This window comes from Quercus robur, chromosome 10 (assembly GCF_932294415.1).
Source record: "Quercus robur chromosome 10, dhQueRobu3.1, whole genome shotgun sequence".
In the NCBI taxonomy this organism is placed as follows: Eukaryota; Viridiplantae; Streptophyta; class Magnoliopsida; order Fagales; family Fagaceae; genus Quercus; species Quercus robur.
In genome coordinates, this window is record NC_065543.1 from 4,312,021 (window position 1) to 4,383,560 (window position 71,540).

At 34.4% G+C, this 71,540-nt stretch overlaps 4 protein-coding genes and 2 long non-coding RNA genes across 53 annotated transcripts in view; 4 read left to right on the top strand and 2 right to left on the bottom strand.

Moving 5' to 3' along the window:
- LOC126702020 (mitogen-activated protein kinase homolog D5) overlaps nt 1-4,979 on the bottom strand; it is a 9,423-nt gene extending 4,444 nt beyond the window's left edge. Inside the window, exons 1-4 of the mRNA XM_050400617.1 lie at nt 4,576-4,979; nt 4,366-4,495; nt 1,462-1,599; nt 107-439 (exon numbers count right to left, since the gene is read on the bottom strand). Of these exons, the coding sequence (XP_050256574.1) occupies nt 107-439; nt 1,462-1,599; nt 4,366-4,495; nt 4,576-4,844 (870 nt within the window). The 5' untranslated portion in view covers nt 4,845-4,979. The remainder of the gene's footprint in view (nt 1-106; nt 440-1,461; nt 1,600-4,365; nt 4,496-4,575) is intronic.
- A 9,924-nt stretch (nt 4,980-14,903) lies between these two features.
- Nucleotides 14,904-29,884, top strand: LOC126702017 (putative disease resistance protein RGA3). Of its 26 annotated transcripts, none has more exons than XM_050400596.1 (23): nt 14,904-18,649; nt 18,746-18,876; nt 19,334-19,687; nt 19,806-20,282; nt 20,888-21,620; nt 21,717-21,913; nt 22,226-22,621; nt 22,740-22,974; nt 23,141-23,211; nt 24,432-24,486; nt 25,087-25,328; nt 25,433-25,621; nt 25,759-25,826; nt 26,216-26,285; nt 26,421-26,489; nt 27,058-27,182; nt 27,300-27,353; nt 27,481-27,577; nt 27,689-27,796; nt 27,930-28,055; nt 28,612-28,907; nt 29,255-29,400; nt 29,526-29,884. In XM_050400596.1, exon 1 carries the CDS (start codon nt 14,961-14,963, stop codon nt 17,124-17,126), a length of 2,166 nt encoding a protein of 721 aa, XP_050256553.1. In that variant the 5' UTR covers nt 14,904-14,960; the 3' UTR covers nt 17,127-18,649; nt 18,746-18,876; nt 19,334-19,687; nt 19,806-20,282; nt 20,888-21,620; nt 21,717-21,913; nt 22,226-22,621; nt 22,740-22,974; nt 23,141-23,211; nt 24,432-24,486; nt 25,087-25,328; nt 25,433-25,621; nt 25,759-25,826; nt 26,216-26,285; nt 26,421-26,489; nt 27,058-27,182; nt 27,300-27,353; nt 27,481-27,577; nt 27,689-27,796; nt 27,930-28,055; nt 28,612-28,907; nt 29,255-29,400; nt 29,526-29,884. The 26 variants fall into 26 exon arrangements, 25 of the variants coding, with proteins under 25 accessions (XP_050256553.1, XP_050256554.1, XP_050256557.1 ...); XM_050400597.1 differs by having other exon boundaries at nt 25,459-25,621; XR_007647611.1 differs by having other exon boundaries at nt 15,167-15,263; nt 18,175-18,649; nt 25,087-25,621.
- A 13,784-nt stretch (nt 29,885-43,668) lies between these two features.
- LOC126702023 (protochlorophyllide-dependent translocon component 52, chloroplastic-like) lies at nt 43,669-45,059 on the bottom strand. Its single transcript, XM_050400624.1, has 4 exons — nt 44,737-45,059; nt 44,248-44,336; nt 43,979-44,166; nt 43,669-43,852 (listed from the first exon to the last, which is right to left on the bottom strand). The coding sequence occupies exons 1-4, from the start codon at nt 44,760-44,762 to the stop codon at nt 43,823-43,825; spliced, it is 333 nt and encodes a 110-aa protein (XP_050256581.1). The 5' UTR covers nt 44,763-45,059; the 3' UTR covers nt 43,669-43,822.
- A 9,265-nt stretch (nt 45,060-54,324) lies between these two features.
- Nucleotides 54,325-56,971, top strand: LOC126702026 (uncharacterized). 3 transcript variants are annotated; one of them, XR_007647635.1, is made up of 5 exons: nt 54,325-55,552; nt 55,680-55,933; nt 56,094-56,157; nt 56,277-56,586; nt 56,719-56,971. It is a non-coding gene; the product is annotated as an uncharacterized LOC126702026 (long non-coding RNA). The 3 variants fall into 3 exon arrangements; XR_007647634.1 differs by having other exon boundaries at nt 54,334-55,552; nt 55,806-55,933; nt 56,702-56,971; XR_007647633.1 differs by having other exon boundaries at nt 54,335-55,552; nt 55,806-55,933.
- Nucleotides 56,972-62,413: 5,442 nt separating this feature from the next.
- Nucleotides 62,414-68,382, top strand: LOC126703741 (putative disease resistance protein RGA3). Its single transcript, XM_050402821.1, has 5 exons — nt 62,414-62,706; nt 63,282-66,799; nt 67,511-67,805; nt 67,948-68,152; nt 68,306-68,382. The coding sequence occupies exon 2, from the start codon at nt 63,288-63,290 to the stop codon at nt 66,786-66,788; it is 3,501 nt and encodes a 1,166-aa protein (XP_050258778.1). The 5' UTR covers nt 62,414-62,706; nt 63,282-63,287; the 3' UTR covers nt 66,789-66,799; nt 67,511-67,805; nt 67,948-68,152; nt 68,306-68,382.
- Nucleotides 68,383-69,381: 999 nt separating this feature from the next.
- LOC126702024 (uncharacterized) overlaps nt 69,382-71,540 on the top strand; it is a 6,001-nt gene continuing 3,842 nt past the window's right edge. For 5 of the 21 annotated variants that reach the window (XR_007647614.1, XR_007647612.1, XR_007647615.1 and 2 more), the window contains exons 1-4: nt 69,382-69,629; nt 69,779-70,815; nt 70,955-71,016; nt 71,425-71,496. This is a non-coding gene — a long non-coding RNA (uncharacterized LOC126702024). Of the gene's footprint in view, nt 69,630-69,761; nt 70,816-70,954; nt 71,022-71,424; nt 71,497-71,540 lie in introns of all 21 variants that reach the window. The other 16 variants (XR_007647619.1, XR_007647625.1, XR_007647629.1 and 13 more) reach the window with 16 other exon arrangements.

Consider the following 71,540-nt stretch of genomic DNA (forward strand, 5'->3'; position numbering starts at 1 on the left):
AGAATATGCAGGCAAAAGCAATAAATATAAGAGAACTTGTAATAGGAAGATCCTGCTTTTCCAGAAACTAACAATATAACAATATAAAGATGGAAGATAAGATTACCTCCATAAGCAAACGTAGCTGGTGCACATGATCTCTTCCAGGAAACAGAGGTTTCCTATCCATCAATTCCATGAAAATACAACCAACTGACCACACATCAATAGCTGCAGTGTAATCTGAAGAGTTCAATAAAAGCTCTGGTGCACGGTACCATCTTGTAACAACATATTCCGTCATGAAATCAGTTTCAGAGGTGACACGAGCTAGTCCAAAATCACATATTTTCAAGTCACAATTAGCATTTAAAAGAAGATTGCTGGGCTTTAAGTCCCTGTGCAGAACATTTGCAGAATGTATGTATTTCAATCCACGGAGGATCTGATACAGGAAATACTGCATAAAACATTGAAAAGCATTAGTTATTTTAATCTGAGGCTGACAGATACAGTGACTTCTGAACATTTACAGTTGAACAAGCCAAAGCCATAATTGACAATTTTTTTTTTTGGGGGGGGGGGGGGGGGGGGAAGAGAGAGAGAGAGAGAACCAGGTACAGGGTACAGGTCATCACATTGCCAAGTAACATTGCAAGGAAAGACATATGGCTCCACAGCATTCTAAACAACCGTCTCTATAAGGATAACACCTAACTAAAACAAGTGCTACAAATCTCCAAGCTACTTTGATTGCTTTAGTACCATTTGGATTCAATCATACAAAAGAAGTTATTGTACAATTTTTTCAAACCCAACTCAAGATGAAAAGTTTTAACCCCTCCAATGCTTGTTTTTGTATAAGGCATTTTCCAACAAAGTTCTGGTATTGATGTTCTCCAGGTAACAATTTCCATATAGCTTAACTAAGATGCCAAGAAATGATTTAAAAGTGAACATTCAGGTCCCCATAGGCCATGCTTTGATTCTTTAAAGTTTTCACCAGCAAGCTGAACAGATTCAGTGATAAACAACTTCAAGAAGGTTATAAATGATGGTGCCACTTTGGTTTTGCATTCATCAGATTTTCAGTTCGTGTGCAAGGATGACACATTTAATAAAGGAAAATGACAACACCAAAATGGAAAAATATCGTTCAATTTTTAACTGAACAGGTAAAAGAAACGCAGGTGAACGTGATGTAGGCATTAAGGGAAGTAAGAAAAGACATGGTGCCTCTCATTCGGCCCGAAGCATGACCCCAGATGAGCAAATTAAAAACCAATTTAATGCAGTTAATACCAGACAGCTGTGATGTCAAACTTTGTCCTGTTGATAGTTTTTTGCCTTTTGTATAGTTGTTGATTCTAATAAGGGCTGTCAGAAGTCAAAGACTCAAATCATATGAGGTCTTTGCTGATGCAAGAAAGTGGTGCCATCATAAAGGGAAACAAAATATACCCAAAATGCTTAGAATTGAACCTGACAATGCTCCTCTGACAAAGCTTGATTGGAACGAATAATTTGGTGCAGGTCAGTGTCCATTAGCTCATATGCAATATAAACATCATTAAATGCCTCCCTCTGTGGTGGTGGTATTATATCTCTGATTGCAACAACCTGCATGACAAATGAAAGCAATATTAATTGAATGGGAATACACTAATTATTGCTAAACAGGATGCCCACCACAAAAAGAATAAATAAACATAGGGTTAGAGGAGATTCTTATACCAATGAAAAGAATAAATAAACATGACCGAAATAACATCTAAACAGCATGCCTACCACGAGATCATAAACTTGTGATGATTTATACGTAGGAAAGAAAAGTAAACATTTTTTTATTGGTAACTTACACATGAATCCAATGGGTCTCATCCTCCAACTATACTTATAGGAGAGATGTAATCTGATCTAGAGCTCATTGACATAGGTAAGACAAAAAAATATAATGGACCTCATATTATACTATGGCCAAAAAAATAAGATTAGGATATGCTATCTAATAATTGCTACTATCTCACAACCAAATAAAAGTACCCAAAGTACACCTAATGAATTATAAAATTGTATTTTGTATGCAACACTCATCCTAAATTGGTAAAGATCATACTTAATTTAGTAGCCAGCTGTTTGTATAAGTGTAGGAACATAAAATGGTGTACATGATGCAGATAGTAAAGAGGACTTTGAGGAAAAACAAGATTAAAAACAAAAATATTCAAGAAGTGTGGTCAAATTGAGGTGCAGGGCCTCCTTGCCACCTTTCATAAGCTACTTTAGTTATTATTATTATTTTTTATAAGTCTTAAGTTTCTTTACTTTAGCTGGTCCAATTATGTTTCTTTATAAGGGCAATTTGGTAACATCTGGATTTTCTGAAATGGACTGTCCTTTTCTGTACTAAAGGTCCATGAGTCTTATTTTGTATCTCGAGTCAAATTCCTATTGGTTTAAAAATTCTTAACTATTGTTTTCTTTGTTATTTTGATAAGTCTAAAGTAGTTTATTTAGAGTCCTAGTCCTAAAAGGATTTAGCAATAGCCTAAAATGGTTCAAAGGCTTTATTGTAGTCAATAACATTGATAGCGAGATTAATTTTATTAAAATTCCAGCATATTGTTTCAAACTTCATGTGATTATCTTCTTTTACTTAAGCACAATTGCTTAGGAAAACCTAAATGTGATTACCTAGCATTTATCTTTATTTATTTCTCGCTGTCAGCTTGTAGGCTAGTGGTTGGAGGCTTGGGATGAGCTATAGACTAAGACATTCTAGGTTCGACCCCTCTGTTCCAAACAGGCCGTAAGAGTTCACCTGGATTACTTGATACATGGATCCGTGGTTTACTCCCCTGTGGTAGGTCCTAAGGGCCCTGCCTTGGTGAAGTTCCACGTCATCAAAAAACAACTTTCTTTATTTCTCATTTTATTTGCTGTTGTAGTACTAAGCAGCCATAAAACATATTAAAGATCTAATCTTTTCATTACCTAAACCCTTAAACATCAAACCTTATTCAAGGACCCCTCAAGATCATATTAAGAAATCTAATTTAGTGCTGAATTGCCAAAGATAAGTGTAATCATTGCATTATTGCATTGGTCAGGTATTTGTATAATTGTAGCAACTTAAAATGGTGTACAGTTAAGAAAATTGATAATGAGATCTATTCAGCTAAGCAAAGATTGGGAACTACACCACGATGATCACAAGCTTCCTAAAATGCCAGACACCATAATATGCAATGCTAATCAGTTATTACTGGGCACTAAAACCCACTAATCCGTTATTTTCTCCATGGAAGCCATTGTGGAAACTGAAAATGCCTATAGAGGTAAGTTTCATTTGGACTGCAGTGTTGGGGTAAATTTTGACTGTTGATAATTTTCGGAGGCAGCAAGTGGTTGTGGTGGATTGGCGTTGTATGCGTAAGCAGAATGGGGAGACTATTGATCACCTACTCATACATGGCCCTATAGCTCAAGAGTTATGGAATATGGTGTGCTCATTATTTGGGCCCAGTGGGTCATGCCACGTGGTGTTATGAAGCTTTTAGCTAGTTGGCCAGGCAAGTTTAATAGACACAGAACTACGGTGATTTGGAGTATGATCTCTTATTGCCTAATGTGGGGTATATGAGGAGAAAGTAATACACATACTTTTGAAGGGAATGAAAGATCAATTCACCATTTGAAGCTATTGTTCTTTCAGACTTCGTTTGAGTGGGCAACTGCTTCGGGAGTACCTACTTTTACTTCTTTGCATGATTTATACCTTGTTTTTTCTCACCTATTTTTCAATGAAGTTATTTACTTATCAAAAAAAAAAAAAAAAAAAAAAAATTATGAATCAGTCTTGGCTTAATTTAAAGACTCTGCTTTCTATTATCATTCATTTCCTAAAACACTAGAAGAGATCAAGAAAATACAAAAGACTGAATTTTTTAGCAAAATCGGCACTTATTTTGAATTTATACCAGAAAAAGGCGATATTATCATAATTTCAATACATTACTAAATTCCTCATTTAACAACTTGAATTAAATAGGCAACACAACAAAACACCTTTAAGTACACTATTATTCCCAATTCACTGTTTTTTTTTTTTCCAGTTTTTGCTAAGTGACATAAAACAATCAAATTTCTATTAAAAACGAAATAATTACTAATTACTAAACCAATTAAGCAATAAATTGAAACAATTTGTCAATTCTCATTCACCATTACCATTAATTAAATACACTTCATAACACACTAGTATACCTAATTAGCTTCTTTTTTTTTTTTTTTTTTTTTCAGTTTTAGCTAAGTAATCAATAACCACTAGACCAAATTAAGCATTAAATCGAAGAAGAATTAATAGAGAGAGAGAAAGAGTTTTACATTTTCATGATCCATATGACGAAGCAGCTTGATCTCACGTAGAGTCCTCTTCGCATCGATCTTGTTATCGAACGCATTCGCAATCTTCTTCAACGCCACGTGCTCATTCGTCTCCGAATTCAAGGCCGAGCTGAACCAAAAATTCTCCGATTCAGAAAAACAAAAAAAAACGAAATTGAAGAAATCCAACAAAGAGAGAGAAATAGAGACCAAACGATGCCGTAAGCGCCTTTGCCGATCGGCAGAATGGGAGGCTTATACTTGGCGGTGACTTCGAAGATGTTACCGAAGATATTGTACTGAATAAACCTCCCTCCGTGACTCAACGTCGCCGATATGTTCTCCGTCGTCGTCGCCGTCGCCGACATCGGCATCATCGAGTTCTGAGACTCCGGCTGAGCCTCCGTCATCACGGCGTCTCCTCCGCCAGGATGAGCTGGCACACCACCGCCACCGTCCACTGCTCCTCCGCCGTCCATTTTTTCTGATCTGATTGATTATGATAATGATTGTCGTTTTTTTCTCTCTCTCTCTTTCAAAAGCTTTTCTTTCTTTCTATTCGTAAATTTGTTGTAAAGTAGGAGTAGCAAAAAAAAAAAAACAAAACCAATATAAAGTATAAAAGAAAATGAAATGAAATGATTGTTGTTATTGTTGTTGCGTTAGTGTTTGTGTTTGTGTTTGTGTGTGAGTGAATGTATGGTATGTTTTCTCCTTTTTGGGTTGGTTAAATTTGTTGATATATGAGAGCGAATGCAATGTGTGACGTGTATTTTTTTGTTTTTTTGGGATTTTTTAGTAAAATACCAAAAAAAAAAAAAAACTAATTTAATCTAACTAATATATTGTATTTAATCAAATTCTGCTTTTACAACAACTGTGAGTTTGTTTTTGTTTTTGTTTTTGTTGTTTTCTGATTGATTCAATTTAATTCTGTTTCCAATATTCAAAACAACAATTATTTTTGTTGTTTTCATAATAAAAAAAAGGGGTTTGGAGATGTGTAAGTGTACGTGTGACTCAAAAAATAATTTTTTGAAAATGAAAAACTGAAATTTTTTTGATAATAGAAAATTCAAAAACTTTTTTTTTTCTTTAGAAACTTACAATTTACTTTTATTTTAGATAAAGTGTTTTTCCAAATCAAGTTGGAGGAACCTTCTTTAATCCATTACCTAGTGATTTATAAGATCATGTATGTGAATTAAAGCACATGCTTAATTTTAAATAATTTAAGACAAGTCATAATAATAAATGAGTAATTATAATTTATTATTAAAAGAATTAATTATAATTAATGAAGTATTAAAGACCCATTGGCTCAACTCCAAGAGAAGGATGTACTTTTTAGTGCATGGAATAAAAATTCAATGACTAATTAGGTATTTTAATTGACAAATTAATTATTTGTTTAATCTGAAGGTTAATATGAACATAAAATGACTCAAGAGGGATGATAAACTTGTAATTAGTTGATGACTAACTTAAAATTAGTGCATATACAAAAATGTGCAATTAAAAATAACCACAATTATATTTATAATGTTTCTATATAATAAGTAAGGAACTAAACACATTTATAGTATTATATAGAATTATAATAAATTTAAATTTAGCCCAAGTTTATATTTTTATAATTTTAGATGCATGAATTTGCATGTAAATGTAATTGACAGTATATCTAGAAAGACACTTGATATGAAATTGGAGTACATTTAAAATCTAACATCAGTTGATATGAAATTGGAGTACATTTAAAATCTAACATCAGTATATTGTATAATTAAATAAATGTAAACACAATTCTCAAAAAAAAAAAAAAAACACTTAGACACATTATTAGAGGAGTAATGCTACAGTCACAAACTATTTTATAGCACTTTTACAAACTATTAATGTGACTAGTTTTTTATTGGTTTTCATCTAGGTCTACCATTAATATCACTTTTTCATTTACCAATAACTACTCACCATACATCAGCAGTTTGTAAAACATTTGTATCTCTAACATTACTCTTATTAAAGTACAATTAGAATCTTAATTTGGATTATTAATTGAGTTTCCATTTTAATATACTAATAAGTTTAGTAATACAACTTACTCTCACATATTCTATTGATAGATTATGAGTGGTGGAAATAAAAATAGTGTTAGTGGTATGTTCATGTGAAAATAATTGTCTACCACTTACAAATTACCACCTTAATAAGTTGTGAAAAAAATTGTGTTCTAGATAGAGTTATAATATATTATAGGTTAAAATGTAAACTGCATCCTCTAAGTTTAACTGAAATTCATTTCAATCATCTTACTTTACTTTTATTCAATTGAGTACTCTAAGTTTCAAATTTATTCAATTAAGATATTATGTTGAATTTGTTAAAAAATTTTCCTTAAAAAATTATTTTTACATGAAAAAAAAAAAAATTTATAGATTTTTATGTAAGAATTTTTTTTTAAAATATATTATTTATTAGTTAATTGCATATTTAACAATTTTTTTTTATATAAAATTGGACAAAAACCTGAATTAAATAACTTTGAAATTTAGAGAATTTAATTAAATAAGTGTAAAGTTAAAGGACTAAAATAAATTTTAGTCAAATTTAGAGGATCCATTTTGCATTTTAGGCTGTATATTATATATGATTAGAAAATTCATTCAACTATTTAGGATCCTAAATATTAAGAATGAATTAAGATTGAATTCCTCTTGTTAATTTAATTAAATTAATGACGATTATAAAGTCTAGCAAAATTATAAGGTATGGGAAGTCGGTCAGCATTCCAAGAAATGATTCAAATGATAAAGAAGATACGGTGATAAAAATGGGTTAATAAATGCAGGGTATGTCCTTTAGAACTTTCTGTGTTGTAAGGTGAAACATTTGTTGATACATTGTCAAAGGTTAGGTGAAAATAATCAATGTAAATTGTCACGTACATCGGTACATGTCAAGGCCTAGGTTTTATTTTACGTTATTTTTATTGTCTCATGAGGAAATTTGGAAAGTACTATTAAGTGAAGAACTTTCCTGTGGTACTTCAAATGGAAACGTGTTTGTGACTTCCCTTCTTGTATAATATATTAAATTTCCCACAAAAACAAAGTTCGTAACATGAATTCTATCCCAATTTAAAAAAAAAAAAAAAAAAACACAGAAACCAAAGGAGCCAAATGTTCTTTAAAATTTTCTTATTAGAAGGAAAATATGCTTAATTTGCACACATGCCAAATCGTTGAATAAGAGATTTGAAATTCTATTCTTGTTTACACCAAACATTAATTGGTGTCCTGATTTAATGGTAAAGGATAAATGAGCAATTATTAGAAGTAGATGTCATAAATTGAAATTCTCAGCAGTTAAAAAAATGTTGTGTGATTGGTTTAGTGGTCTTTGGGAGATGTACAAGATGCGCTGAGCTATGGTCACACTTAGGTAGAATTGTCACGCTGGTCGCCTTCTACCCATTTTTTGTTCATTAAAAAACAAAAAAACGTGAATTTTTTATAATCCAATTAATAAAGGAATGTATTATTTTTCTTATTTTTCCCATTTTATTAAAATAAGTGGCCACCTTATGTAAAACAATTTAGGGGAACAAACATCATTAGTCGAATCAAATCTTCATTTTTGAGAGACAATTAAGGGTTGAACCCATGATCGATGTCCATGAAGTATAATCCATGCCACCTCAAAATTAGCACTCCTGTTCTATATGAAGTTATCTGATCATATGAAATTCTTCCTTGACACTTACTAGGTTTGCTTCTATTTTGGAAGCATGCTTGCTCTCAATTATTGTTCCTTTACATTTAATAGATTTGCTTCTATTAGCATGCTTGCTTACACTGTATTGGAATCTTGTCCCTATTTGTTTGTTTGTTTTGTTTTTTGGAACATCCATCTTACAAGTGTCTATTGTCATTCTAAAGGAATTATTTCACTCCATTGTCATCTTTTTGGACCCAATTATGAGTGTTAGTATTGTTGGTAGAGGAGAGAAACTACATACTTAAGCTTGGGGGCCATGGCTCCCCCAAACTTTTCAAGAATTAGAATTTCACCCTTAAATTTATCTAACATTTTCAACAACAAAAAATAAATGATTGGGCCCAGCCAAACTCTTCATATTTTTCATAAGAACTTTTTAAATTAGTTCGATTTTTATATTTGTTATTACTTTGAACACCTTATTCTTAAAATGTTAGTTCTGCCTTGGTAGATATAATTTATGTTGCCACCAATTACCAAGGACCAGTATGCTTACTCCCATCTTTCCGTCCCTTGGGGGACTCCTGATAAAATTTGAATTTTGAACTATAGATATGCCTATGCTACTAAGCTGTATTGTAACATTTTGTACATGTAATATGCAGGCATCTTATCCTGAGCTCCTAAGTATGAATTGAGGAAGTTCTTGTCAACAAAATACATGTTCCATAGTTCAAATTTTCTCTATGGTAGTCAAAGAAACAATTATCAGATTGTATTGAACTTGGCACTTGATAAAAAATTAAAAAGCAAAGATATGAGTGAAAACTGGGTCGGGTTGTAACTTGTACAACTCATTGCTAAGACCAATTCTTTCTTCTCATTTTTTTTTTTTTTTTGAGAAAAAATCTTTCTTCTCTTGTCGAAATTCTTAGTCTGGCCTATTATCTAGTTTGGTCCATGGTACATGCTTATATGCCTTATAGGTCCATGAGGAGAGGCGATTGCAGCCTCATCTGCATAAAGCTAGGCTCAATCACCCCTTGTTCATTTAGAATCAGGCTCCTCATTTGGCACACACTGTGTGTTGGATGCACATGCACCATAGTCCAGCCCATAAAGAATAAAAGCCGAATTGATGAAGACTCCTATATCAAGTTGAAATAAGAAAACATGGTGAGTATGTACTTTGTGTGTTCCTGGGAGCCCAGCTGCATCTAATCACTACTCTCTAATGAGTTTGTGATAGGCTTCAATAGCAAGGAGTCCTAATTCCTTGCTAAGTACTGTACGTGGTGTACCAAGATTCCTACTCCTAATTGAATTAAGAGTGTGAGGGCATGCCTTTATATGAAATTGCTAAAAAAGATGAACACACAAGTGAATTGAGAGAGCAGCCAAGAGGAAGCTGCTCAAAAAAAGAAGACAGCCAAGAGAGAGATAGCTGTGAGTGGAGAAGAAAATAGAAAGAAGAGTGCAAAGTGTTGCTGCCTTTGAGAGAGATAATTTGTGTGTTTGAGAGCAAAGAAAAACAAGAGAGATTTTTTCTTTAGCTGTAAGACATATATAAGAATTATTGTAATTGATTTGATAATAGTGAAATTATTCGAAATTTGTTCAATGATTTTTCCCTTCAAAGAGAAAGGGTTTTCCACATAAATATTTGTTTTTTTGTGTGTGATTGTTATTTCGGATTGCTAATATTGTTGATAATGTTATTTGGGACTCAACAAGTGGTATCAGAGCCAGGTTAGAGTGGAAGTGATGGCTGGAGTAGAAGGCAAGGCTTCAGGAATTGAGAAGTTTAATGGAACAGACTTCAGGTATTGGAGGATGCTGATTGAAGATTATCTCTATGGGAAGAAATTACATCTACCTCTTTTGGGGATGAAACCTGAAACTATGAAGGATGAAGACTGGAACCTTCTTAATAGATAGGTACAGGGAGTTATTCGATTAATTCTATCAAGATCAGTTGCACACAATGTTGTGAAAGAAAAGACCATAGTAGATTTGATGAAGGTTTTGTCTAGCATGTATGAAAAGCCGTTGGCTAACAACAAGGTGTATCTAATGAAAAAGTTATTTAATCTGAAGAAGGTAGAAGGCACTCTTGTAGCGCACCATCTGAATGAGTTCAATACAATCACAAATCAATTATCCACGGTGGAAATTGAATTTGATGATGAGGTTCGTGCATTGATTCTTTTGGCTTCTTTACCAAACAGTTGGGAAGCTATGAGAATGGTAGTGAGTAATTCTGCAGGGAAAAACAAACTCAAATATAATGATATTTGAGATTTGATTTTAAGTGAAGAGGTGTTAAAGGAAGCATGAAACTCAAATTGAAAATAGAAGAAGAAGACTCATAACGGCTAGTGTTATGTCTAACGGCTCTTAGACTAAAACGTTGTCGTTTTGTGTCTTAGTTAAAGAAAGTAACTAAGTTAAGAAGAAACGGTGTCGTTCAACTTATTGGAACGGTGCCGTTTTATATCTACCTGTTATAAGTGTTCAACGGTGCCATTTTGGAGTCATCTCTCCTAAAGGCTATCTAATGCGAGGAGTACTCTCTCTGTTGAAATTATACGGTTATGGTTCCAACTCTAACTGTCACTCAAGCCAGGCTGTCATTTCGGAATTTATGAAGTATAATTTGGAATTAGTTTTGAGTTTGTTAAGAGTAGTTGTGCTCTTTGGAATGCTCAATCTGTAATGTACTTAATCTATAAATAGAGTAGGTGCTATGCATTTTTGGTTAAGCTTGATGAAATAGAAACCAATTTCTCATATTTCTCTTTTTTGTTTTACTCTCTCTCTCTCTCTCTTCTTTCATCTCTGTTTGTTTTGCTCATTTGCCATTGTTGTTCATCCTTCAAGCTTCAAAATCTCTCAAGAGGTTCGCAGGAGAGATGCGAATATAGACAATGCACAAGATCAAGATTTTGTCACGGAGAACAAGAGTAGAGGTAGAAGCAAATGACCTAATGATTGAAAATTCAATGGTAGGTCACAATCAAGAGATGGATCTCAATTCAAGGAAATTAGAGAATGCTTCCATTATGGGAAAAAGGATCACTTAAGAAGAGATTGTTGGCATTGGAATAAGGAACAAAATAAAGGAAAATATGAAAAGAATGATAGTGAGAAAAATACTACAACTACTGTGATTGTTGAGGATGTTGTGGTGCTCTCTATTAAAAAGCAAAAGTGTAAGCATGTTGCTAATAATGACGTTGAGTGGGTTGTTGATTCTGCAGACCCCCATCATATTATCCCTATGAACGGGTTGTTTACCACGTACAAAGTAGGAGATTTTGGTACAATGAAGATGGGTTACTCAAAAATTGTGGGAATTGGTAATGTGTGCATCAAAACAAATGTTGGCAGCATTATGACGTTGCAGGATGTGCGACATGTTCCAGATTTAAGGATGAATGTGTTTTCTACATTGACTATGGATTGAGCTGGTTATTGTAACTACCTTGGTAATGGAAGATGGAAACTTACTAAGGGGCCATTGGTTGTAGCAAGAGGACATGCATGTTGCGGTATGCACAGGACTCATGTGAAAATTTGTAAGAAGAAGTTCAATGAGATTAAAGATTTTGAGAAAACTCCACAATTGAGAGTTAAGATTGGTAATGATGTCAAAAGGGTGAAATTCTCATTGCTTAATAGTGTTTTAGAAGAGGAAGTGATAGGTGATGAAGAATATGAAGATGCTAAGGCTACATTGGATGATGATGAAGTGAAAGACCTTGGAAGTCTTGAGCAAGGGGAGCAATATCCTCCACTAGAGATTGTTGACCCTCACGAGAAGAGGACTATTGGAGAACATTGAATTGTTAGCTTCAAGAATAGTTGGACTTCTAATGAGGGGAAGCCAAGAGATTGGATTAAAGAAATCCAAGATGAGATTAATTATTTGAGAATGACAGGCATTGACGTTGATGAGGTATTCTCAGTATTGGTGAAAATAATGAAGAAGGTCAAGCCTTGTGTTGGCTTGACTTACACAGAATAAATTTAAGAGATAGAATAAAGGTCTCCTCCCATTGGTGGGCTAGAGGGGGAGATTGTTGGATGCATATGCACCATAGTCTAGCCCATGAAGAATAAAAGCCAGAGTGATGAAGACTCCTATATCAAGTTGAAATAAGAGAACATGGTCAGTATATACTTTGTGTGTTCCTAGGAGTCTAGCCGCATCTAATCACTACTCTCTAATGAGTTTGTGACAGGCTTGAATAGTAAGGAGTCCTAATTCCTTGCTAAGTACTGTAAGTGGTGTATCAAGATTCCTACTCCTAATTGAATTAAGAGTGTGAGGGCATGCTTTTATATAAAAGGCATGCGTGTGTTGCTAAAAAAGATGAACACACAAGTGAATTGAGAGAGCAGCCAAGAGGAAGCTGCTCAAAAAATGAAGACATCTAAGAGAGAGAGCCATGCATGAAGAAGAAAATAGAAAGGAGAGTACAAGGTGTTGCTGCCTTTGAGAGAGATAATTTGTGTGTGTGACAGCAAGGAAAAACAAGAGAGATTTTTTCTATTCTTCCTATTCTTATTTAGCTTTTTGCTAAAAGTGTATTAAAATATACTTGTACTTTAAAAAAGTAAGAAAAAATGAATTTTTGAAAAGCTGTACATAAAAATTAAAAAGCAAATAGCTAACTTATAATCTAGTCCCAACCACACTAGTAGCATCACTTTGGTTTATTCGGTCCACTTCGGTCTATTTTGGTCCATTTGGTCAAGCTCAGTCCACTTCAGTCCACTCCTGTCCCATTTGGTCACATTTCGGTCCATTTGGTCCGTTTTAGTCTATTTTGGTTCATTCGGTCCACTTTGGTCTCTTTTAACAAAATCTAATCTTCATGATTTCTCTATCTTGTGTGCTATTTACTAAATTTCTTGATATTTCAGAAACTTTGAATATTATTTTGGTCCATTCGGTCCACTTTGGTCCCTTTTAACAAAATCTAATCTTCAGGATTTCTCTATTTTGTGTGCTATTTTCTAAATTTCTTGATATTTTAGAAACTGTGATTATAATGAAATGGAACGAAATGACTTCGTGTGTGTAGATAACTGATCTTCATAAGTCATGCACCCTCCTTTCTCTTCTAATATTCCTCCCCAAATTCATTCTTCTTTCTTAAATTTCAAATTTGGTGGCAAATTGATTGTCACTGATCTTGAATTCTTGAAGGCTTTATAAAGTTATCTTTATCTATGTTTTTAAATTTTAATTTTTAATTTATTCATTTTCTATGATTTGGAACGAAATATGCACCTTTGAGATTTTCTCTTTGACAGTTTGAGACTGGAGATTGAGCTCAATGATAGATATTCATATTTGACAAAATTGTGGTACTAATATTTGGTAAGCTTTCATGAATGTTTTATTTGGTGAATCCCAAGTATCACAATTGTAGTTTAATGCCTTGTACGTTAAGACTAAAAATAGATTTCTGTTGGACATGGCTGATTGTTTAGGTGTTTTATGCACCTCCTCAAGAGAGCCTAGGCATTTTCTGTCTGATATCAAGTTCTGTTCACAAAATTTTTGGTAAGCCATATTACTCTTTCTGAGTTTTTTCTACTTTTTTTAAGCCGTGTCAAATTTCTGGTTGCTGGTTAATAGGAATAATACTGCGTTTATATCTGCAAATGTTTCTTAGTTAATCAACAAAATATCAGGTGAGTCTAAGTTTTCCAGCTTTTACACCATGGTTTCTTCCATCTCCTATTTACTTAGCATTGGATCTTTTCTAATCAACCAAATTCTAACAAGTCATCCACTTATTGAATTTTTTTTTTTTTTTTTCCTTTTTGGGTTATGGTTGGCTAACCTCGAGCCCTTTGTTTCAGCAACATCTAAACTTTACTGCACTGTTACATTTTCATGAAATGCCATCTTACATGCTGATTGATTGTCAAAATAATTTCTTCTTTTGTGTGCTATTTCTGTGAGTGATTACTTTACTCAGTTAACAATTCTTTGGGATGAAATCCAGAATTTTAGCCCATTCCCTTGCTGTTCATGTGGTAAATGTATATGCAATGTGAATGAGAAAATCAATGAGCTTCAGCATCGTGATTCAGTTATGCAGTTACTCATAGGTTGAATGAATCTTTTAGTCAAATTTGAGGTCAAGTTCTTTTAATGGATCCTATTCCTCCTATTAACAAAGTTTATTCTTTGTTGATCCAATAAGAGAACTCATGACATGAGTTGAATTTAAACTAAGTAATTTGCTGCATGACTTACCAAATGACAAATGCAATTTTTTTTATAAAATTCATATGAAAAAATATGATCGATCTGACCCAACCCGTAACCCAAATGACCCGACCTATGATCCGTTGTTACCCAAACTCAATTGACCCGACTTGAACTCGCACAACCCAACTGATTTGCCACGTCTGACTACATATGTGTTTTGAATTTGGCAATATATAATTATATATACTTTGCTGAAGCCCATAAATATATTAATGATGATCGAACTAGACCCCTCGCTGAATTGTGCTGATTGTGCTGATATTAGTGATATGATATACCCATTTCATAAAGGCTCCAATATGGATAAAAGAGACTGACGAACGTAATAGGCGGGCCTACAAACAGTGCAGTGGGAGTGTAAGACTCAAGAATGGTACCAGAAAAAACTTTTTTTTTTTTTTTTTTTTTCTTGAGAAACCAGATTCGCACGCAACAGTTTAATCAGATTCGCACGCAAAGTATTTTTGATGTTAGTTTATAAATACTTCTAGCTATATAAATAGTCTTTACTATCCTGAATCCTCTATAGTTTCCAAATACTTCTAGCTTATTTCTGATTTTTACCTGATTACGTACCAGAGAAAACATGGCTGAGGCTATCGTTACTGATGTTGCTAAGGAAATACTAAGCAAGGTGATTCCACTTGTTACTGAGCAGATCAATCTTGCTTGGGGTTTCAAGGACGAGCTAACACAGCTTCGTCAGTCAGTGGAGATGATCCAAGATGTGTTGGCTGATGCAGAGAGAAAGCAAGTGACTGACCTGTCGGTGAAGCACTGGCTGCAGAGGCTTAAAGACCTTGCTTATGATGCTGATGACGTGCTGGATGAGCTTGCTTACGAGATTCTCCGGCGAAAGGTAGAGATCCGAAATCAAATCAAAAGAAAGGTATGCTTCTTCTTTTCGTTTTCAAATCCCATTGCATTTCGTATCAAGATGGCTAACAAAGTTAAGACCATTAGCGAGTCGCTAAAAAAGATTAATGAAGAAGCAAATGGATTTGGACTTACTAGAGCAAAACTAGTAAATGCAAATCCTGAGATAATCCCAAACCGAGAGACAGACGCCTTTGTTGATCATTCAGAAATTGTAGGAAGGGAAAATCATGTCTTAGAAATAGTAAACTTGCTGCTAAGTGCAACCAATGAACAACTCTCGGTCATTCCTATTGTAGGAATGGCAGGTTTGGGGAAGACAACTGTAGCAAAACTCGTGTACAATCACGAGCTAGTAAAGAGACATTTTGATAAGACAATATGGGTATGTGTCTCTGATGATTTCAATGATAAAAGGATTTTGAGAGAGGCTTTAGAATCCCTTACCCAAAAGTCAAGTGCATTAGAAAATAAGAATACAATATTAGAATGCCTTCAAAAAGAGTTGCAAGGCAAAAGATATCTTCTAATACTAGATGATGTGTGGAATGAAGAACCTATGAAATGGAATACTTTAAGGAGTTGTCTTTTAGAAATTAATTCGAATGCGGGAAACAGCATTATTTTAACAACCCGTAGTGACAATGTGGCAAAAATTACAAAGACACTTCCACAACATAACTTGAAAAAACTATCAAAAGATGAATGCTGGTCCATCATCAAGAAAAAAGTATCTCTTAATGAAAGAGTTCTACTAACTCCAGAGTTAGAGATTATTGGAAGGGATATTGCAAAAAAATGTGGAGGGGTCCCATTAGCTGCAGAAGTCCTAGGAGGGACGATGTGTCGTAAAAAGGAAAAAAGTGAATGGCTAGCAATTCAAAACAATGAAATTTGGAATTCACTAAATGGTAGTAATGAAATGTTACCAATATTAATATTAAGCTTTGATCATCTTCCATTACCATCTCTTAAACAATGTTTTGCATATTGTTCAATTTTTCCTAAAGATTATAAGATTTACAAGGAAGAATTAATTCAGCTTTGGATGGCTGAAGGGTTTCTTCAACCATCTCTAGGAAGTTGTCTAGAGGATATTGGTAATAAGTATTTTAATATCTTATTGGGGAATTCCTTATTCCAAGATGAGGAGAAGGATGATTATGATAATATTATCATATGCAAAATGCATGATTTGGTACATGATCTTGCTCTCTTAGTTTCAAAATTAGAGACCCTAATTTTAAATGAGGATTTAGTAGATGGTATCAGTTTTGTACGACGTTTGGTGATCCAATTTGAAGGTAAAAGTATACCAAGAATTCCATTTTTAAAAGATGGTGTCTGGAAATTGCGCACATTTATTTCGGAAAATGCTACACTTGGCAACACAATATTCAGTTTTGAATGCTTACGTGTTTTAAAATTATATGGAAAAAGTATAAAAGAATTGCCGAGTTCAATTGGCCTATTAATACATTTGAGACTTCTCAACATCTCAAGTACCCACATCAGAGCGTTGCCAAAGGCCATCACCAAGCTCTACAATTTGCAAACTTTAAGAGCAGAAGGTTGTGCTAATCTCCAAGAGCTTCCGAAAGATCTAAAAAATTTGATTAACTTGAGACATATTTATTTTGATGGTTATAGATTTAGCCAAATACCCAAAGACTTAGGGCAGTTGACTTGTCTGCAAACTTTGCAATATTTCATTGTGGGTCAAGGCACAGGTTTTCAGATTGAAGAATTGGGACGCTTAAATCAACTAAAAGGAAAATTAGACATTCGTAGGCTAGAGCATGTGAAAGATAAAGAAGCCTCCAGAAACGCCAAATTAGTAGAAAAGGCCAAAGTATACGAGTTGAGATTTTCTTGATGTAAGAATAGAGAAGGTAACCACAATAATGATGAAGAGGTGTTAGAAGGGCTCCAACCTCACCGAGATTTGAAGAGCTTAACAATTGTTGGTTTTGGAGGGGAGAAATTCCCATCATGGATGTTGACAAGTCATGATGCAGGGGATGGCTTTTTGCTATATGACAAATTGATTCATATCAAATTAAAGGATTGCACGAAATGTGAGGTTCTTCCCACTCTCGGGCTTCTACCTCGTCTTAGGGATCTTGAAATAAATGGGATGGATAATGTAAGATCTATAGGACCTGAGTTTTACGGCAACTATAATCATGGTGGTTACGACAAAATATTGTTCCCGCGTTTGGAAAGTCTTCAATTGTGGAAAATGCGAAATCTAGTTGAATGGACGGATGCGATGGAGCCAACAACAACGGGAACGGTGTTTCCTTGCCTTAAGTATTTGACCATTCGGTTCTGTGAGCAACTGAAAAGTGCTCCATGTCATTTTCCTTCTCTTGAGAAATTAGAAATTTCCAAAACCAATAGCACGACATTTGAAAAAATCAGCAGCAAGCTTACCACACTAACGTCCCTCCAAATTGGGGGAATTTCAGAACTTGCTTCTTTGCCAGAGCAGTTATTGAAAAATAATTCGAGTCTTATGTCTTTGAGGATACGGCGTTGTGAGGATTTGGTATCCCTATCACCACACGGGAATGTATGGGGCTTCTACACTTCTCTTCGGTCACTGGAAATATCAAACTGTGAGAAATTGAGTTATTTGCCGGATGGATTGCACACCCTTCGTTCCCTTGAGGAATTCAAAGTACACAGATGTCCTAATCTGAGGTCCTTTCCAAGTATAGAAGGTGTGGCGTTACTTCTTCGAAGTCTAGCGATATCGTGTAGTGATGAAGTTCTACCAATTGGTCTTCAATCATGTGTATCTCTATCATCATTGGAGATAAATGGCTGTCCTAATCTGAAATCAATTCCAAATCTACAGGATTTGCATTCACTTTACTCCTTAACAATTACATATTGTAAAAGATTGATGGGTTTGCCAGATGGGTTAGACTGCCTCACCCGCTTGAAGTATTTGAATATTGGTCGGTTTTGTGAGGAGTTGGATGCTTTCCCTAGTCTCAGTTCCATCCAACACGCATCCCTTGAAAGACTAAGTTTGTATGGATGGGCTAAACTCCACTCTCTCCCAGAAGATATTCAACGATTTACTACCCTAACAAAACTCTGGATACATGATTTTGACCAGATGGAAGCTTTGCCTGAGTGGTTGGGCAAATTTTCTTCTGTTCGAAAGTTGTATCTTAGGAAATGCATGAACCTGACGTATCTGCCAACAGCGGGAGCCATGCGACACCTCACCCATTTAGATATTTATGATTGCCCCAAATTAAAGGAAAGATGTGTGAAGGGAAGCGGCGCAGAGTGGTTCAAAATTGCCCATATTCCAAATATCCTGATCGACTCGAAGAAGATTAAAGGGTAGTTGTGCATATTGGTCCAAGACAGATCAGAGTGGTAAGTTTTCTCATATTGAATTAATCAAACAGAAAATTATCAAAGATTACGCATAGATTTTTTCTTTAATTTGATTTATTCCTCATTCTCTCACAGGAAAAAAAGAAAAGAAAAAAAAAGGAAAGTTCTCCTCTTCAAGAGCTGCAAAAGAACCAAAATTCAAGGGCCGCTCACCAAATTAGAGAAGTTGAAGATATTTCTGGTCAATGTAATACAAAAACAATGTGGTAAGTCCATCTCCTATTCTTCCTTTTCTCTTTTATAGATTTTGCTTTTTTCTGTCCCAACATATACTCACTTTCAAAAATTTAGGTTATTTGATGGTTGTAATCCAATTGGGGGCTGAAATGTATTTCTTTGACACAGAAGTTCAGTTGTTTAAATTTCTCCTTTTGTCCGAGGCATTATTTCTTTTCCAACATAACAAAATGCTAGCGTAATTCTTTGTTTATATTTCTAAAATTCAAAAATTATTTGTTTCTAATACTTAAAATTAAAAAATTAAAAAAAGTGAGTTTGTAAATCTGGGTAGCGTTGCATCTATTTTGTGTTCATTTTCTGATATATGTAGTGTATATTGTTCTTGGCAATGCATCCTTAGACAATATTTTAAAATATATAAGCCACTAGTGGTACTTAGCATTTCTTTGATATAAGTGTTAATGGTAGCTTCTGATTTGGCAGAGGATTCTTCGCCGTTCTAGCCCCGGTTTTCAATCAGCCAAACTTCAACACCTAAGCACGTTCTTAGTTGGAGGAGTCATATTTTGAGGATCTTTACGTTCCACATATAAGGCATCAATGGTAGCTTCTGATTTGGCACAGGGTTAACTTTTTCTCTCTTCAAGAATGCTGCTTTCAGGGAACAAATGAAGAGGACTAATCCCTTACTAAAGAGATGCTCTCTGGATTTCTTTCTGGTGGTTGATAGTTCGGTAGAAGTTATTGCCATGTTATGCTCACTTTACAGTAAAAGCTGAATATTTCTTGTTGGTTGCTGTCAGAATGGTTAACGATTGCACACAGTCATCAAAATTAGTGAGTTCCCCCAAAATCTCATCTTCTTTTCCTCTGATATCACCCTTCTAACAAAATCTACCCCTCTTGATTTCTTTAATTCATCTACTATTTACTGAATTTGTTTATATATTGACAGTAAAATTGGCAGAGTGGTTGGAAAACCTTTTCTCTCTTCAACATTGGTCACTTATTTGGATGCAAGTGGATGCCATGTATTGGCTCACCAATTTGCAACACCTATTCATTCGTAACTGCCTCAAGTTAAATGATAGAAGTGCTGAGAGTATCAGCCAATTCTGGTCCAATGACAGGGAATGGATTAAAGAGGAAGCTGTTTGAAGTTAACACATATATTATCACAAAATGTGTGTGGTCAGTTATCTTAAACTTAATCCTCTTCTCTTCTCTGATACTCTACTTTAAATCAACTAATTACATTCATAATTTCCCTCATGTCTTTCTTTCTTTGTTTGCTTTCCTCTGATCTTTTTTAATCTATTTCTTATTTATTAATTAAATATATTGCCTTGATGTGCAGGCCAAATTCTATTATATTCAGTTGGAAGAACCGTTAATTAATTTTATGGAGATTAATAGAAGTTCATCAAAGGTGGTAAGTTTTTCTCACTACTTCTTTTTTACGAAGTATTTCTTTTCAATCCAAATTCATTCCAAAAACCCCCTCTTCGCTATTACTTTTTATACCAAATTCTCTAACTTTTACTTAGAAAAAGATGAAGTAAAAATTTTCCAAATATTTTTATAAAATTATTTTGGCATGACTAGTGTTGGTTGTATTCGATTAGTCAATTGGGCCAAGAACACATGAAATCTCATTTTGTTCATATCCCAATGATTGAGACCACCATTTTGTAATAATGCAATACAATTTAGTCTTGAAGGTAACTAAACTTAGCAAATCATCACCAACTTCATCTTTTTTCTTTGTTTTTTCTAACTAAAATTGTCGACATGTTTTGTCTCTCTTATGAATCTAGCAAAACTTTTTGTTCTTTATTCAACCATTTAATCATTGACAACCAAGGGTGTGTATATATTAAGCTTTTCCTTATAGAAAATTTAAAATCTAGCTAATTAAATTGAGCATTTGAGATTTAAAAAATAAAAAAGTCATCCCACCAAGACCCTACCTCTTAGCATTTGAGATTTCAATATCATATAAAAGTTCCTTATTCATGATGGGTTCAAATTTTGAAGGACTGCACACCCTTCGTTCCCTTGAGAATTTCGAGGTAAGAAATTGTCCTAATCTGAGGCCCTTTCCAAGTATAAAAGGTGTGGCGTTACTTCTTCGAACCCTAGCGATATCGTGTAGTGATGAAGTTATACCAATTGGTCTTCAATCATGTATATCTCTATCGTCATTGGAGATAGATGAGTGTCCTAATCTGATATCAATTCCAAATCTACAGGATTTGCATTCACTTTCCTCTTTAACAATTACATCTTGTAAAAGATAGATGGGTTAGACTGCCTCACCCGCTTGAAGTATTTGAGTATTGGTGGGTTTTGTGAGGAGTTGGATGCTTTCCCTAGTCTCTGTTCCATCCAACACGCATCCCTTGAAACACTAAGATTGGATGGATGGGCTAAACTCAACTCTCTCCCAGACGATATTCAACAATTTACTGCCCTAACAGAACTCTGGATAATTAATTTTGACCAGATGGAAGCTTTGCCTGAGTGGTTGGGCAAACTTTCTTCTGTTCGATACTTGTATCTTTGGAAATGCAAGAACCTGATGTATCTGCCAACAGCGGGAGCCATGCAACACCTCACCATATTAAATATTTATGATTGCCCCAAATTAAAGGAAAGATGTGTGAAGGGAAGCGGCGCAGAGTGGCTCAAAATTGCCCATATTCCAAATATCTCTCTTAACACAGATTAAAGGGTAGTTGTGCATATTGGTCCAAGACAGATCAGAGTGGTAAGTTTTCTCATATTGAATTAATCAAACAGACAATTATCAAAGATTACGCATAGATTTTTTCTTTAATTTGATTTATTCCTCATTCTCTCACAGGGGAAAAAATAAAAGAAGAAAAAGGAAAGTTCTCCTCTTCAAGAGCTGCGAACGATCAAAATTCAAGGGCTGCTCACCAAATTAGATAGATATCACTTTTTTCTGTCCCAGCATATACTCACTTTCAAAATTTTGGTTATTTGATGGTTGACATCCAATTGGGGGCTGAAATGTATTTATTTGACACACAAGTTCAGGTATTTAAATTTCTCCTTTTGTCCGAGGCATTATTTCTTCTCCAACATAACAAAATGCTAGTGTAATTATTTGTTTATGATTCTTAAATTCAAAAATTATTTGTTTCTAATACTTAAAATTAAAAAATTAAAAAAAGTGAGTTTGTAAATCTTGGTAGCGTCGCATCTATTTTGTGTTCATTTTCTGATAAATGTAGTGTATATTGTTCATGGCAATGCATCCCTAGACAATAATTCAAAATATTTAAGCCATTAGTGGTACAAAGCATTTCTTTGATATAAGAGCCAATGGTAGCTTCTGATTTGGCACAGGATTCATCACCATTCTAAGCTCTGATTTTCAATCAGCCAAACTTTCTTAGTTGGAAGCATCAAATTTTGAGGATCTTTACACTGACCAGATGAGGCGTCAATTGTAGCTTCTGATTTGGCACAGGGTTAACTTTTTCTCTCTTCAAGATTTGGATTTTGGATACAAGAATGCTGCTTTTAAGCAACAAAGGAAGAGGTCCAATCCCTTACTAAAGAGATGCTCTCTGGAGTTCTTTCTTGTGGTCGATAATTTGGTAGAAGTTATTGCCATGTTATGCTCACTTTGCAGAAAAAGCTGAATATTTCTTATCGGGTGCTGTCAGAATGGTTAACGATTGCACACAATCTAATGGGGTGTGAATTCAATTACTATCTGAGAGAAGTTCATCAAAATTAGTGAGTTCCCCCAAAATCTCATCTTCTTTTCCTCTGATATAACCCTTTTAACAAAATCTACCCCTCTTGATTTCTTTAATTCATCTACTATTTACTGAATTTGTTCATATATTGACAGTAAAATTGGCAGTGGTTGGAAAACCTTTTCTCTCTTCAACATTGGTTACTTATTTGGATGCAAGTGGATGCCATGTATTGGCTCACCAATTTGCAACACCTATTCATTCCGTACTGCCTCAAGTTAAACGATAGAAGTGCTGAGAGTATCAGCCAATTCTCGTCCAATGACAGGGAATGGATTAAAGAGGAAGCTGTTTGAAGTTCACACATATATTATCAGAGCAATGTGTGTGGTCAGTTATCTTAAACTTAATCCTCTTCTCTTCTCTGATACTCTACTTTAAATCAACTAATTACAGTCATAATTTCCCTAATGTCTTCCTTCCTTTGTTTGCTTTCCTCTAATCTTTTTTAATCTATTTCTTATTTATTACTTAAATATATTGCCTTGATGTGCAGGCCAAATTCTATTATATTCAGTTGGAAGAAAAATTAATTAATTTTATGTTAATACAAGTTTGTCAAAGGTGGTAAGTTTTTCTCACTTCTCATTTATGAAGTATTTTTTTCAATCCAAATAGTATACCACTCATTCCAAAGATCATCCTCTTCACTATCACTTTTTCTACAACATTCTCTAACTTTTTGCTTAGAAAAAGATGATAAAAATTTTTCTAAATATTTTTATGAAATTATTTTGGCATGACTAGTGTTGGTTGTATTCTATTAGTCAACAGGGCCAAGAACACATGAAATCTCATTTTATTCTTATCCCAACAATTGAGACCACCATTTTGTAATAATGAATACAATTTGGTCTTGAAGGTAACTAAACTTGGCAAATCATCACCAACCTCATCTTTTTTCTTTGTTTTTTCTAACTAAAATTGTTGACAAGTTTTGTCTCTCTTATGAATCTAGCAAAATTTTGTGTTCTTTATTCAGCCATTTAATCATTGACAACCAAGGGTGTGTATATATTAAGCTTTTCCCTATAGAAAATTCAAAATCTAGTTCATTAAATTGAGCATCTGAGATTTAAAAAATAAAAAAGTCTTACTCAATGCACAAATCTCCCACTTTTTGTGATTCCCAAACTCGAACTCATGACTTATCGCTTTTGGTGAAAGGCAGTTTCGATCCCACCAAGATTCAACCTCTTAGCATTTGAGATTTCAATATCATATAAAGTTTCTTATTCATGATGGGTTCAAATTTTGAAGAACTTGAAGCTTTATACTCTTCCATACGTTAATTACAATAAACTAGACTTGTGATTTAGCTCAACAAAATAAATGCCAAATTATTGGCTATTAATCCTAGGCCACAGACATTAATAACAATAAACTAAGGAATCATTTGTGCTTGGTTCATGTGCTTCCACAATGTTTTCATTTGACAAGGTTATTCAGAATAATAATCATATACATTAATCCATTATTATAGCATATAGCAATTATCTCATCACATTATTACAACATCAAGAGGAAGGATGTGGCAAAGGTAACGCCTCAGGTTGTTTATCTTGAAGTTTATATGATATCAGGAAAGGCTAGTGGAAAGTCCATCCAAAAATGACTTTCTACTCTCTCTTCTCTAATAAGAATATATATATATATATATATATATTTTTTTTTTTTCATATTAGAATAAAATAGAGAATTTTTATTCATAAATTATTTTCTATTTCTTACATAACATATTTACTTTCTTCAAGTTTTTCACATAATTTGGCATAATTTTTCTGTAGGAAGACGAGGTACTAGTATTTCAACCTAGGTCCTCTAATGTGCGAACAGCTTTGGGTACTTCAGCTATCTAATTCTCTTTCTTGTGAAGGTTTTGTTATTTTCTTTTTTCTTGCCCTTTCCCCAACATAATATATTGCATAAAAGTGGATATTTTATTTTATTTTAAAAGTACTATAATAATGCTTGCATAAGTGTCATTGAGGAAGTTTTAATTCCCACAATTTTTTTATTTTTTTATTTCCCCAATGTTATATGTTTTTGAGCTTTAGCCAATCATTAGGTTTTCTTATATACTTTTAACAACTTGATCAATAATTGCTCTCCTTTCTGAAAAAGATAGAATGCACTGAGCATAATAAACATAATGCTAGAATTTTGAAATGCAATTTAGGATCAGTAATTACCAAACACCTATGTTATATTCAAAAATGAAAAATAGACACTTTACATTGATACTAGCCATAATGTGCTCTTCTTGATGAAAGTGAAGGCAGAGAAAAGATGGAATATGATATTTCCTGCTTAACTTAGTCAGGGCAGTAAGGGTAGGACCAATTCATTTTCTGCCCCTACTTATTATAAATTTCTGCAAAATTTTATGGTGAGTAAATGTCATTTCATCTTTTTTATATTGATACCTATTTACATCCTCAGTTGGAGTCGGTAAATGTTGATGATGTTGGAGCCTTTCTAGAGTGATGGTCATGTAGAACAGACAACACAAACTTTCCTAGAGCTTGTTAGAAGTCAATGTGCAGGAAATTCAAGAAGTAGAAAAGTAAGAGTAGAAATCATTGGCGATAGCGATGAAATTGCATGAAATTTGGTGACGTGAAAGGAAAGGGTGCTGGGAGTAAAACTCATTGCATTCGGCCACGATCAAATCTGCTTTTTGGGTAAATTATTTCGTTAAGCTGTTTAAATTTATGAATTCAAGGAACCCCTCGTGGATTTGAGGTTTTCATCCAGGAGCTAACGTGTTTAATTTCTTTTCATTCAGAAAGCAACATGTTTTTTTTCTTGTAGCTAAGTGGAAGATTTGGCATAGTGGTTGAGGATTTATTTTAACTTATAATCTTGTGAAGCCTTAGATTATAGACAAAAGATTGGTCATAATCTAGAAATCACAAAAGATGGACTTACAAATTGACTCCAGTGCTTTTTTTTTTTTTTTCTCTCACGAAAATTTGTGAGTTCTCTTCTTCTCTTCTATTGTCTTTATTCCAATAAATTTTATTATCAATTTTTTTTTTCCTATTCTCAACTTTGTATACTATTCACTAAATTTGTTGTTCTTTTCAAATTCATTGTTTCTCTATATTTCAGTGGAAAATTTACTGCAATAGGGAGTGTTGATGACCTTGTTCATGTTATATGGAATTCTTCAGAATGATGTACACATTTCTTAATTTGCTCTTTTCCATGTTTTTCATTTTGGAACTTTTATCTTTTCCATTTCTAACGACATACATGGAGTTATTCCTGGATTACAGATTGTGAAATCTACGTTTTCTCTATTACTAAAGATTCTCATTCCAGTCAATGGAAAACAAAACCTTCACATATCCTTGTTATATTCTCTTCAGGGTTTTAAATGTAAATGCGCTTAATACTAAATCGCATACTCATTATTAGTTTTTACTTTTCAGTTACAAACCCTGCATTGTGGTGTTATCGGAATTTGGTAGAATAATCTGGATCCATATATAAGAAAGAAAATTTAGTTTTTGTATTCTTAGTGGAGCCTTTTTAAATTTTTTTTAAAGGATGTCTAACATTTCAGGATGCACGCAAATCAAACATTATGTGCTCCTAAGCTCAAGTTGCTGCCTCATCTACTTCAACAATCCCAAGTAAGATACTTATCAAAAAAAAAAAAAAACAATCCTAAGTAAGATATTTTGAAATCAAAAAGAGTAAACAAGAGTGGATGACTTTCCACTATAGTTGTAGAATCTTTGTTTATTTGATGAGATGTCTATAAACAGATGCAAGAAGCTGAGATATCTACCGGCAAGGGTATGGGGACTCACTAGATAACAGATGCTGTCATGCTGGTAATCCTTCATTTCCCAATTAGAGACTATGTACTTCAGCATCCATAGGTCAAGATTGCCCATGTTCCAAATATATAGATAAACTTTTGATTCCTATGCTAAGCTCAAAGAATCAAGAATTGGTATTTTTGCTCAAATGTCCTTATGTTTAATATATCACTTTGAATGGACTAGCTTATGCACTTAATTTTTAATTTCCATAAATTTTGTTCAAAATTGTGTGCTCATATAGTGTAGCATATTTTTCTGCATAGCATTCTTAGATCTTCAAATTTTCCATCCAACAACAAAAATCAAGTATTTTTGTTTGAACAAAAATCAAGTACTTCTTGAGATTATTTGTGTGTGTATATTCTGGTCTACCAACAATGCATTGATTAGGGCTCTTTAGTTACTTTTATATTGTCTTCACTGTTAAGTTTTCACTAACCAATTTTGGATTAATTAGGGCTCTTTCATTATTCATATTCAAGCTTCTCCAAAGTTAATTAATGATATGAATTCAAATGAAGTTATTTTTAAACATGAGAAATACTCTGTGACAAATTATTTATTGTATTTTAAACAGATTTGTGGATGACCTTACAGTGCGGTTTGCTGTACAGAGTGCACTATAAGGAAGTATAACTTCAGATTCAAATCAAACGAGAGGGTTAACATCTTTTTTCTTTTCAGATCAAATTATAATGTTGGGTAAGCTATATTACTCATCATTGGATTACTTCATATTTGCAGTAACAATTATTCTCAAGCTAAGCTAATTTTACTGTCTTCAGTTTTTTTTTTTCCCTAAAAGACTTCTGGTTGTAGGTCAGCTGGAACCATAACTTGAATGTACCTGCAAGTGTCAATTGGGTGTATTAGGTATCACTTCGACAATGCATATCAAATAAGGCCTAGGCTTTTCCAAGCTTTATACTTTTCACCATGTTCGCTTCTATCTCCTATATATGTAATCAGAAATAACTCTCTTTTTTCCTGGAATATACAGGATTCCTAACAATTCGTCCGTTGTTCAAATCCTATGTTATGGTTTCCTAACTTAAAGTCTCTGTAGCAGTGACTTCAGCAGTTTTCTAGATTATGAGGTACACATCTAGGATTACCCTTACATACTGATTATGATCATATATATCTTATTTTGAATGTTCAAATTTCAGTACTAATCAATGGCATAAACTATGATATTCGGTCTTCAGACGTCTACAAGAAATTGAAGAGCCCAATTAAGAAGAGCAACTTGAAACTCAATTTTGATGCATTTTTTTGTTGTCAGAGATCAAGTTATGCACTATGAAATACATCTGGTGACTTGCCATCTTGAACACTTGATTCTGATTGATTGTTAAAATCATTTCACAGATAATCACTGCTACAAATCTCTGCAAAGAGCATATAATAGTAAGCTTCAATTAATGGATTTTCAAATTTTTGTTACAGTCTTCTCCTATTGTCAGTCTTGTTGTCTTAACTACGAGGTCAACCTGTTTGGGTGCTCCACTTCATGACCCTGTATGGAGGGTAACAGCCTACAGATTGTAGATAAGGCAATGGACATAAGTCTCTGTAAGCTGAATTTTGTTTGTCATTATTCAATTAATACAATATGGCTTAAAAATTAATTTGTATTACTCAGAAATAAGACCAAAAACTTCTATCAATGAAATCTTCTATAACTAAAACTCTTAAGATATCATAGCTGTGCTTTTATCTAATTTGAATTGTTTTTCCTACACTAAAAGCCTCTTTGTCAGTGATAAGTTGAAACAAGATACAACACAGTTGTCTTGCCATAGAATTATGATTATTTTGTGAGAATTTGCAAACTGATTTGAAAAAATTGTAGGAGGCATCACAAATTTAGGGAAAAAGTTAGAACATACAAGTATAAATGCTCAATCTATGCTTACATAAGTTAATTTTGCAGTCTACCCAGAAAAGAATCAGGGATAGTAGCTAATTGCTAATCAAGGTTGAACAAATTTGTGCCTAGTCAATACTTCCAGCTTTAAGCTTTACTATTACTCACTGTAATGCATTTTCTTGTGACGCATATAACCCATTGGAAAATATAATTATATTCTCGTTGTGACTGGATCATGTTGAATGTTTGTTTATGCAGGTCTGAAAAGTTGACAGATTTTTACTTAAATGGGTAAATGTGAAGTCCACTTCCAGAAGGGAATGGTTAAAAGAGCTGGATACTCACTCTTTAGTGTCACTCTAGTTTTCGATTCCCTGGGCTGGTATCTTGGAAAACATCAAAAGGTAATGCCAATTGCATCAGAATGTGAAGTGTGCTGATCAGTGGAGACATCATTGCTGCCTGTATTTAAGACTCCAAATCTTGATCATAGTTGACCTCATCTGCCGTGATGATAGAATGTCATCTCTAAGAACTGACTTTATATACTGAAGGTATACCTTTTGTCATTTTTACTTACAGTTTTGTCATAGTTACTGATAAAAGAACTCCTAGTGAGTGTTATTTTAACGTCTTTTATTTTGTCATTCAATTTAACATTGTCATTGTACGATACAAAGAAATTTCTTTTGTGTGTTTTTGTGTACCTTGTGCTATTATCTGTAAAATAATGTACTGTATCTATAGAATAATTTAGCATGATTCATCACCATTTTCACAATTAGGTGTTTTTGTAAGGTCTAAACTGGGTTATTGTTCAGCATTCCCTTTATATCCAGGAGTTTCCTTACAAACTATAGTTTTTCAGTCTTTTGTTTAATTCTTATGCTGCCATATGTAGGCATTGAAATTTATTTTCAACCTACAGCCGAAGCAAGGGAGATATGGCAAGCTACAATGATCCATATTGCCCAAGGAGGTGGCTGCTTTGTTCTATCTTCGAACCAATTCTGCAGAAAGGGAAGACTATCCGCTGTCAACAGAAACGTATGTCAATAAAGTATTGCACGTAGTGTTATTTTATTATCATCCAGTTGTGACCATTCTGGCTGAACCTAATTTCCAAGGGAGTTTTTCATCTGAAACAATCTTTTCCTCTCTTAATGTTCCAGTACTTGGAGGGTGTTTGAGCAAAGCTAGATTTTAGTGGAAATAGGCATCAAGAGGGACCAAACTCAGTCCAATTTCTTTTACAACTTCTGTGAAAGCGGAGTTCTCTTGCCAAACAGCTGCAATTAAGACTTAGCTGTGTAAAAAGTTATTAAATAAATTTCTTCTTCTTGCCCTCTTGCCAAACAGCTAATCTAGGCTTTGTATATATCTAATATCTTTTGTAATGTTTAGAGGTGTACAGAGGTTAGATGGTGTCCATGATTCGTCCAACACATTTTGAAGAAATCAAATATTTGTAAAGATTTTCCTGTACAGTTCGTGAATACTGAAATGAACTTTCATATGTCCATGATTAGTACATTTCTTTCAAAAAAATTAGGTATCTGAAAGGGTACTTATGAGTGCTAGGCTATAATTTTGCGAAAAAAATGCGTCTCTATTGTTGTAGTTAAGCCAGAGACACTGGTTCTTACTTGGTTTCCTATTCCCTAGATATTGTGGTGCTCTTACTTCCCTCCAGTATAATAACAATGCTCATTATTAAAACCTAGGTCTTTTCATCCAAAAGTGATGAAAGAATAATTCAAAGAAGTGAAATGTAGATGCTTATTATGATGGCCAAAAGAAAAATAAAAATTGCTGCAAGAACATAATTCACCTAAGCATACTTGTCTGTGTTACTGTCATACAAGAAGTTTTGAATTAGAGAAACTTTGCTTAATTAATAGCAAAACTTCAAAGAATTATAAATACAACTTATTCCTAATAACTGACATCATTCTAATGCAAACTGAGCAGGGATTAACGCAACTTGACCTGCCATGAGGCATGTGGCAAGCATCATCAATTTTTATGTTACTAATTAGTTGATTAAATTATTATTAATATTTTCCCCAAGAAAATTTATTTTAATATCTAGAGAGAGAGAGAGAGAGAGAGAGAGCTCATGGGTTAACCAAAACTCATATTGACATATATATATATATATATATGTATGTAATGACTCAATTTGTAACCACCCCAAACTGGTTTATTGGGTTCGAACGTCAAAGACCCAAACAATAAATTTGTAGAGAGTGGGCTAAAATGCTAGATCTTGGTCACCGGACAGTGGTTAGTCATGGTGTTCATGATAATCGTACAAGGGTGAACCGTGCTTGCCCCAAAAGGCTTTCTCCTCGGCACGGCCTATGAGGCTCTAGTTCTTGGTCCCCTCTCCGATGAGCTTAAGGTTCTTATTATTCCTTTCACTTTTTTTTCCCTTTCTCTTTTGGCGCATGAATTCTTACATTATATAGCCTTTCTCAGTCGATCCTGACCTTCCATCTGTTGATTAGGCAGGTAATTACTCGAGTGCTTGTCCCATCAGCCGCCTCCCCCCACTTTCTGTTAGTTGCAATAACCGAAGCCACACTATTCAGGGGTCTTTTCCCATCAATGTGGCTAGGACGATTGTTGGCGCATTCAATGCGGAGGTGACGTCTTTTCCTTGAACCACTCCCACACTGTACCCCCGTGCGAGTCCCATTCTACTCGCCTTTACTTCTGGGAGCGCTTTGGAGACTGCCTTTGATGACATGTCGTTCTTCCCTTTTAGGCCTTGGGATGCCGAGGATAGGGTCATCCTTGGCTGCATCTCTAGGCCATTTGGACTTTCGCTACTTGTCCTCGGTAACTACTCTCCTCGGCGCGGGCCTTGGGCCCTAATGGAAAGTGAGCCGAGACCACAAATTCTCTGGCCCCACAATAGCCCCTCAAAATCCTGCTGTCCGGATCCTTGGACGGAGAGGAGGGTTTTGATGACATCAAGCCTCTGTCATAACTTGTCAATCTTTGTCATCTATCAGTCCTAGAGACTCTTTGTTTGCCCGAGACACGTTCTTGGAGCCTTGGAAGGTGTCTTCATTAAATGCGGGCGGCTCTGTGCTTCCCACATTCAATGGCGCGATGGTAATCTAACGGTGGAGATTTCCTTACTTTTATGGACGAGAAAATTCGTGCAGTTACTTTCGATGGGAGGTATAAATAATTTTTAGAATTGACACTTTTGCACTTAAGAGTTCTAGCGCACATATCCTGGGTTCAGCCAAACTTTCATCCAAATTCAAGTCTATCTCCAGTATAAAAAGCCTGTTCAAGGAACCTTTCCCCCTTTCTATAAGTTTTCTGCTCTCACTAACTTGTGCTTTTTATTTTCTGGGTTCATTTTTCTCTTGTTCCTCTCCTTCTCCCGTCACCCTCTGAGTCTGTTTAGTAGTTCCTAGAGATTGTTAAATTGAAAAAGTTGGTTGAGACTGAAGAGGCGATGGAAAAGTTCATCGCCGACTATAGGATACCCCCCAACATAAGTTTGAGGTATTGCAAGGAAGGGGAGTGGCATCTTAAGAGAAGGACGAGTGAGGTGGTAATTCCCCTTCCCGCCTTCATGGAGGGGGGTATGAGAATCCCCATGGGGCCGGTAATGAGGAGTTACCTTAGGCATTTCCGATTAGCTCCCACCTAGTGCGCTGCTAATATGTTTAGGATTCTGAGTTGTGTGGATGCCTTAAACGAAAAAATGGGGCTAAAACTAACCCATCATGACGTAAATTGGTGCTACAATCTCCAAAATTTGAGGGGCAAATCCTACTACATGAAGACGAGAGACGATAGGGTTCGGCTAATCCAGTGCCTACCTGAGTCCAACAAAGGGTTGAACAAGGACTTTCTTATTGTATCTGGAGAGTGGCATGATGGCCTTCCTTGCCCAATTGTGGAGGGAGAACCAGGTGAGGTGTAGAGAGTAGGAGGGGGCCAATCTTTTGCGCCGTCTTAATTTTGTGTGGTTCGGTTACTAACCATGAACATGCCTTTTTTTGCAGATCCACACGCCTTTCACCGACACTTTCATCTGGTCAACCGGGTGGATTTAGAGACTATTCTCCAAGCGGCGGTTTTTGTAAATGACGAGGATGGTCAAGTCAGAGTCGCTCACAAAATCTTAGGGTACGATCCCATCCAGAAGTCATTTGCCGCCCCAAAGCATGTGATTAGAGCTAACGATCCTCGGCTTTAGAAAATCACTGTAGTCAAGCACAGGTTTTTGATCTCTGAAGGATCTCCTGTTCCGGAGGGCATCCCGTTGGCGGGCTCTTCCCCGTCTTACCAAGCAGCGGAGGACGAAGATGACTTGGGTCTGTCCGAGGAGGGATTTGGGGTATTTGACCAAGCTGACCCATCCGAGGATCCCTCTGGTGATCTGGGTGACCCTGACTTGTCCGAAGCGAAACCGTTGTCAGTAGGAACCTCCTCTCGGGCGGAGATGGGTCTTAAGAGAAAGCCCCCGACCAGCTTATTCGATCTCACTGAGGGTCAGTCGGGGAAGGGTGCACAAGGAAAGTCACAATCCAGTGTTCCAACTCCCCCACCCCAGCCGCAGCCTGTCCAGAATAGGTTTTCTCCTTCCAGGTCACAGTCATAATCTCCCCGCCCCAAACTTCCTGCATCCCAATCAACTCTGCCTCCTCGGCCTAAACCTACCGGCCCAAAGAGAAAGAGGAGTCCCAAGGGTAAGGAACCAATGGATGGGGGGAAATCCCAATCCTCTCGAGAGGAGGACAAAGCCCTGCGAACTCAAAAACAGTTAAAGATCGGGCATCAAGGCCAGGGGAAAGGGATCGACGCCCAATCCGCGCCGAGTGCTTGGCTTCTTGCCCCAATGCTCCACGGGGGGCCATTGATGGAAGATGCATCCCTTAGGAACCTTGGGGATGGCGAAGGCGCTTATGTAGCCGACGCGTTAGAGAGGGCCCTGCTGCTTCCTACTGATATGGAAGAGTTGAAGAATATGAGGATGCAGGAGGTTTTCCTCATCGTGAAGAGGTACCTGGATATGGTAAGGCTCCTAAAACCTAAGACTCTGTCGATTCTTGCTTTTAGATTCTCATTCATAATAGTTTTATCTCAATTGGCAGGCTATCCAGGCCATTTATAGGATGGAGGAAGAAGTTAAGAGGCAGAGTAAGACCGCAGAACTTGAGCGCAATAAATGTATAGAGGCTGCGCGAACCCTCAAAAAGTCCGAGGCTGACCTCTCGAAGGCTAGGGAGTACTTAAAGGACATAACCAGAGCCAGGGATAGTGCTGAGGAAGGTTTGACTGGTGCCCAAAAACAAGTCGAGGAATAGACGAGGCGCCTACTTGCTGCCGAGGAACAATTGGAGATTGCTAAGGAGCAAATCAGTGATTTAAAGAAGAAATTGATCGAGGCAGACAATGCTAAGGGCTTGGCGGAATGGGCCAGGGATGAAGCCATAAGGGCCAAGACAGAGGCTGAGTTTGCCAAGACCGAGGCCGAAACTACCAAGGACAAGGCCGAGGAGGAGACTTACGAGGCGGGGGTGGCTGAAACCCAGGCCCTCCTCAAAGCTCAAATCCCTGGTGTATGCAGGCTATACTGCTCCCAGGTTTGGGACGAGGCTCTCAAATGAGCTGGGGTGGAGGCTTCGTCCGACTTGTGGAAAGCGGAGAGCGTATTTTATCCTCCAGCCATCCGTGAGACCGCCTCTGCCAGTTTCGAGGCTATGAGCATTCCACAGGAGGCTAAGGCTGCACAGTTAGAAGCTGCTTAGCTCATTGTCATTCCTGTCGAGTCGACTGAGGGAGGAGAGCCTCATGAGGCTACAGAAGCACTTGGAGGTCTGAATCCTGAGATGCCTCAGGAGGCTGCCAAGTCTACAGTTAGTGCCTAGATCCCTGGCACCGAGGAGCCGGCCATCTTTGTTCAGCCCCTTCAGGCCATTCTCCTTGCCGATGTCTCCAAGGGCACCGAGGCTAATCTTGCTCAGTCTTCCCAGGAAAGGGATGTCTCCCAGGGCCCCGAGGCTAATCCTGCTCGGCCTTCCCAAGATGTGGTCAAAACGAAATTGAAGAAGTAGAAGCCCTAGCAAACTTTTGTATTTGTTTCTGGTTTAACTGTTAATTAGTTTCCCTTTTGTTTCGAGGACTTTAGAGTTTGCTTGTAATTAAACTCTTTGATCACATGTATGAAATTCTTTTCTTCCTTTTTCCTTTAAATTACATGTTCGTTGCCCTTGCCGATATTTACTATTGTTGCGAATCTTATGGTTTTTGAACTAGTTACCTTAACATGTATGAATGGTTGTGCATATGATATATTTGGGATTACATCCCGGAATACTAACTTACCCGCGCCCACGGGGCGTTGAACTTGTATCTGAACATACTTCTGGGGAATCAAAGGCATCATCCGAGGTGTCGTGTGTGTTGTTAGGCCGGGCCTGGTACTTAGATTTTCTTTAAGTAGTTGGTTTCCCCATAGGTTTGAGTCCGAGGACCATGCAATACCTTGGTTCTGTCCAAAATTTAGATTTTCCTTAAGTAGTTGTTTTCCCCATAGGTTTGAGTCTGAGGACCATGCAATACCTTGATTCCGTCCAAAACTTAGATTTTCTTTAAAGTAGTTGGTTTCCCCATAGGTTTGAGTCCAAGGACAATGCAATACCTTGGTTCTGTTCAAAACTTATAGTTTTTCTTTAAAGTAGTTGGTTTCCCCATAGGTTTGAGTCCGAGGACCATGCAATACCTTAATTCTATCCAAAACTTAGATTTTCTTTAAGTAGTTAGTTTCCCCATAGGTTTGAGTCTGAGGACCATGCAAGACCTTGGTTCTGTCCAAAACTTACATTTTTTCTTAAAGTAGTTGGTTTCCCCATAGGTTTGAGTCTGAGGACCATACAAGACCTTGGTTTTGTCCGAAACTTAGATTTTCTTTAAGTAGTTGGTTTCCCCATAGGTTTGAGTCCGAGGACCATGCAAGACCTTAGTTCTGTCCAAAACTTATTTTTTTTCTTAAAGTAGTTGGTTTTCCCATAGGTATGCGTCCGAGGACCATGCAAGACCTTGGTTCTGTCCAAAACTTACATTTTTTCTTAAAGTAGTTGGTTTCCCCATAAGTTTGAGTCCGAGGGCCATGCAAGACCTTGGTTCTGTCCAAAACTTAGATTTTATTTAAGTAGTTGGTTTCCCCATAGGTTTGAGTCCAAGGACCATGCAAGACCTTGGTTCTGTCCAAAACTTACATTTTTTCTTAAAGTAGTTGGTTTCCTTATAGGTTTGAGTCCGAAGACTATGCAAGATCTTAGTTCTATCTAAAATTTAGATTTTCTTTAAGTAGTTGGCTTCCTCATAGGTTTGAGTCCGAGGACCATGCAAGATAGGTTTGAGTCCGAGAACCATACAAGACCTTGGTTCTGTCCAAAACTTACATTTTTTCTTAAAGTAGTTGGTTTCCCCATAGGTTTAAGTCCGAGGACCATGCAAGACCTTGGTTTTGTCCAAAACTTACATTTTTTCTTAAAGTAGTTGGTTTCCCTATAGGTTTGAGTCCGAGGATCATGCAAGACCTTGGTTCTGTCCAAAACTTAGATAATCTTTAAGTAGTTGGTTTTCCCATAGGCTTGAGTCCGAGGACCATGCAAGACCTTGGTTCTATCCAAAACTTACATTTTTTCTTAAAATAGTTGGTTTCCCCATAGGTTTGAGTCTGAGGACCATGGAAGATCTTGGTTTTGTTCAAAACTTAGTTTTTCTTTAAGTAGTTGGTTTCCCTATAGGTTTGAGTTCGAGGACCATGCAATACCTTGGTTCTGTCCAAAACTTAGATTTTCTTTAAGACTCGAGGATTAGCCCCTCGACCAAGGTGTGGGGCACTGACTTAATGTTGGAAGCCCCTAGAACTGCCCGAGCCACTGGCACTTCGAAGTGCAGCCTTGAGTGGGAGCTAAGTTAGGACGACAACCCCACATTGCTGGAAATGATGTAGGAGCTTTCTCAGACCCTTGTTGGACAGGAGCTTGATCCTACCATGACTAACCACCGCCTGTGCCAATGCACAAGCCTTCCCACAGATGGCGCCAATTGTAAGGACTCAATTTGTAACGACCCCAAACTGGTTTATTGGATTCGAACGTTAAAGGCCCAAACAATAAATTTGTAGAGGGTTTGCTAAAAGGCTAGACCTTGGTCATCGGACAGTAGTTAGTCATGGTGTTCATGATAACTGCACAAGGGTGAACTGTGCTTGCCCCAAAAGGCTTTCTCCTCAGCACGGCCTGGGAGGCTCTCGTTCTTGGTCCCCCCTCCGATGAGCTTAAGGTTCTTATTATTCCTTTCACTTTTTTTTCCCTTTCTCTTTTGGCGCATGAATTCTTACATTATATAGCCCTTCTCAGTCGATCCTGACCTTCCATCTGTTGATCAGGCAGGTAACTACTCGAGTGCTTGTCCCATTAGCCGCCTCCCCCCACTTTCTGTTAGTTAATAACTGAAATCACACTATTCAGGGGTCTTTTCCCATCAATGTGGCTAGGACGATTTTTGGCGCATTCAATGCGGAGGTGACGTCTTTTCCTTGAACCACTCCCACACTGTACCCTCGTGCGAGTCCCATTTTACTCGCCTTTACTTCTGAGAGCACTTTGGAGGCTTCCTTTGATGACGTGTCGTTCTTCCCTTTTTTGCCTTGGGATGCCGAGGACAGGGTCATCCTCGGCTGCATCTCTAGGCCATTTGGACTTTCACTACTTGTCTTCGGCAACTACTCTCCTCGGCGCGGGCCTTGGGCCCTAATGGAAAGTGGGCCGGGACCACAAATTCTCTGGCCCCACAATATGTATATAGATATATAGAATAGAATTTCATCTTATGGATTCTACTCTATATTGATTTATTTGTATTATTAAATTAGGACATCAATTAGTTTATAATATAGTTGGGGTTTGAGTCTCAGATTTCTTATTTGATAAGAAGATATTTTACCAGTTAAGTTAATTGGAACCTATTACTATGTTGATTTTTCATAAAACTAAAAAATAGTGACTTGTTTAAATTTAGATACTTTTTATTTGAATCAATATTTTAAATTACATTTTGCTTTGGCTGTTCTAGTTGGAATATCATGTTCTAATATATAAACTGATACACTAAACCCTTATTTCATCTCAGTCCAAATTCTGGCCTATATTGACCATTTCAAATTCTAGCATTTTGGGCGGAATATGCATTTAAGAATTGTAATTGCTTTTGTGGCTTTTTTACTTTTAAAAAAAAAAAAAAAAAAACCCACTTTTATGAGTTTTTATAATCTTTTTTGGTAAGTTTAATCACGTATAAGATTATTTTTTTAATTTTGAAAACAATAATATGTATGAGATTTCATTAACTTTTAATATGTTTAAATATGTGAAAGAGTTTATGTACCTTAATTTTTATTTTTAATATATCTTTTATGAAGTTTGCAAATTAGGATGATATTAATTATGAAATATTGAACTTTTTATGTATAATTATATTATAAAACAGTATTCCACATTACTAGATTTTCTGTCAAAAAAAAAGAAAAAGAGGAAAGAAGTCGCATTCCACAGAGGATCTTTTAGTTTTTTGGGACAAATATATTGTTGTTATGTCCTTTTGGAATTCCCAAATTCTCCATAGTTCAATTTTTCTCTATTAGTAGTCAAAGAAACAATTATCACGTTGTATAGAACATGGCACATGATAAAAGGCAAAAGATAGGAATGAAATTGGATTGGGTTGTAACTTGTACAACTCATTGCCCAGACCAATTCTTTCTTCTCTTGTCGAAATTTTTAGCATGGCCTTTAGCTAGTTTGGTCCCTGGTACATGCTTATGCCTTAGGTCCATGAAGCAAGGCGATTGCAGCCTCATTTGCATAAAGCTGGGCTCACTAGGTCCAAGTCTGGGCCGAATCACTTCTTCTTCATTTAGAATCAAGCTCCTGATATGGCATGCACTGTACACACCATACACCTGCAAATCATTTTCTCTTCTATTATACTCTCTTTTTTTTTTTTTTTTTTGGCTGAGACTCTTCTATTATACTCTTACATTCTTTATCTTCTCCCAGTTTCTTTCTCTGGTTCTTCTTCTCAAAAATAAATAAATAAATAATTCTTTCTCTGTCTCTTAAATTGGTCCAAGAGTGCCCATATTCCATTATTTATCAAATCTCTTTAATCCTTCTATTTTTTCTAGGCCTAATTTTTTTTTTTCATTTATTTTCTCATTCAATAGCTGCAGATGATTAATATTCAAGAGGCTCTCCAAATTAGAGAAAAAATGGCCCATTTTTTATTATCTCCTCTCCAGTCAAAGAAAAATAGCCCAAGATAAGATTGCCCATTTTTCCATAATCCAGAAACAATTTGGTAAGTCTATCTCCTCCACTTTTTCTCTTTTTTCTTTCCCAGCATTTACTCACTTTCCTAGTTTACTTCACAAAATTTAGGTTATTCGATGGTTGTTATCCAATTGGGCCTTGGGGGGCTGAAATGTATTTAACTGCAAACAAGTTCAGGTACATAAATCTCTCTTTTTGCCGAGGACATTATTTTCTTTTCCAACATAACACAATCCAAGGGTAATTCTTTGCTTCTAATATTTAAATTCAACAGATTAATGAGAGTATCATGAGTATGTATGCTTATTTCTTATTTATGGCGAAAACATAATAATAATCTTCTTCGAGATTGTGATTAATATTAGAGTTGTGTTTCAACCAACAGTCAAGTTTGTTTGCTTTATAATAATTAAAAAAAAAAAACTATGGTTGCCGTTATAGTTGCATGAAGCATCAGTTTCTAATAGTGCTAGCTGCAGACCGGTGAGATGTGCCATAAATTTTGACATTGTTAAGTGTAAAGGGGATATGTAGGTGAGACATATAACTATCAATTTCAAACCCAACTCAAAATAATGTGATTATTATCTGATGGAGTATAATTGATATAGAGTAATATATACTCTATAAGTTAGGTAGTCCATATTTGTTATTTAAAAGTGTTTTAAAAAAAATTTTAAAAAAAAATTGTTTTCAAGAAAACAGAATGTATTAAGCTGGAGGATGTGCAGTTTTAATTAGAACATACAATTGATCTAGATTATTTCATACAAAAGCAAACATTATTTACCATTATTGGAGAGTTATTGAGCATTTTATTAAAACATTGTTTACAATTAAATGAAGTTTTCACTTTTTTTCATTATTTTTTTTTAATTTTATATAATCACCAACCTAAAATATAGGAATCAATTATTACAAAAATGTTTCCTTACACACAAAACTAAGGAAGCTAGATATGTCGTAGATCTTAGTCAATCAATAATATAGCATGTTAGGGTGTGTGTCTTGTGGGGGGGGGGGGGGGGGGGGGGGTGGGGGGTGGCACAAGTGTTTATACATGTCAATATTTTTTAAATCTGGATTATGGTAAGAAAAACTAATCTCATTCTCTGAAGATTCATGTAGTAGCTTTGGAACCGCCTCTTGTTTGATCTCTTAATGGTCCTAAACCTTTCATTTCAAATTATTAATGACATTATGTAAGTTAATATATGGCAAGTTGACTATTAAGACCACTCACACACAAAGCAAGAAAAAAAAATCATTTGATTTAAAATTACATAAGCTCGCACAGTCATGTTTAGCAATAAAAATGTAATGCCAAAGTTTGTGTACAAAAAAATAAAAGAACATTTCTTGTAAAAATATAAATAACAATTACAGACTACACAGACCAATGAGTTTTTCAAATCTCATAATAATAAATTTGGTCTATTGAGTTCTATTTTAAAATGAATACCAATAATATCTTAATAAGCATAGAGAGGAGTGAAGTGTTTTCCCTTGGTACTCAAGGTCACTCCAGGTTGTTAGCAAGTTTGGGAAGAGATTCCAGATATGAAGCGGTTTCATGAGGAGGTAAAGAAGTCAACAAATCATTATATGGCATTAGATTTAAAGCGCAATATAGAACTATAATAGATTAAAGGAAAACATAAATTAATACATTTTGAAAATTCATTTTAGGTCTAATGGAATTTACCTTTCATCAATATCACATTGGGGGTTAATAAAAAAATCAAAAACAAGGCATGAACTTTGCTAATGAGATGCTGAATAAGAGTCCGATTTAGCCACTGCCCTACAATTTCAGATAAAGTAGACCTGTTCAAACATATCTAATAAGTTAGTAGGCATCTAAAAGAACTAATCACTATGCATCACTCTACATCTCTACATATATATTGTGTCCAATGACAAAAAAAAACTGAGAGGTCACTTTCAATTTACCTAAACAAATTTACAACTTCTGGTGGACTTAGTGTGCAACTACAAAATAAAAATGAACTCCTCAACTTAGTGAGAGTGTCTCAATCTCCTATGGGAATGACCAGATTTACAAAGTGAAACAAATCACTATATAAAAGATTCAATGTTACATGAGAACAAATCTATATGTTGAACTTTAAAATGAAATTTACTTTTTCTCCTTAGGTTTACATATATATATGGCAAAACAACCAAATTTGTCTTCTGTGGTGATAGAACTCTACCAATCATTTTACAATCCCACAAAAAACTGTTATGAACCATTTTTTTTTTTTTGTGTGGATAATCTACCAAAAACATTCCACAATTTGAAGGTTAAAAATTGTCCCAAATAGGTAATATAAATTCCAATATATCTAATACAACAAACAACAGTTATCAAATGTATACACATATAAAATAAGGAGGAATTCGATAAATAACACACCATTGGTTAGATTATACAAAATATACCAGAAACACTATGTCTAGAATCCATGGTAACTACATCATCATATTACAAATCCATGTATAAGGCAGACAATGCAATATACATAAACATAATTCCTGTCCAAGAAACCCAAATAGGAACATATGGATCCACACCAAAAATGGGAACTTTGTACAGGAATTTAGCATCAAAAAGACAGTCTTAACATGAAATTTATACGACAACAGTAAAAGCTCACAAACAAACACAGACAGATACATTGTGCACCCTGTCAAAAATTAAGTATCAAGGAACACAAAGTTACATCTAAAGTAAAGTCTTAATAATGCGTCCAATGGTGACAACAATAGATTCTCTTATATATTGAAAAATAGTAGTGTAATACTTATAGTTTACTGACTTATGGAAAAAAAAAGTAACTACAATTCACTTGAAAAAAAAAAAAAAAAAAGGGCAAGATGTAGCAATTGGGCCTTGGCTCAAGTGGTAGAGGGATGAGATATCAGGTAGCATTTAGATAAAAATCTTGCTTAACAAACATATGATGAGATGAGATGACCACTATTTTCCTTGCAGCGTCAGATTGGGTTCCAATCTATTATCTAGAGTTGAAGCAAATACAAATTACAACATGCTTGAGATGTGAGAAATAAACTGGGTAATCTCTAAGATGGTTTGCTATCATATCTGGCGCACCCATGCAATCATGCACATACTGATACAGACATCTGTTTATGAAGTATGTTCACATGTGAAGTTATTTAAATTTATCCATAGCAGGTTGAAAGAAGCAATAAAAGACATGTCAGGAGACACATGACATTATTAGCTTACTGAGTCAAGAGAAACTACAAATACCACACACTCCAAGGTCCAGCAATGCATGAAATGCCACCATAAATTGGAAACTTTCTGTAGATCCAGCATCAAGGTAAAGAGTAGCATCTTGAATCTGCTCTGATATCTAAAGACAAAGGTGAATAAAGAATTTTTAGAATAGATCAACTAAATGTTGGACAGAGATAATCACATGTCAAGTCAATGCCATCACTAAATTCAAAGCAACTGCATTATCTAACTCTACTCAAGGCTTCTCAAAAGCAAATAAAAAGCAGAAACTTCAAGTAGAGAGGCATTCAAATAAAGGCATGTTAATAAAAAGAAAACTACTTTTTAGCTAGACAAAAGCTATGTCAATGATCAGCCGGCTCTCATTACACTTGTACTTATGCCATTAGTAAAGTGCCCAGTAAGATATCAAAGTTAGGAACATATATAGAGAGGGATAAAGGCATCATCACTCTAACCCCACTTGGGCTAAAATCGCAGGGTGGTATACTCTGTTCGCTCTTGACCCATACTCTAACCAAAAGACAAAAGGTAAAATGGCATTATCATGTTTCAAAACCTCCACTGAATTCCTTTCGGCCTTCCTATTAAATTTGTGGTGTCTTCAACTTGAACCATAGAAAGTCATTTAGATGTTTTATAATTGGTCCATGTCACAAAAGACTAAGCCATGTAGTCTAGATGTCTGCTCTTCTTTCCAAAAAAAGGAATACCACATATGGACACTAAACACGGCAACATCACAAACCTCTTACATATGTGGGTTAGATTTAAATTGGGATAATTACACATAACCCACCTGTGGTTAGGGCGAAAATCACTTTGCCTACCCGTGGTTTGAAAAGTATCACTTAACCCACCTGTGGTATGTTTCCGTCAATCTCCGTAACCCACCTCAAGCCCAGCCATTACAAAAACACCTCTTAACACCAAAACACAACATAACGCGAATCAAAACACCCAAAACTCAGAAACTTTTCAAGAGAGAGACTTGTGGTGAGATCAACGTGTTCTTCGTGGTTTTTATATCTCTTTTTTAGCATCACTCACCCGCAAATCCCTACTCTCTTTCAGTTTCATGGGGTTTTCTCGCAGACCCATTTCACATTCCACCCGAATTCCCACAAACCCAGTTCAGATTAGTGGGTTTCGTACTTGTTCTTCGTGCCACTCTTACTCTCACCCGTTGAGTTCTAGTCATGGAGCCGAGTTTAAGAATTTGGGCCGTTTTGAAATGCGATTTGGGCAACTGGGTTTTGATCATTTTCTAGTTTCTACAGTTTCGAATGGTGGGTCGGGTGGCTATGGAGGTTCTGGTGGCTATGGGCAACTGGGGTTTTTTTTTTTTTTTTTTTTTTTTTTTATAAATTCGAGGAGTTAGCCAAAGGGTTGAGGGAGGCAATGGGGAAAAATTCTATCTTTCTTTTCTCTCTATTGTGAACCCATAACCACTGGCCACCGTGATTTCTGCAAAAAATAAAAAAATAAAGCACACCCATGAATCTGTAGTAAGGTTGATCTGGTGAACCTATACCAGTAACTTAATTCGATAGTAACCCATTAAAAGCAAAAGTGATTTATAATGGAATAAACCAGCTGCCTAGATTGAAAAAAGAAAAAAAGAAAAGAAACTTGCAATAACATACAAAGAGATGGGAGTCACCTCAATGTGTAGAAGATATAAATCAGAGTCTATAACTAGGTTTTGTTCCTTATGAAATATCCATCGTGGCACAACTTTATTAATTCAATGACCATAGTTTCTTGGGAAGATCCATATCAATCTGCTACTCCCTGGACTAACTGGAATGGAAAAAAAATTTTAAAAAAATTCCTTCTGCACAGATGTATCCTGCATCAACCAAGATTTACATAAATAGAAGTACTAAGGAACGAAAAATGAAATACATAAGTAAGAATTAACCAAAAATTTTGTTTATCATCTATGTATAAAAGATTAATCAATCTAATAGATAACCTTTCTGGTTCCAGCTGATGATTCAGATCCATTAGCTTGATCCTCAGGCTTAAGAGATGCATAAACCAGGTATGGGGCAATAAATGTGCATCTGCTCCATTCCTGAAACTGTACTATATTGAACCCATTGCCGTCCAACTTTTCAATCTTAAATTCAATCGGTGTGCACCCCTCTCTATCAGCCTCCGCTGTGAAGGTAACTTGGTTTCAGTCATAAATAAAGAAATCAAAACTTATTGGCAGAACATAAGGATTATTCAAAACTTCACTGTTTTTGGATGGTAGATTTTCCTTTACTCCATAATGTGCATAAGGAACATGAGCAGGATCCATAAGATTCTCAATCAATACCTCATATCTGAATTTGTAAAAAATCAATATATTCCCAATCAGATCTACTAAAGAGAAAGGAGGTAAGATATAAAAAATAAAAAATAAAAAAAAGAAGCAAAGCCCAAATTCAGGTGCCCAACTTTTAGTGATACACACATTTGAAAACCTTCCATATGATATTTATGCCAAATGAAAAGAAAGAAGAAACCATTTACAATCAATCAAAAAGATATGAACTTTCTTATGACATTTGCCAAAATGAAATTATAAAATATTAATACTTTGTCCTTCAGCATTACAGGTGCCTAAAAGTTATAAAACATATAGCAGGAAAAAAGGCCAGATATGGTTTCATAAGTAGAAAAAATAGAATCTATATTTTCCAAGATAACAGGTTTTTGTCAGAAGATAGTGGCAGACCATACCCATTAGGAATATCTCTATTTCCCATTAAGTTAGTATATGAAGGATCATCTATTTCTGGAATGTAGGGGGGTTTCTTTTCCACAAGAATATCTTTGTATCAAAAAAAAAATAAAGCACACCCAAATGCAAAAACCAACAAAACCCACAAATGGTGACACAAAACCACCAAATGGAGAGCCACAACTCATTAATGGCGAGAAAATTTGTAACCACTTATGGAGAACCAGAACCATCGTGATGAGATGAAACCACCGGGCCAGGACAGGCTGAAAAAGAGATATAAAAACCACGAATAACACGTTGATCTCATCACAAGTCTCTCTCTTGAAAAGTTTCTGAGTTTTGGGTGTTTTGATTCGCGTTATGTTGTGTTTTGGTGTTAAGAGGTGTTTTTGTAACGGCTGGGCTTGAGGTGGGTTACGGAGATTGACAGAAACATACCACAGGTGGGTTAAGTGATACTTTTCAAACCACGGGTAGGCAAAGTGATTTTCGCCCTAACCACAAGTGGGTTATGTGTAATTATCCCATTTAAATAAGACTACATTTTTCAAGTCTGATCAGGCAACTCAATGGTGGAAGACTGTTCTTTATAAAATTACAGATTAACATAATTTTTCAACAATTTTTATATAGACAATTCAAAGAAAATCTTTTAAGAAGCTAAGACCAAGAACTTAATTTCTAGAGAATATGTACTGGGCTCATGGATTGCAAATGGATTTTGCATATTGGTTATCTCTAAGACATGGAATACGTATTGTCAAGTGTAGATGCTTGTAAGACATTGAGCATGCTTTGTCCTTAGTGTAACCATGTATACTATAATTGATCTGTAATGTAAATCAAGCTTGAGTTAATGCTAATGAGTATCTATATACTCAACAAAAGGGGGAAAAACCTTAGCTTTTCTACAATAAAAGTACATCAAATATTAACAAAAACAAAAAACCACGTGCTAAATTTGGCCATTACCAAATCATTAATATACCGTAGGAAGAAGTATACATGTCCACTTATTAAACCTGGGCATTGTACAAAATCAAAATCTAGAAAAAGAACAAAACACTCTCAGTCAGGTATTTTATCAAACAATTTTCGTGCATGTGAAAGTGGGTGATTGGCAGAGAGAGACATTACACAAACAAATTAAAGCTTCAGAGGATACAAACTAATCAAACCCTGAATTAGCAGGAGAAATACATTGTATTTTTGTATTTTGTGGATTCATTTGTAACTGGGTTATAAGGGTTCAAGAGCTAAAACTGAAGTTGCTGAAGAAAAGAAGTTTTGGTCGAGTGAGTTGGAATTGCAGGTGTCAGGCATTTGAATTTTGGTTGAGAGACAACTTCGGTGGACTTTCATGGGAGTCTTGCTCTAGAGGAAAATCAATTATCATTTCCATCACTACAATTGAGTGTTGATTGGACTTTTGGGAATCAGTGGAGCACACCCATACTTTTTTTTTTTTTTTGAGAAAAAGCACACCCATACTTAGCCATGAGGCTTGAAGGTGTAATCAGTGCTTGGGTTGGTTGCAAATACAAGATTGCTCCACATTTTAGTGGATTGTTTCTAGCAGTGGTACCACAGAGTCTTTAAATTTATGTGGGTTGCTAATTGTTTATGTTTTACATGTTTATCCATGCTAATTGTGATGTCCATGTACTGTATAATTGGTTAATCACTTAAATTTGGTGTTAATTGTTGGATTAGCTTAAAAGTGATTTAAGCCGTAATTTTTAAATTTGAGGTCTAAATCATTACTGAGGTCGGATTAGGTAAAATTTTCTCATTATATTACCAAAATAGAAATTAAAAGAAAATTTGGTTGAGAAAAGGTTGATGATGTGGGTAATGAGGTAGCTAACAAGAGTCTTGCAAAATTAAATGCAAGGCTTCTATTATTATATATAGTATAGATAGATGATGACGCTATATAAAACTCTTAAGTTAGGGGGAAAAACGTCATTGGCACATGATAAAAAGCAAGATAGGAATGAAATTGGGTTGGGTTGAGCTTGTACAACTCATTGCCCAGTCCAATTCTTTCTTCTCTTGTCGAAACTCTTTGTCTGGCCTTTTAGCTAGTTTGGTCCATGCTAATGGCTACATGCTTCTTACCTTATAGTCACATGAGGTGAGGTGATTGCAACCTCATTTGCATAAAGTTGGGCTCAATTGGTCCAAGTCTTGGCCGAATGACCCCTTCTTCATTTAGACTCAGGCTCCTCATATGGACTACACCGTACACACTTTATAGCTAGTAATAAACCGACACAATAATAATAATTATTTTTTAAACCAGCTTAATTTTATTTCACTCTTTGTTACGCAATCAAGTCAAGAGTCTCGCAACTCAGCTAACACTTTTTTAATTTCTTGATAGAGACATTCAGAGTTTAAACCCTCACAATTTTCTTTCTTTATATTTATCACTTTGTAAATTGAATTATATAATTCTATTTTAATGATAAAAGGTAAAAATAAAATACTTATGCTTAATCGAACCTTTATAAGTTATTCTCTCTTAATTTTTCCTCAGTGGGAATCACCCTGAGTGGATAACTTATTAATTCTTTATCTTAGCTTTCTCAGTTTTTTTTTTTTTTTTTTTTTTTTTTTTTTTTTTTTTTTCACACATCCATCTAAATATTTTAATTTTGGCTACATTTCCAATATGAAGGTGTTAATTTTAAAAACCTAACATTTTGTAGGATATGAGCATTGATGAGATCATAAAAATCATTAAGGTCGTCCATTCATTGCATCATTTGTGGGCCATCAAAGAAAGATGAGTAATCACTCAACACATTCAATAACGACCATCAAAGGTCTTAAACTCTCTCATCAAGACAAAGAATGTTACAATTAGGGTAATAATTACCCTCATTTATGTCCAACAACTACCTAAGTCACTTATAAAAGATACAATCTGCCTCACTTGCTAGGTACGTCAAAACATACTACAAAAACACTATCTATATACAAAATATATAGGCTAATACTAACTTAAACATTGGAGGCTCTCCCACTGGGCACAACTCGGTGATCTCTTTAATCAACTCTTTTTTTTTCTTTTTCTTTTTCTTGCAGATTTTAGAAGACCATTAAAAGCTCTAGATTGGATAAGTGACCCAACTAACAATTTTTGGTTTCATCAAGCATAATTGAAATAAAATTAGTCTTATGGATTTTCACTTTTTACTTAACTATTCGCTGTTTAAGAGAGTGTGTTATGTAAAGTATAACTTACCTCACATCAATATATTACTAAAAGCTGAAGCGTGGCATTTATAGCTGCTAAGCTCCTGTTGCGCCACCTCATCACCACGTCATTTGCCACATAATTAATATTTATTCCTTTTTTTTTTTACAAATATATATATATATATATATATATAGATTATTGACTTTACATATTCATCTTTGTCGATTTTAACATCTATATATAATTAATATTTATTCCTATTTTTTTTACAAAAAAAAAAAAAAAATATATATATATATATATATATAAATAGATTATTGACTTTACATATTCATCTTTGTCGATTTTAACATCTATATATATTTCTTTTTTATTTCCAATTTTCCTATAATTTTTTTTATTTTTACATTCACTTATTTTTTTAAATATTTACATTTTCTTCAACCTTTCTTCTTCCCTCACCTTTTCATCTCCCCACTACCCTCTACTTTAATATTGCTATTCATCATTCTCTTCATCTTCCTTTATTTGTCTCTTTTTATCCTTTCCCTCTTACTATAAATTTGTCACTCTTTTCCATTATTTGCATAGTTTTCTCTCACAAAAAGGTTCTCTCTCTCTCTCTCTCTCAATGTTTTGGTGGATTTTTATTTTTTATTGCATCTCCGCTTTAGGTTGATAAAATTTTGTATTTTTAAGAACTCTAATTTATGTGGATACGATTTAGTTTTGTGTTTTAAGCTAAAGCGTGGCATTTATAGCTGCTAAGCTCCTGTTGCGCCACCTTATCACCACGTCATTTGCCACATAATTAATATTTATTCCTTTTTTTTTTTACAAATATATATATATATATATATATAAAAATAGATTATTGACTTTACATATTCATCTTTGTCGATTTTAACATCTATATATATTTCTTTTTTATTTCCAATTTTCCTATAATTTTTTTTTACATTCACTTATTTTTTTAAATATTTACATTTTCTTCAACCTTTCTTCTTCCCTCACCTTTTCATCTCCCCACTACCCTCTACTTTAATATTGCTATTCATCATTCTCTTCATCTTCCTTTATTTGTCTCTTTTTATCCTTTCCCTCTTACTATAAATTTGTCACTCTTTTCCATTATTTGCATAGTTTTCTCTCACAAAAAGGTTCTCTCTCTCTCTCTCTCTCTCAATGTTTTGGTGGATTTTTATCTCTCTCAATGTTTTGGTGGATTTTTATTTTTTATTGCATCTCTGCTTTAGGTTGATAAAATTTTGTATTTTTAAGAACTCTAATTTATGTGGATACGATTTAGTTTTGTGTTTTAAGTTATTATTATTATTAATATTTTGCTCTTTGATTGTTAAATTTTATCCGATTACATTATAAAAAATTAAAGATAGTAGATAAAAATAAAATAGTATTCCATTACATAGCATAATTTGGATAATTTAGTGTTTATTGTTATATCTTTTAATTTTTCTTATTTTTTTCTTCTCTTCCATTTTACTCAATATTGAAATTCAACCACATCCTCCTTATCATTAAATTATTTATATTTTCTCTCTTTTTGTTTTAAAAAATAAAATATGTAATATTTTGCTTAAATTCAAATAAAAGAAAATTGTGCTCATCAAATTGTACTCATTTTTTTTTTAACATTTACACTTTCTTCAACCTTTCTCATTCTCTTTACCTTTTCATCTCCCCCAAAATTCTACCTTGATATCACTCTTCCTCTTTCCTTTTATCTTCCTTTATTTTGTTTTTTTTTTATATTATCATCCTTTTAGTATAAATTTATCATTCACTCTTCTATTCTTTACATAATTTTATCTCACAGAAAAGTGGTTATTTTCCACTCTTTCTCCCTCAATTTTTTGGTAGATTTTTATTTTTATTTTTCTTGCATCTCTATTTTAGCCTGATAAAGTTTTGTATTCTTTAGAGCTCTATTTTGGTTTATGGGATTTAGCTTTGTGTTTTAAGTTTTTTTATTTATTTTTTATGTCTTTTATTGTTAAATATTATCATATTTCATTATAAATAATTAAAAATAGTATATAAGAATGTACTATTATTATATTACATAGAATTATTTGGATAAGTTAGTGTTTATTGTTATGTATTTTATTTTTATTTTTTTCTCATATCATTTTATTTAACATTTAAATTCAACCACATCCCCCATATATATCATTAAATTATTTATATTTCCACTCCTTTTTTATTTTTAAAAATTTTAAATATAATATTTTGCCTAAATTAAATAAATAAAATTGTCCACATTAAGTGGAGTAATGATAGGGAAACACTCATTCTCACACCCAATGCATCAAAGGAAGAATGAAATACAAAACAAATCAAGTTAGAAACATTAAATTAAAATAAAATAAAAAACTAATAATGCATATTTAATGTCATAGAATCATCATCAAATTTTGGAAAATGATAGGTTGCCAATGGAGAGAGAGAGAGAGAGAGAGAGAGAGAGAGAGAGAGAGAGATGGTATAGAAAAAAAAAAACCAATACAAAGTAATAAAGAGTAGATAAAGAAAAAAAAAAAAAAAAAAAAACCAAACGTCAATTAGTAATCGTTGATTGGAAAACAAAGAGGTTGTTAGGAGAAGTAAAAAATAAAATAGAGATTACCGTGTGGAGAACATTAAAAACTTTACAGTGTAGTAACATAAACAGTTTAATTCACTGAAAAAATTAAATCAACAATCAATAATTAAATACAATCATAGTACTAAATTTAAATTTAAAACTAATCAAATTCTAACTATGGAAACCATATTAATCATAACTAAAAAAGAGATGTTCTCTGATAGTAGTAGAAATTGAGTAAGAAATAAAGTTAGAAAATTTAAAAATCCATTTTTTGACATTTCATTTAACCTTATTTATAATATATATATATATATATATAATTTTCATGCACTATTACTTTCGAAAATCTAATGAACAATGTTACCTCTCATTTATCGTCTTTGTTATGCAAATCATTAGTTAGTAAATATATGATAATGGTAAGAAGCGTTACAAATGAGATCACTAAAAAAAATATAAAATTAATTAGCCACTATCATTATGGAGTAGTAGTCTATAATTTTACGCATCCAAAAAAGTGGAATATATAGAGTTTTTTTAAAGGTATGTGTAAAGATTCACTATATGTGTGTGTGTGTGTGTAAAGGTAAAAAAAGAAAGAAAAGAAGAAGGTATATTTAAGGTTTTTGTTAACTTAAAAACTAATGAAAATCAAATGGTTAATAACTAAAATTATAGTATTAATAAAATATTTAATGAGACCATCCTAAAAAAATTAACGCTCGCAACGCGCGGGTATGCGACTAGTTCCCTTAAAACTAAAAGTTTTGAGTAGAGTTTGTAATGTACATTGTATTAGAATTATTTTCCTTCTTTCTTGTGTGTGCTTGTTTCTAAAAGTAAAATAAAAAAAAAAAAAAAAATTAACTAGCTAGTTGCAACCTCACGCAATGAGTAAGAATATAGAACTTTGATCCAAACCCAATCTTGATCTGAATCTAAATAGGTCGAACTTGAAATCAAGCCTAATTCCGCCCAACCCATCACTAAATCTTAATTTCTCGTGTTCACATTCACTGAGAATGTGCAACATGAGTAATTACGCTTGAAGAAATTTCCCGTCAATTATTACTAATTTTGACCACTTTCTCTTTTTTAGGTCAATTAACGCATTATAGTCGTAACACTTCCTTTTTAGGTACTTCCAATGCAATTGTCTTCCACGGATCGTTTTCAGTGTCTCTTAATAGTACAATGTACATGCACCACTTTCTGCTCTATTTCTTGTCATCTTCAAAGAAATTGTTGGTTGGTAGACTCCTAGTCCTGGATGCCTCTACTTGGAATATTTGACCTTTATCCATTCTTATATTAAGCCTCTACAAGGATTGTTCATTCCTAGAAAAAAAAAGCAACAAATATTCCATAAACAGACTAAGTAATGGAAGGGATTATATTAGAATGATAGAGATGTTAAATTTCATAGAAAAAAAATTGTCATTAATGATGGACTTGAGAAGCCAACTAGTAGTGAAGATAAGATGACTACAAATTTATCTCAGATGCATGGCCTAAAGAATTCTTCAAGTTCAATAGCCGAACTCTCCATCACCAAAACTCAACATAAAGTTATTACAGAGAAGCAAAAACCAATGAAGGTCAAGACTGACATAAGATAATTGGCAGAAATTGATTTTTTTTTCATCGTTATGTTTTGTTAGAATGTATTCTCAAATGTCATTTTGAGATGAATGTTGTACATTTGATCTACCCTCTTGATAATTTTTTTCAACCTTTATTTTGAATTTTGAATTTTAATTTATTATTATTATTCAATTTCAAGTGATTGTACCCTTAAGAGGAGTGAAAGAGGAAAAAAAATACTTTCCCCTCTATGTTTGGGATAGTTTTTAATTCTTACTCTTATCTTTGAAACCAATTACTTTCCTCCTCTATGTTTGGAAAATAAGCAAATACTTCAAATTAACTTCTTTAGTTAAATACTTTCTCCCAATTCACAAGATAGTTGATAGATATATTATATATATATATATAGTATTTCAAACCTATAATGTCCACTCTATGATAATTGCTCTTATAATCAGGTTAAAACACCATTTAATTTTAGGTGTAAGCGGGGTTTGAACTCCAATTTTTTATTCAACGAAAAGAGAATTTACCAGTGGAATAAAAAAATAGGCACGTAACATACCACTTGGACCTAGGAGTCCGGTGGTGCTATTTTATGGAATTGGAATATGATAATTGGCGCAAACTAGTCTATATAGTGTTAGTCCAATAGATTTGCTTTTTAAAACTTAATAGGGATTGTAAGGTGATCACATAAAATAATGCATTTGTCCAATTCATTCACTTTATTTATTTTCTATGAATTGCATCTTTTTCAATCATCTTGATTTAAATACTAGGATGTTACAGGCAAAATAAAAGAGAAAGAAAAAAGGGAAAAGAATGACAAAGAAAAAAGAGAGAAAGAATGATAAAGGTAAAGAAAAGAGGAAAAAGTAAAAGAGAGAAAAGCAAGCATAAAAAAGAGAGAAAGAATGATTTAAGTAAAGAAAAGAGGGAAAAGAAAAAGAGAGAAGCAATCAGAAGGTCCTTCCTTTCTCTTATGTTGATAACTTATTTCACTAAAAGATTCCAAATTATGTTCACCATCCATAATTAGTATGGCCAAGAGCCTAATTATTTTTTTGTTTTTTATTTTTTAAAAATTTACAAGATACCTACTAATTCCTTTGTTAATTTGAACATAAGACCAACATCTGAATACCCTTAATTAAAGAGGCATTCATGTTAATTATTATTAATTATAAAAATATATGGTTAGTTTAATATTTTATCTCAAAGAATTTTTTTTCTCAATATTTTTATTTCTTGAAGTTTTCCTTTCTTTTTAAAGCTATCTTCTCTATATTATGTCCATTCAGTTTTTTCTACATTTTGCCATAAGAGAAGGGTACAATTTGAATTTGCAAAGCGTTTGATCCCTGAGAGATATCTCTCTTAACAACTGTATAGATGATAGCTCTCACATAATGCATGGGATCCACATTATGTGAAAGTAACAGTGAAAGGGCCCTCTATTATTACTCTATAGTATACAACTATTGTTGAGAGTAGACTCTTTTGAGAGTGTACCATATTGTAACTTGTAAGTCTTTCAAAAATTTCATTCCCTCTTATCCCTGTGTGTGTGTGGGGTTTATTTCTTTATTATAATCCACTCCCTCTCAACAGTCGTACGAGTCCCTCCAAATTCTACAATTGTATGGGTGGACTAAACTCAACTCTACCAGACGAAATTCAATGCTTCACCGCCCTTACAAGACTGGACAAATCTGAATTTGACGGAATGGAAGCTTTGCCTGAGTGGTTGGGCAACCTTTCTTCTCTTCAATACCTGTACCTTTGCAACTGCAACAACCTGATGCATCTGCCCACAGCGCAAGCCATGGGACGCATCACCAAATTAGAGATTTATTATTGCTCCAAATTAAAGGAAAGATGTGCAAAGGGGAGTGGTGCAGAATGGTCCAAAATTGCCCATAGTTAAATTTACAAATTTAACTGAATGATGTGCCTCTAGGGTTATTTGATGGATATTATCCAACTGCGTAGTAATTATTTATTTCTAATACTTAGATTTAACAATTAAAAAGAGTATGTATGCTTTTTATCATGAAAAAAAGATATTAAATCACTTGTACATGATTAACATTTAGTTCTGTTTCAACCAACACTCACGTTTGTTTCCTCTGTTCTCTCTGACAGTTGATTTGATGATTGCATAATTCTCTAATAGTACTATTCCCAAAAAAAAATCTCTAATAGTCTAGCTTTAGAGTTGAAGTTGACAGTTTTAGCATTATATTTCTCTTGAACAGCTCATTGCTAAGAAGTGAATAAAAAGAAGAAAAGGAAGAAAAAATAAATAATGGGAGGATTATTAGTAGAGGTTAAAATGGACATTTCAATTAAGGAAATAATAGAGGCTACGATTTTCGACATAACAAGATGCAGAAAAAGAATATATGTGGCTGACCCTAATCTTGTTGAGGATCCTTAGCCGACCCCAAACAATTTGGGACTAGGACTTTGTTTTGTTGTTACATCTTGAACCCCTTCATCATGCTTGATAGTTTACCAACAACAATATGGAATCTTCAAAACCAAGATTCAGAACATTACCCGCTGGCAAAAAAAAATTTAAAAGAAAAAAGAAATTTGTAAAGAAAATGGATGATCTTGCTAGTGACTAACATGTCATTTCCATAGTGAATAATAGACGTTTATGAATCAGCAATACTAAATTGGATAACAAAACAAATGATATTTCTAGCTAGAACTAGTCAAGGAAGAAATCGTAGGACTGATTCTCTTCTTCTTTTTCTCTTTTTCTTTATTTATGGTTTGTAAAATTTGAAAGGTGGTTTTGTAAGTCTTGGTTTTGTTGCATCTATTTCATGTTCATTCTATGATATATGTCATTTATATTAATATTGTTTATGTCATTGCATCCTTCGACAGCATTTCAAAAAAATTTATCCGCCGGTGATACATAGCATTTCTTTTGATATAAGAGCCAATGGTGGCTTCTGATTTGGTGCAGGATTCTTGTCCATTGTCAAGCATATTGATACAACCCAAGTTTGGGGCCTATTCTTCTTGTAGTGATCTAAGCACTAGTTTTCAATCAGCCAAAATTTGACACCTAAACACGTACATAGTTGAAGGCATCATATTTTGAGGATATTTAAGCTATGCCAGAGTGGTGGGTTAGCTTTTTTATCTGCTCGGGAGCAGAATTTTGGGGTACAAGAATGCTATTATCTGGCAGCAAAAGAAGAGGTATAATTCCATCTAAATGACATGCTGTTTGGTGCTAACCAAGTGAAAGCTTTGTAAGAGAGTTCAAGTGAAGTTATTGCCATGTGATGCTCTCACTTTAAAAGAAAAGCTGGATATTTCTTATTGCGCACAGTCCAGATGGGTGTTTAACTTGATGACGATGTGATTGGAGTTCATACAATTGGTGAGTTCCTTTAAATCTTATCTTCTTCTTTTCTGATGTCTCCCTTTTAAGTTTTAACAAGGCCTATCCTTCAGGATTTCTTTATTTCATATACTAGTTGCTGACATGGAATGTAAAATTTTGCCAGATTGGTTGGGCAGCCTTTTCTCTCTTTGACCGGTAAGAAAAAGCTTACGTAAAAACTGGAACCCTCTCTTCCGCTATTGGTGGACTGTTGCATTGTTGACATTTCTGTCACCAGACCAAATTGCAGTAGCTGTCCATCCATAATTGCCCCAAGGAAAGATGTGCTTGAGTTGACGCTAATTGGTTCGACTACCGAGTGGATAAAAGGGGAAGCTGTTTGAAGTTCACATATATATTGTTAAAACAATATGGGTTGTAAGTTTTCAGAGAATCATTTCGAATAATATTCGATAGGAAATGACATCAGCACTTTTATATACAACATCTGTGATTTGTCTACTTACATATTGATGATCAGCTTGAATGTTCAATCTTGAGATATAATCAATGACAAACTATAAAATTTTGTTTTTAGACTTTTGGCAGAAGATAAAGTTCCCAATAAAGAGGAGAATGTTGAAATTTGAATATGGGTTTTGGTAAGCCATTCTATAATTTCTGAGTTTTCTTTCTTTTCTTTTTTTTTTTGGTTTTTTTTCCCTAAAAATTTTCTAATGATCATTAATTGGCCTTAAGAATGATGACTGTCTTTCTCCAGCTTACTGCCCAAACATAGAATGGATAGCTAATGTATTGCACTTGTTGAACAAGATTCTATGGTTGGTCCACAATCCTTGGATACTGAAGGAATCCATGGTCTCATCTCGTAGTTCCTACTAGTTGGCACCAGAATGCTGACAACCAACAATATGTAATGTGAGGCTTAGCTTTTACGCCATTTCCTATCTATATACTAAGCAATGGATCCTTTTTACTAAACAGAATTCGTATTTATTCATCCACCTATTGAATCTTATGTTGTTATCATGGCTTCAGCCAGTGACTTCAACATTTTACTGTACATTGAGGTATACATATGGAGATCAACCATCTTATACGCATTGATTTCATTTCACAAATAATATCTTTTACATCTCTACCAAAGCAATATTGAATAATACTAACTTCAATTAATGTTTGCAGTCTTCTCTTTTCATCAGCCTAGCTGTCCTACTTAAGAGGCCAACTTGTTTGCTGTCATACAAATGTTTGGAGGATATTTCCCTACAGTTAGTAGTTAAAGTAATGGACGTATTTCTATTTAAGTTGACTTATATTTGTTATCAATTAGTAACATATGGTTTAGACATTAATTGTATTACTAACAAATATGGCTTTAAATTTCTAACAACTAAGTCAATTAAGTTGACTTATATTTTACCCGTAACTAGCCAAAGATGCAATAGTTGAGAACATCTTTTCCCTGATCACATTTTTGTTTGGATAAGCAAGAAAAATAGAGGGAATAAGAGATTCAAATTAGTGACATTTGTTTCATGTGGCGTAATTATTATTCTTTAGGTTACAAAATAGTGTGAATTTCAATCTCTATATGGCACTTCCACTATAATAAGAACGGCATCACCCAAAGAATTAATTTGAGAGTATAGTACGTGATTTACTGATATTAAAAAATTAGAACAATAATCAGAAAAAAAAAAAAATGAATTGAAGATGTGAGTTTAATTTGGTTTCAATTAAATTGTTGTTATGAGGGTCATGTCCATTCTTTGTCTTTTTTATAATTAATTGATCTTTTAATATTCATAGAATAATTTTTAGGATACTTCTCCTTTAAGAAAAAATGTGCTTAAACTTTTTTTTTTTCTCAATTTTTTTCGAACTATAGTAATTTTTAATATTCAATTAAAAATAATTGTACAATGATTTTGGATCACAATTTAAGTATAATAACCTAATGTACAATGCTATATCATTATTTTTTTAAGGACTATATTTTAATTTTAGTTTTACTCAAAAAAATGTTATGAAAGTGTTATGAAAATATTGTCTTTGTAGCACTTCTCTTGAAATTAAGCTTTTTAATCTTCTGTCATTCTTTAAAACAATATTTTGGATATTGTCAAAGAGTCTCGCCCAAGTCCAACCAAGTCGGAGATCAACCTGAAAACTCAGTTCCAAGGTAAGGTATAATGCTACCTAGGTTGTTTAATTTTCATATAGATTTATGTCATGAAAAAAGAATAACTAGTTCTACTTTGGATGACAAAGGGATTCCCTTAAGCATCTTAAGGAACTGATCAATGATTAAGGATATTGGTATTAATTTTTTTTAAGAGAATTATAAAATTTTTATTCATAAGATGAAACCAATACATCATGAGAAATAGCTTGCTCTATAAAACTTGGATGCTCCTCCATCCATGTTACATGGTTTGAGATGTCTCTTGCGTCAACATGGAACCCTAACCAAAAAAATCCAATATCAATAATAAAAATGTCACGTATACTCACTAACTGTCGGAAACATAAATTAAACCAAATCCTTAGCACACTGAAAGATGCTCTCACACTAACGCATAAGCCCAAACTTTGTTTTTTGTCCCTCACACACGCCTAATGCAACAATATCAAACACTTCACTTTGCTTATTAAGTCCCTCACACACACCAAATTCTACAACATCAAACCCTTGTAGTGCTGCTGCCTATATCTAATGAGTCCACTTACGAACACAACCATTTCTATACTTAATTTCACAACTTATTGAGTTGTGCAATTGTGAGTGACTTATGTAAAGTGATGGATTGTACAAGGCAAAAAATGTATGTCTACCACTCATAATCACATAAGTTAGCAAATTATAAAATTGGACATATGATTGGCTATATCCCTACAATTATTATTATTATATAATACTTTTGATACTTTTTGTGAGAATCAATACTTTTGGTACTTAATACTTTTGATGAAACTAAGAATAACTTAATGGACAATGAATATGAAATAATAAGTCCACATAGGCAGACTCCATTCCCTTAGCACATGAGGGTGGATCTCTATATGGGACTCATGATTTGGGCTCGCTCTTCACGTGATTCACGTGAAGTAGGGGTTAGCCTGTTGAGTGCCAATAATTTCTTGAGATGATGGCAAGAGAAAGCAATAAGCCAATAAGTGCTATTTATGTGCACATTGTTTGGCCAACTATTTTAAAGGAGGGACAAAAAATTAATTTTAAGCAAATAAGATGAGTTAGAAACAAGCTTAGTTAAACGCACAAGCATCAAGAGCCAATGTAGAAAATTTCATGTGAATTATCCAAAAAGAATATAAAATGTAAAGTGTTTATTAAACAAAGTGAGGCTTCCATCTTTTCAATCTGTAAATGAACTAAGCCGTTCATAAACAGTTTGGACTTGACTCGATAAAAGCTTGTTTATATTTGTTTGTTTATAAACAAGCCAAGCTTAAGCTTTAGTTTTAGGCTTGTTTAATAAATGAGCCGAGCCCAAGTAAAAAATATTGTTCATGAACAAGCTTATTATGAACACCAAGGCTCGATACAAAAGTAACAAAGCAAGTTGAGCCTAGGCTTATTTATGAGTTTGGTAATAAAATTGATATGAGCTTGACAAGTAAACTCATATCCTTCTAAGACTTTAATTAATTATAAGTTGAGACCACTCATCCAAACCAAATAGGCTAAATAATAAACTTGATATAGGCTTGATAATATACTTGTGTTGGATCTCAAGTTAAAAAACATGATATTGAGCTTGAGATTGGGCTTGATATTGAGCTCGAGCTTGGCTTGACCAATGAATCAAGCCAAGCGAAGCTAAACTCAAGATTCTATACTTTATAATAAGCTTAAGCTTGAACATTATTTGTAGGCTCGTATCAAGCTCAAGCCAAGCTTGAACATTCTACTTTTGATGTCGAGCCGAACTTGAACATTCACTACTCAACAAATCTTGGCTCATTTACAGCTCTTGTGCACACAAGACAAGATTGGCAAGTATCTATATTGATCTAAGCAGCTTTTAATTAATCCAAGTAGTTTTAATTTGATCCAATATTGACCTTAATCTATGAAGGTCAGACCCAACTTCACCTTCACGCTTGAATACTTTTATCCTACCGGACATGCAGTCTTTTCCTGTATCCTATTCTAATGTTTGTCGTTTGGGTTGCTAGCTAATATGGCAGCTCACTCCCTAACTAAGTGATTTCTAATTTGTAATTTTTTTTGGTCCTTTTTGATTAGGGTAGCTGCTTCTGTAATTAGGAAGGAAAGGCTAAGCTAGCCTTTGATTGTTTTTTGTTTCTCTGTTCAATAAAATTTCCTTTCCATCCAAAAAAAAAAAAGTTTTTTTCTCTTAAACTTTAAGATAAATTAATGGATTAATGGATTAATATATAAAAATAGATTAAAAAAAGATCAAATATAATTCTAAATAATGGCATCCAGCTGGAGGAGTCTGCTAAAGGACAAAATACAGTGTACTATCAAGAGACAAAGAAATAGAGGAGCAATTTATTCGAAGATGACAACTGACAAGAGATAGAATAGAGCAGAAAGTGCCCCCATGCACGGTGTACTATCAAGTGACAACGAAATAAAGGAGCAATTTCTTGGAAGATGAACAAGAGATAGAGCCAAAAGTGTCACATGTAGAGATGCATGTGAAGTAACAAGGAAGACTGTTACATGTTGATGGACCAAAGCCTATCAAGTTGTTTACTCCGGATAAAATTGCGTTTTATGGAATTAACTTCTCCTAGTCATACAGCTTATTAGGCTCATAATATCACTTTTGTGATGTTTAGTCTTGTTTGGTATAGCATTTTAAAAACATATTTTTAGTTTTTAAATAATATTATACGTATTTTCATACATTTTTTCACCCACACATATTTTAGAAAAATATAAACAACATTATTCAAATTTCTCTACCAAACAGCCCTTAGAGTTTGAGTCCAGTAATATTTTCAATTACTGCAATGAACTTTCATATGTATACTAAAATGATGCTGTATTTTTTTCTCCAACTTTTTTGGATTTTGGCCTTTTTGCGTTTCATTCAATTATATTATGTTTTTCCCTTTCTTTAACGGGTATGTGCTTATGAATGTCAGGCTACAATATTTCCAAATAAAAAAAAGATACAAATGCATCTCTATTGTTGCACACAGAGATACTAATTTCTTAATTGGTTTCCTAGATATTGGAGTGCTCTTACTTTTTTTTCGCAGCAAAAATAGCCAAATACCACGTTGCTTAGAACTCGATTTTGTGAAACTCAAGTACTAAAGCATCGTACTTTGCTACATATTTTCAAAATAGTGTTAATTTGACATAAATTTTACCAAAATGTAATATTTGGCTATTTTTGACGCAAAAAAAAGTAAGAGCACTCCAATAGTACTCAAACTATTGGAGTACTCGAGTACTCAAACAATGGTATTTTAAGCTCGAGTACCACGTTTTAGTACTCGAGTTTCACAAAATCGAGTGTTAAATAGGTGAGTCACTTGAAATAAGAGCAAACGTTTTAAAGGTACTCGAGCTTAAAAAACTCGAGTACCTTGTTTTTCTTTTTTAAGGTACTCAAATATTGTAATTAGCTTCCCCGATTTTCCTTTTCTTTGGTTTTTTTGCAGCATAGGATTTAACAAAGGGTATGCATTTGTTAACTTCACTAACCCACAAGCAGTGTGGGAGTTTTACATTGCCATTGACGAGCAGGGTTGGAATCATTTTAATTCACATAAGAAGCGTCGGATAGCCCTAGCTAGAATCCAGATATAGACCTAATTATTATTAGTGTAAAAACTCAAAACTTTTTTAGTGTACCCCCACACTACCATCATTATCTTATCTTCTCAAAGTTCTATCTAAGCTTGTCATTTCTCATTATGGGTTAATTAGTTAACTAGTTTTTTACTTTAAAAAAGTTGAACTCTCTGGTTCTTTTTCTTCTATTTCAGCCAAGTGTTGTAACTTCTAGTTAGTACTTAGGTAACTGTGCTACTATGGTGTAAGCAAGGAAAGGAAGGGGGTGGAACTTGGCACCTGCACCTAAAAGAGGCGAAAATGGGTAATTACCCATAAAAAGCAAATTATATAGTTAAGAGGACCGGTTTACAAACTATATAGATTTTTAGCAACTCGAGTCTTAAAGGCTCGATTTTCGGCCCTTAAGAGTCTACATGGAAATCGAGTCTCTAAGACTCGAATTCTAACCCAAAAATAAAATATTAATGACCCAAAATGCAACCCAAAATGCAGAAACAGCGGAAAAAAACGCAGAAAGAAAGGGAAAAAAAAAAGAAAGAGAAGAAGAAGAAGAAGAAGAAATGGAGATCAGCTCAAGCCGACCCAGGCCGCGCCAGATCCAGGCCGGCGACACAGGCCGCGCGCGATAGATCCAGGTCGCCGCGTGACCCAGGTCGCACCACGACCCAGGTTGCGCCGCGAACCCAGGTCGCGAGGCGAACCCAGGTCGCGCGGCGAACCCAGGTCGCACGGTTTTTTTTTTTTTTTTTTTTTTTTTTTTTTTTTTTTTTCTTTCTTCTCTGATGAACACGGTGCTGCCCTTGTGGTTTTTTTTTTTTTTCTTTTTAAATGTAAATCGAGTCTCTAAGGTCGCGCGGCGAACCCAGGTCGCACGGTTTTTTTTTTTTTTTTTTTTTTTTTTTTTTTTTTTTTTTTTTTTCTTTCTTCTCTGATGAACACGGTGCTGCCCTTTTGGTTTTTTTTTTTTTTCTTTTTAAATGTAAATCGAGTCTTAGAAACTCGATTTTCATATAGATGTCACATGGAAAAAAAGTCACAACAGAGGCGAACAACTCATGAAAATCGAGCCTTTGAGCCTTTAAGACTCGAGTTGCTAAAAATCCATATAGTTTGTAAACCGGTCCTCTTAACTATATAGTTTGCTTTTTATGGGTAATTACCCATTTTCGCCCCTAAAAGACCATGAAAGGACTGGTGATGGGATCCACCCTCTCCAGATGGATGGTTGTGATCATCTAGTGAACTGGCCAATTCCCATCCTCTTCTTTTTTTTACCATTTTCCTTATTTTGTAATCTCAAATTCCAAAATTGTAATCTCTTATTACAAAAGATCAACAAGTGCATTGATTCTCAAAGAAGAAATTCAAGTTTTCTCATTGCCAAGTAAGACTCTGTTCTGGAAATAATTTCTGCTTCATCTTATTATGTTTTCATCAATATTGTTATGACTATGACTATCAATTTCTGCTTCATAACTCAAACCTGATCCTCCACCTTGTAAAGAAGGAAAAGTGTTTTTCTATTATTTACTTTTTTACCCCTGTATGTGAACAAAATTGTCGTTCTCAAAGGTGTAATCTAAGAACTAAATCATCTTTATACATGCATGCAACAGATCATTTTTTGCTATTCATTCCACTACAGTTGTTGTACTTGTGGTAATGAAAGCACGCAATGCTCATTTGATCATTTACAAACTAAATACTTCTAACCAATTATGTTTACAAACTTTACAATTACTTTTCATTAGAAAATGAAGACAATTTATGAAAAAAAAAAAAAAGAAAGAAAAAGAGAAAGAAGAAGAAAACGATGGCTGTTAAGTCTTTAACGCATCACAAGCACAATTCTTCTATAGTTTCACTCTTCCATCAATAATAGTTGTTAGTTTTTTGACGCATCACCAGTTCTTCTATAGTTTATGAATGGTTTTCAATTTATTTTTGACTTATCATCAGAGCACGATGGCAGAGGAAATCGTAAGCAGGGTGATTTCATTTGCTACTGAGCTGATCGGCAATGCTCGGAGCTGCAAGGAGGAGCTGAGAGGGCTTGGTGAATCATTAACCATGATTCGAGCTGTTTTGACTGATGCCGAGAGAAGACAAGTGAGAGATGAGTCTGTGAAGCTTTGGCTCCAAAAGCTTGATGATGTTGCTTATGAAGCTGACGATGTGCTGGACGAGTTTATGTACGAGAATCTCCGGCAAAAGATAGAGGTCGAAAACGAAAGGAAGAGAAAGGTAAACTTCATCGACCCATTTATTTTCAGTCTCTCCATGGCGAAAAAAATTAAGGCTGTTCAGGAAAAACTAGCAAAAGTAAATGGGTTGGCAAATGGGTTTGGACTTGCTAGAATATTGTCAGTAGATTCAAATGTTGAGATTGTTCCAACTAGAGAGACAGACTCCTTTCTTGATCATTCAGAAGTTGTAGGAAGGAAAAGTGAAGTTTCAAAAATAGTGAGCTTGCTGACTAGTGCAACCAATCAACAACTCTCCGTCATTCCTATAGTCGGCATGGCTGGTTTGGGAAAGACAACTTTTGCAAAACTAGTGTACAATCATGAGCTAGTAAAAAAACATTTTGATAAGACAATGTGGGTATGTGTCTCTGATGATTTTAATGACAAAAATATTTTAAGAGGGATTCTTGAATCCCTTACCAATAACTCAAGTCTTTCAGTAAGTAAGAATACGGTACTTCAAAACCTTCAAAAAGAGTTGCAGGGGAAAAAATATCTTCTAATTCTTGATGATGTATGGAATGAAGTTCTACTAAAATGGGATACATTAAGGGATTGCTTGTTAGGAATTATGTCAAATACTGGAAACAGTATTATTGTTACAACCCGTAGTGACAAGGTGGCAGAAATCATGGAAACACATCCCCGGCATCACTTAGAAAGACTACCTGAGGCAGAATGCTGGTCCATAATCAAGAAAAAAGTATCTTCAATTCCATTAACTCCAGATTTGGAGGCTATCGGATATGATATTGCCAAAAAATGTGGAGGGGTCCCATTAGCAGCAAAAGTCCTAGGAGGGACAATGGCTCGTAAAAAAGTAAAAAATGAATGGTTAGCAATTCAAAACAATGAAATTTGGAATTACCCACATGTTAGCCATGAAATGTTACCAATATTAAAATTGAGCTTTGATCATCTGCAATCACCATCTCTTAAAAAATGCTTTGCATATTGTTCAATTTTTCCTAAAGATTACATGATTGCAAAGGAAGAGTTAATTCAGTTTTGGATGGCTGAAGGGTTCCTTCAACCATCTCAAGGAAGTTGTGTGGTAATGGAGGATATTGGTAACATGTATTTTGACATCTTGTTGGCAAATTCCTTATTTCAAGATGAGAAAAAGGATGAGTTTGATAATATTATCATTTGCAAGATGCATGATTTGGTACATGATCTTGCACTCTCAGTTTCAAAATCTGAGACCTTATTTTTGAATAAGGATTTGGAGTGTGACATCAGTCACACACATTATTTATTTATCGAATCTGATGGTAAAATTATACCAAGAATTCCATCTTCAAAAGATGATGTTAGGAAACTGCGCACATTTGTTTCTAAAAATGTTGTGCTTGGCAACACGTTATTAAATTTTAATTGCTTACGTGTTCTAAAATTAAATGGAAACTCTATAAAAGAATTGCCAAGTTCAGTTGGCCTTTTAATACATTTGAGGCTTCTCAGCGTCGCAAGTTTATCCATCAGAGCATTACCAAAGTCCATCACCAAACTCTACAATTTGCAAACTTTAAGAATCGAAGGTTGCCGAAATGTCAGAGAGCCTCCTGAAGATCTAAAACAATTGATAAACTTAAGGCATATTTATATCCCTTATGGCTTTTATGAAAAACTTAGGGATATAGGGCAATTGACGTGTCTACAAACATTGCCATGTTTTATTGTGGGTCAAGATGCAGGTCATCGGATCGAGGAATTGGGATGCTTAAATCAACTTACAGGAAAATTAAACCTCTGGAATCTAGGGCATGTGAGAGATAGAGAAGAAGCCCGAAGAGCAAATTTAGAAGAAAAGGCCAAAATATACAAGTTGAGATTTTACTGGACGAGACGGGGATCGGAAAGAGAAGGCAACCACGAGAATGATGAAGAGGTGTTGGAAGGTCTCAAGCCTCACCGACATTTGAAGAGCTTAGCAATTGATGGCTTTGGAGGAAAGAAATTCCCATCATGGATGTCTCTGCTATTTGGCAATTTGATTGAGATCGAATTTGGCAATTGCAGAAAATGTGAGGTTCTTCCCACTCTTGGGCTTCTACCCCATCTTAGTGTTCTTACAATAAAAGGTATGGATGGTGTAAGACGTATAGGAACTGAGTTTTACAGTAACTATAATAATGGAAGTGATGGCACTATATTGTTCCCAGCTTTGAGAAAACTTGATTTGAGTAGAATGCCCAATCTAGAGGAATGGACGGATGTGATGGAGCCAGCAACAACAACAGGCCTAATGGTGTTTCCTTGCCTTGAGGAGTTGAGCATTCAATTTTGTAACCAACTGAAAAGTGCTCCATGTTATTTTTCGAGTCTTAAGAAATTACTCATTAGGGACATGTGTAGCACGACATTTGAAAACATTATCAGCAAGCTTACCACACTCACGTCCCTTGAGGTTTGGAATATTTCAGGACTTGCTTGTCTGCCAGAGAAGTTATTGCAAAACAATGCGAGTCTCATGTCTCTGACGGTAGCGGGATGGGCCGATTTGGTGTCCATCGTGTCACATGAGGATGTATGGGCCTTCTTCACCTCTCTTCGATCGCTTAAAATAAAAGTCTGTTGGAAATTACAAATACAAGGTGTCCCATCCCATCTTCAACGCTTGGAGATATCTGGGTGTGTTATTCTACCTACCGGGCTACAATCATGCACGTCTCTTACCCTGCTAGAGATTCAGCGTTGTGATAAATTGAAATCAATTCCAAATCTAGGACAATTGCGTTCTCTTACTCAATTAAAAATTAGGTATTGCGATAATCTGATATCAATACCTGATTTAAGAGCATTGCATTCTCTTATCGAATTACGAATTTGTCATTGTCCTAAATTGACGAGTCTCCCAGAGGGTTTAGAATCTCTCACCCGCTTGAAGACTATGGAGATTGGCAAGTTTTGTGAGGAGCTGGATGATTTCCCGAGTCTCGATTCTATCGAACACTTGCACGCATCCCTGCAACATTTAGAATTGAGAGGGTGGCCTAAACTTAAGTCCATACCGGACAATATTCAAGTCTTGACTGCCCTTGAAAGTCTCTTCATATCTCACTTTGAAGGCATGGAAACTTTGCCTGAGTGGTTGACCAAGCTTTCTTCTCTTCAAATTCTGGAAATCTTTCGTTGCTCCAAGTTAAAGGAAAGTTGTGCAATTGGTGGAAAAGAGCGGTACAGAATTGCCCATATTCCAGATATCAGAATCTATTAAGCGAACAAGCGGTATGTGTAGTCAAATCCACTTATCATACTCTCATTTAAATCAATATTATATTCTTAATTGCCTACAATTCTTTTCTCTCTTTAAGTTTCAGCCAAATTCTTTTGTTTTTTTTTTTATAATTTTTTTGGCAATTTCTGATTAGATCAGTTAAAGTATCCTGGATTGCATATTCTATTCTCTTCTAACATTGAATTTAACATTCGGTAGTATTTCTATAAAATTATTTTGGCATGATTAGATTACTGTTGGACTGGCACTCAATTGGACAAACCTTCATAATATCTGAACATTGGGATGGATACAATTTACAATTTAGGCGTGGAGGTATCTAACTTGCCAACCAAACTTATTTTTTCCCCTGGTTTTGCTATTAAAATTTATAACGTACTCCCACTACTATTTTGTAATTTTATTTAACTATTCAATTATTCTTGGATTTAAAATTTTAAGAGCTTATCTCTCTTAATCTCTTTAAGAGATAAGCTCTTAAATTTATTTATATAATTTTTTTTAAGACCTTATAAATGGTAGAACTTTGTAAAGTCAAAAGCAATACTTGCATTTGAAGTTTTCTTTGTATACAATTTTCCCATGTTTTTTTTTTTTTTTTTTTGGATGGCTTGAGTGGATCTTATTTTATGGATTTAGCATTTGTGAATTTAAACTAATTATTTTCTGTTTCTAATGGCCCTAACATTCTGCTCTAGTAGAAACGGATGGTTTCATACAAGACCTGCATATTGTACTTAAGTGGATCATGGGTTAACATTTTCTCTCCTCAAGAGGTCCAATTCCCTTACTAAAGAGATGTTCTCTGGTGTTAGCCAAGTGGAAGGTTTCTTAAATAGATCAAGAATTTTTTAGAAGTTATTGCCAACGTGATGCTCACTTTACAGCAAAAGCTAGATATTGCTTACTGTGGTTGCAGCCAGAGTGGCTAACAATTGCACAGTCTAGTGGGGGTGTCAATTTGATTCCTATCTGATTGGAGTTCATTAAAATTTTGTGAGTTCCCCCAGATCTCATTTCTATTCTTCTTATTTCTTTACTTCATCTACTGTTTTCTGAAATTGTTGATATTATGGAATGTACAATTTGCTAGAGTCGTTGGACTAACTTTTCTCTCTTCAACATTTGGTACTTATAGGATGCAAGGACCTTACTTATATCCCTAAAGTGGATTTCATGTGTTTGATCACCAAATTGCTATGCCTATCCATTCATAACTGTCTCAAAGTTAAATAAATAGATGTGTTGAGGGCGATGACACATCCTAGTCCAAAGATGGGGAATGGATTAAAATGAGGAATCTGTTTGAAGTTCACACATATATTATTACAATAGTATGTGTGGTATGTTTTCTTAAACTTAATCCTCATCTCTTCTCTGATGCTTTACCTTAAATCAACCGATTCTATTCATAATTGCCCTACTTTCTTCCTATCTCAGTTTAGTTTCCCCCGATCTTTTTCTTTGTTAATGAACTATATTGTCTTGATGTGCAGGTGCTAGTGACAACATTTATATTGTATTCAGCTGGAAGAACAATTTGACTAATTCAATGGAGTTTAGTAGAATTTTAAAGTTGGTAAGATTTTCTTCTCTTCTCATTTATGAAGTATTATATGAATCCAACAAATATACTATTCATGCCAAAGATCCCCTCTTCCCTATCACTTTTCCTACAACATATACAAACCTGTTGCATAGAAAAAGGAAAAGAAAATTTTGTCAATCCAATATATTCTATGAATTTCCTTTGACATGATTAGTGTTGGTAGTATTTTATTAGTACAACTGGAGCAAGAACTTAAGAAATTTAATATTGCTTATATTCCAACAATTGGGACCACCATATTGTAATAATACAATACAATTTATGCTTAAAGGTAACTAAACTCAGCAAATTATCGCCGTCCTCATCTTTTTCCTTTGTTTTTTCTATCTAAATTGTTGACATGTTTCGTCTCTCTTATGAATCTAGCAACATCTTGTGTTCTTTATTTAGCCATTCAATCATTGAAAACCAATGGACATATACATTAAGCTTTTGCATTTGGAAACTTCAAAAGCTAGCTGATTAAATTGAGCATTAGAGATTGTGAGTTCATATAAAAGCTCCTTGTGCGCAAAACAAAGTGAAGGATTTCTTCAAATTAAAGAGGGAATTATTATTCCTTTTCTTTGTTATAGACTTTCTCAGTTTTTCCAAGTTATTGAATGCTTAAGCCGGTCTCTTATTCAGGATGGGTTCAAATTTTGAAGAACTTGAGGAGTTTTGCTCTTTCATACTCTGGAAACTATACTAGCGAGTGAGCTCAATAGAAAAAATTCTTCAAGTTTTTGGTTTTGGATATTAAACTCTGGCTACATACATTAATAACAATAAACTAAGGAATCTTTTGTGCTTGTTTCATGTGCTACAACTATGTTTTCATATGAGATGGTTATTTAGAATAATCATTACATATTATAATCCTTTGTGCACATAGTTGGGTAACGTTCCTTTTGCATTTGTGGAATTATAATTTTTTTTTCTATTACTGATGGCCCTAGTATCCCATTGTAGAAGAGAACTTAGAGAAGGGAAGATTCTACTTAGGAGCAGCATATGACAATCATGATTCCCTAAAGCTGATGCATGTGCTCCCTCACCACATTATGCAATCTAATAGATATTTTATTGTCCAAGATTTTCATCATTAAAAGGAAGGATGAGTTGAAGGTAATGCCCCAGGTTTTCCAAGATTGTCATCTAAAACAGTTTGACTGTTATGTCATCCACCTAGTAGCATCTTGAAGCTTATGTGATATCAGAAAAAGCTGGTGGTGAGTCCATCCATAACTGACTCTTCACTCTGTCTTTCATACAAGAATGAAATATCAAAATTTCATTCATAAATTATTTGTTATTTCTTCCATAATATTTTTCACTTTCTTCAAGCTTTTCTCATAATTTAGGCATAATGTGCCTGTAGGAAGACTTGGTTCTTGAATTTCAACCAAGGTCCGCTAATGCGTGAACAGGTTTGTTTACTTAATCTGTCTAACTCTCTTGGAAAGATTTTGTTAATTTCTTTTTTATTGCCCTTCCCCCAACATAATATAATGCATGAAAAATGGATTTTTTTTTCTTTTTAAAAAAAAATTTAATAAATGCTTGCATAAGTGTCATGGATAAAGTTTAAATTTACACAAAATGATTCATATTTTCCCAATATTATATTGTTCTTGAGCTTTAGCCAATTATCATATTTGCTTTCGTACTTTTAACAATTGGCCTAGTAATTGCTCTCTTTTCTTGAAATCTAGCTTTTCAATTGTAGTTCAAAGTTCTAGCATTATATTTATTACCGATTGTGCATTCTATGTTCAGAAAAGTATACATAGCAAAGGGAAAAGGGAAATTAAGGATCACCTATGTCATAATCAAAAATGAAAAATAGACACTTTACATCAATTCTAGCCATAATGTGCTCTTTTTTGATGAAATCCAAGCCAGTGAAAAGAAGGAATAAGATATTTCCTGCTAAACTCAGTCATGGCGGTAAGGATAGGAGCAATTAGATTTCTTCCCCTACTTATTACAAATTCCAGGACCTACAAAATTTTGAGGTGAGTTTGTAAGTTTAGATGTCATTTTATCTTTATTATATTGATACCCATTTATATCATCAGTTTGAGTCATTAATATTGATTGTGTTGGGGTGGAGAAGCTTTGTATCTCTTCAAGAAATGAATTCCAGGGACAAGAATGCCCCTACCTTCCAGTAAAGATGGAGTGCAATCCCTCTCTTTGGACATGTAATTAAGTGGAAGGTTTGACACAGTAGTTGAAGGTTTATTTTAACTTATACACTTGTGAAGCCCTAGCTTACAGTCAAAACTGCTGTTCACTTTGAAAAGGAGAGAGAAGTAGTCAGAGTGGACCAGGGATAAAAGATTGTTCACTTTGAATCACAATAGATGGACTTTTAAATTGATTTCATTGCTTCTTTGTTATTCACTAAAATTTGTGAGTTTTTTTCTTCTCTTCTATTATCTCTCTTCCAAAAAATTTTATTATCACTGTTTCCTTTTTTTATTGTCAATTTTGTGTACTATATGCTAAATTTTTTGTTCCCATTCAAATTCATTGTTGCTTTATATTTCAGTGGCAAATTGACAACAGTGTGGAGTTTGATGACTCTGTGCGAGTTATATGGAATTCTTCAAGGTAATGTAATTTGCTCTTTTCCATGTTTTTCATTTTGGAACTGTTTTTTTCTATTCCATTTTCTAATCATAGACATGGATCTATTATTGGTAGCATTTCAAAATCTAAAGCTCAGACTCTATGCTATTTCACACTTTAGAGCATTAGCATCCGCTATTTTTCAAAATCTAAGTTTTCTCTATTACTAAAGATTCTCATATTCTATCAAATGGGGAAAAGAGAATGCGTTGAATTGCATACTCATTATGATTTTTCAGTTACGTACACTATATTGTGGTGTTATCTGACTTTGGTAACATAATCTGGATCCACAGAAGATTGAAAAATTATTTGTTGAATTATTGGAGGAACTTGCACAAATTTTTTTTTTTTTTTTCCTTTTTGTTCAAAGGTTGTCTGACATTTCAGGTTGCACACAAGTCAAACATTATGTGGGTGGTGACCAATGCTCAAGTTGGTGGCTCATCTTTTTGAACAAGCGTAAGTAACATATTTGAAAATCAAAGAATTGGCAAGAGTGGATG

Excerpts from the sequence above, each read along its gene's own strand:
- LOC126703741 (XM_050402821.1), top strand. The coding sequence starts at position 63,288 with ATGGCAGAGGAAATCGTAAGCAGGGTGATTTCATTTGCTACTGAGCTG.
- LOC126702017 (XM_050400600.1), top strand. The coding sequence starts at position 14,961 with ATGGCTGAGGCTATCGTTACTGATGTTGCTAAGGAAATACTAAGCAAG.
- LOC126702023 (XM_050400624.1), bottom strand. The coding sequence starts at position 44,762 with ATGGGAAATAGAGATATTCCTAATGG. Across the intron at positions 44,337-44,736 it reads AATAGAGATATTCCTAATGG|ATATGAGGTATTGATTGAGA; the intron begins GTATGGTCTGCC and ends TTACAAATTCAG. Across the intron at positions 43,853-43,978 it reads CATCAGCTGGAACCAGAAAG|GATACATCTGTGCAGAAGGA; the intron begins GTTATCTATTAG and ends TGGTTGATGCAG.